The sequence below is a fragment of the Myxine glutinosa genome, unplaced genomic scaffold, assembly GCF_964187855.1.
Source record: "Myxine glutinosa unplaced genomic scaffold, kmMyxGlut1.1 SCAFFOLD_287, whole genome shotgun sequence".
In the NCBI taxonomy this organism is placed as follows: Eukaryota; Metazoa; Chordata; class Myxini; order Myxiniformes; family Myxinidae; genus Myxine; species Myxine glutinosa.
In genome coordinates, this window is record NW_027616421.1 from 1,182 (window position 1) to 73,270 (window position 72,089).

The following is a 72,089-nucleotide window of genomic DNA, read 5'->3' on the forward strand; positions in this document are numbered from 1 at the left end:
ATTTGTCAGGATTGAAAGACATGTTCCACTTGTTTGCCCCAGTCCTGTGATTTTTGTCCAGGTCTGCAGAGAGTGAGGAGGCTGCAGACTGCCGATCTGAGGGATGAAGAATGGAGCGACAGAGAGTGGAGTCATCAGCAAAGAGATAGAGAGGCTTTTCAAGAGAGGTCAGAGAGATCATTGATGAAGACCAGAAAAAAGCACAGGGCCCAGAAACACTGCCTTGGGGAACTCCAGCCTGAACAGGAAGAGGAGATGAGAGAAAAACCCATTCAGGGCCACACGTTGACTACGACTAGAGAGGAAGTCCGCCAAGCCATAAGTGGAGATTTCCATGGATACCAAAAGAGGAGAGTTTTTGTGAGCAGAGTGGGGTGCCAGACCGTAATCGAAGGCACGTGATATGTCAAGGGAGACAGCTCTAATTTCCTGTTTGGCATTGAGGACCTCCACAGCTCTAATTTCCTGTTTGGCATTGAGGACCTCCATCCATTTTTGAGAAAGCAGAAGCAGCATGTCCAGAGTAGAGTGACCAGGTCTGAAACCAAATTGATGATCAGAGATCAAGCCATTGGAGAAGAGGAAAGATTTCATATCTGAAGCAATGATGGATTCCATGACTTTGCTGATAATTGGGAGAAGGCTGATTGGTCTGTAGTTGCTGGGATCTGTTTTTGCACCTTTTTTGTGCAAAGCGGTGATGTTGGCAGATTTCCAAGCAGATGGCAGATGACCTTGAGCAAAAGAGAGGGTGAAGAGAGAGGGAGTGAAAGAGCAGAAGAACAGGATTTTAGGACCCGTGGGCTGATGCCGTCAGGTCCAGTTGCAGAATCAGAGTCGAGGGTTGACAGAAACTTTTCCACCTTGTCAGGAGGAAAGGACACAGAGTCCAGGAGCAGCTGGGTACGACTGGGTACGGTGGGTACAGAGAGGGATGGGTTTGGGACACAAGATTTAGAGGCAAACACAGAGTTGAGGCATTCAGCTTTTTCACATGCGGAGTCAGCCGTGTGGCCGTTTGAGGTGAGGGAGGGGATGGCGGGGGAACAAACGGACAAAGGAACAAACAAACAAACAAACAAACAAAGCGGGGAAACAAAGATCTCATATCATTGAATCAGTAATTCAATGATGCTCAGTAATTTAAGATACAATCTTCAAGCGTAAAGCCAGTAATTGTTTTTTTTAGCTTTATTTATTTATTTTTGATGTTTTAACTATTGTTCCATTAACTTTGCAGATGATCTTGTACTTTTTAAAAATTCCTGCATCGTATTTATTGTTCCATCTGCTGTTTCTATTGCTGTCCTGATTGCATTGGCCATGGCAGTGCAGTTTAACTTAATGGAGTGACCTGCTTTGATCAGGCATCCTATGTCTGTCTGATTGTACATGTTGCTTGATGTTAACTATGATATGGTTGACCCCATTTATTCCTTTCTCCACACATCTCCACACTTTCTTTTCCTGGAGCAGGAGATGAAGCTTCGTGCACGGTGCTCATCGCCGGACGTTCGGCAGATCGACCTGGACGTGAACAGAACGTTCCGTGACCACATTATGTTCCGAGACCGTTTCGGTGTAAAGTGAGCTTTCCTTTGCTTTCCCTGATGCAGTTAATTCATAAACATCCTTCACTGTTGTATTACAATAGAAAGACACGACAGGCTATTTTACAATGCAGAGTCTCACCAGGATGTAGATTAGCTAATAAGCTAATTCACTTAGAATCTCATTATGCTATGTACATCATGATAAATGTTTGTCATGTGCAAACAAACCTCCACTATGAGGAGTAGAGGGATTGCCGTTGACAACAACACAAACATAAACTGGGTGAATAAATTACCCAAATTATAAAACACAGGATTAATAGTCACAATCGTGGACAGAATGCACATTCTCGGGAAGAAAAATAAACGCGTGGTTAAATTTTATACAACTTTGCTGAACTGTGATTAAGGCTGGTTGTGCACGCTAGGCGAGCTCATAGGCCTTGTTCCATCCATACCATGGGTGGTGCTGGCAAATGCACTCAGGAATGGTGGGATAACTTTGACACTATCAGCATGGTTCAATAAGATGTTAAGGTTATATAACTTTGTCAAACTGTACTTAAGGCGGCTTGGGCGCCATCTTTAGTAGGCTGCCCTGGAGCACGATATTTAGGCCGTCGGCCGTGCAGCATGAGATGGGGTCTTGCAATTGTGTGACTGTGTATGTCTGTCCAGGCCATAACACATTTACCATTTGGGTTTTTCATCAAATTTTCACCAAATCTTTGTTATGATAACATGGAAAAGGCAAATGAATAATTTTGTCAAAAAGTCAAAAGGTTAAAGGTCAGCGTCACCTAAAATCATCAATTGGTTTCCGGTGGACTTCCGTTTCCGGTCTTGCTGGCGAGGGTTCGTTTATTCTCAGCTCTCCATGCTATCCATCGAAATCGAAGTTAAGTAATTGTTCCCATTTGTATTTTCGTTATAACTATTTATTTTATGGTGTATATATTGTCTCCCGACGAAGATTTTCGGTGCAAATCTTTCATACCTGTATTGAAAATCGTGTTAATTCGGGTCGTGTTTTAAGGCCTTGTAGTTGTACACTACAGTGAACACTGTACAACCTTGAGGCTTTGTTTTTCTCTCAGCGGTCCGTGTTTTTGTGATCCAATAACTTTCATTCTCTGTTTTCCCAATCTTTTCACCCCATAGCCCTCTTCCTTGTGTAAATCACAACTCAAAAAAATCCAAAAAAAAAACATTTCCTTCTCTGTTCTCATTCGTTTATTCATTCTTATTCGTTCGTTCGTTCTTCGACCACGTGTTTCTCCCCCATTTCCCCAGATAGATTGTCAAATTTCAACTCGTTATTTTATCGTCCATGCGTTATTGTTTTGATTATAGTTACTTTTGGTTTGAATTTCCTGTAACTTGTAATTATTTAATCGTGTTCTGCTCCTCGTGTGCGGCCTTGTAGTTGTACCCCCATCGGTGTTTGTTATCTTAATCGTGTTTTGCTTGGCTCTTAGTTTTTTTCCCTTCTACCCCGAACATAATACTCTGTCTAACGTTCTAAATCCCCACCTCCCCCCCCCCCCCACCCCCAAAAACCAAACAAACAAAAAAAAAACCAAAAACATTTATTTTCCTTTCTCCACGTGTACTGTTGACTCATCCTGTATTTTCTGTCCAGGTGTGCTGTTCGCCCCGCCCCTATTAACTCCTTGCCATCCACCGTTTGCCCTTCACGTGACTCGTGGTGGTCCCTCTCGGCTCTCCCCCCGTTGGTATTTTTGTGCACATAAGATTGTTCACGGTTCTGTTTAAATATTATTTAAATATGTATAACCTTTCCCCTTCAGTGTTTTACTCGGTGGTATTTTACAACACGCTGTTTTTCTTCCTATTTAAAAGGCTTTTCTCAATTTCCTCTCCAACTCATTCCACCTCAAAAAAAAGAAATTCAATATCTTATACGTCTCCCTCACTACATGGTCTAAATTCACATTCATTCCATCCCTCCTCCATCATTCTGAACCGGATTGCTAACTTGAAAATCACAACAAACCCAATTTGTTTTCAATGTTCGTCTTTCATTAATCATCCACTTTCTAAACTCCCCTCTTGCCCCTCCCATCCAAATCCCTCCCCTTGCACCTACACTCCTAAACTCCCCCCTTGCCCCGCCACTCTTAAACTCCCCCCCTACCCCTCCACTCCTGAACTCCCCCCTTGCCCTTCCACTCCTGAACTCCCCCCTTGCCCTTCCCCTCCTAAACTCCCCCCTCACTCCTCCCCTTCAAAACTCCCCCCCAACCCCTCCCATTCAAATCTCCCCCCATACCATTCCTCTCCAATTCTCCCTCCTCCCCCCCTCCTCCTCAAAGCTGCCTCCTCCCCACTTCGTCTCCCTTCTATCTCATACCTCCACCCCCCCCCCAACCTTCTTCTTTCCTCTGCCCCCCCCTCAAACAACCCCTCTCTGTGCCTCATCCCTTCACCTTCAAACCTTTCATCCTCCTCATCCTTCCCTTTCTTGGAACTCTTCTGCAATCGCTGACACACTAACAACTGCTCTCCCTACCTCCCCCTCTCATCCTTCATCTTACCCTACTCCTCCCCTCCCCTGTCCTGTACCCGATGCTCCCCCTCTCTCTTCATTAACGGTATGGACCTCAAACATCCGGGGCCTTCGCTCAAACCTGACTGATCTCTCCATACAGGTTGCTTCTGACAATCCAGACTTGATCTGCTTAACAGAGACTTTCCTCCTTCAAGATGTCTCTGATTCCTTAATATCTCTTCCTGGTTACTCCCTCCTCCGGTATGATAGACCTGAGCCTCGGCCTGGTGGTGGGGTGGCTATCTTTATCAAAAACTCTCTTCCTCACTCTCCTTGCACTGCCCTCTCTCCTCCTCACCCCCAGGAGTACCTCTGGCTACGGCTTCCTCTCCGCTCCCACCTTTTGTTCATATGTGTTCTGTACCGTCCCCCAAACAGTGATGACTCCATCTACATTTCACTGTCTGACAACATGGACCAACTTCTATCCACTCATCCCAACTCTCTCTTCCTCATATGTGGTGACTTCAATTGTCATCATGCCACCTGGTTGGGTGTGGGTTCCTCTCTCACCAGTCATGGCACCTCAGCAAAGGACTTCTGTGACTCACTGGGATTGACACAATCTGTCAATTTCCCGACCCGGATCTCAGCCAATGGAGTATCTTCTCTTCTAGACTTGGTTATGACTAACTTCCCTGCTAATGTCTGCTGCTCTTCTTCTGCTCCAATCGGTTCTTCTGATCATGTGCTTGTCAAAGTGGACATCTCTCTGGCCATTCTCAGAGAGCCTCCTCAGCGTCGACGAGTCTGGCATTTCACTCAGGCCGACTGGGACGGTCTTCAAGCAGCCATCAATCGTCTGGATTGGTCTCCCATCTCCACTGCCTCTGACATCAATTCTTCCTGGGAATTCTTCCAAAGCAAACTGATCTCTCTCATGCACAGATTTATCCCATCTCGCCTTCAGTTGTCTTACCCTTCCTCCCGTCCATGGTACACTGAATCTTGTGGTGAGGCAGTTGCCCTGAAACAACTTGCCTTTGCCTCTTGGAAGGCTAATCCAACTGAAGGAAATCTCAGTTCCTTCCACCAAGCTCGGAACAAGTGTGTGTCTACCCTCAGGAGTGCCAGGAAGCACTATCTCTCCTCACTCAAGAATGAACTCTCAAACCTGTCTCCTTCCTCCAAATCCTGGTGGCGTCTGGTCAAATCCGTTTCTGGTGTTTGTTCCCCCTCCATCCCCTCCTTTACCTCAAATGGCCACACAGTTGACATCGCACGTGACAAAGCCGAATGCCTCAACTCTGTGTTTGCCTCAAAATCCTTAGTCCCAAACCCATCTCTCTCTCTGTTCCCACCTTTCCCAGTCGAACCAAACTGCTCCTGGACTCTGTGACCTTCTCTCCTGACAAGGTGGAGGAGTTTTTGTCAAACCTCGACTCTGATTCTGCAACTGGACCAGATGGCATCAGCCCACGGTTCCTAAAATCCTGCTCTGCCGCTCTATCTCACCCTCTCTCTGTTCTTTTCACCCTATCCTTTGCTCAAGGTCATCTGCCAGCATCCTGGAAATCAGCAAACATTACCGCTTTACACAAAAAAGGTGCAAAAACAGATCCTTGCAACTACAGACCAATCAGCCTGCTCCCAATTATCAGCAAAGTCATGGAATCCATCATTGCTTCGGATATGAAATCTTTCCTCTTCTCCAATGGCTTGATCTCTGATCATCAATTTGGTTTCAGACCAGGTCACTCTACTCTGGACATGCTGCTTCTGCTGGCCCTGAATCGTGTGGCCCTGAATGGATTTCTCTCATCTCCCCTTCCCGTTCAGGCTGGAGTTCCCCAAGGCAGTGTGCTGGGCCCTGTGCTTTTTCTGGTCTTTATCAATGATCTCTCCGACTCTCTGGAAAATCCTCTGTATCTCTTTGCTGATGACTCCACTCTCTGCCGCTCCATTCCTCTTCCCTCAGATCGGCAGTCTGCAGCCTCCTCACTCTCTGAAGACCTGGACAAAATCACAGACTCGTCAAACATGTGGAACATGTCTTTCAATCCTGACAAATCTCACACTCTTACTATGTCTCTCCGAAAAGATCGACTGGACAACCCTCCCATCTACTTTCTCAACAATCCTCTCCAAGAAGTTCTGTCGCTCAAGCTTTTGGGTCTCACCATCTGCCATGATCTTTCTTGGGAAAACCACATTTCCAAGCTGGCCTCCAAAGCCAGTCGCCGACTGGGCATCCTCCGTCGTGCGAAGTCCTTCCTAGGCACACCTGAGCTCCTCACCACATACAAGGCTTTCATCCGCAGCTCAATGGAATACTGTTCTCCCCTATGGGCTGGTGCTCCTGCCTCACACCTGGCTCGGCTTCACGCTGTTGAATCCAAAGCTTTCAGAATCATTGGAATCTCCCGCGATGAAGCTATCTCTGAGGGCCTTTCACTCACTCACCGCAGGGAGGTAGGTCGTCTTTCTGTCTTCTACCGACTCCTCTCCGGCCTTGCTCCCCCAGCTCTCTCTGTGCTCTGTCCCCGAAATATTCCTACAGGTCGCACAAGATCTGCCAGCCACCCTCTGATGGTTAAACTGCCGAAATCTCGGCTCTCTGCTCACCTTCACTCTTTCATTCCTCTTTTCTCCCGCCTCTGGAACAAACTCCCACACTCACTTCAATCACACTCCTCCCTCCAGGTCTTCAAAACAGCTGTTCACCACCATCTCTTATCTTCCCCCATCCAAAACCTTGATCTTTTCTACCCCCACTAATTCACCCCAGATCCACCTTGTTTGAAATTCCAACTTCTTTCCTGGAAGTCTTGGCAGTGTCCATATGTTTTATACCTCTCCCACCCCCCCCCCCCCCTTCCCATGCCTCCCCCCCAAAGCCCTCCGCCCTCCCACAGTTCTCTCGATGTCTCCATCCATGTCTCTCGGTCCCTGCTCTCAAATGTTGTGTTTGTGTCCTTCCCCCTCTCTCCCCATCTTGTCTACCGCTCCCGATGTTATTTGTTTTGTGTGTCTGTTTGTCTTTCTGTGTGATTAATGTTCGCTCTTTCACGAGCCTCGATCTTGTATACAAAAAAAAAAAAAAAAATTTTTTTCATCCAATTGACCTGAAATTTAAATTTACCATTTGCATTTTGTCAAATTTTCAACAAAGCTTTATTATGAGAATATGGAGAAGGCAAATTAATAATTTGGTGAAAAGGTCAAAGGTCAGCGTCACCTAAAATTATCAATTTTCATCCAATTGACCTGAAATTTAAATTTACCATTTGAGTTTTGTCATCAAATTTTCAAAAAACCTTTATTATACTAAAATGGGGAACATTAATCTTACTATAATTCGCCAAATGTCTGTCCGTCCGTTCGAAGGTACTGCAAGAACGGCTCAACCGATCGCAACAATATTTTGGGTGGGTATTCCTGGGACCCCTGGGAGTAAAATAGGCTATATTGTTTTTCCAAATTTTCCAGTTTTTCCAAACACGATGGAATAATATTTACCGATATGAACAGTGATGTGGCTTTTGTTGAAATTCTACAAATACTGTTTATTCTACGTACCAGGAGAGAGTAGATCGACTCCTGACGAACTCTTCCTGTATAAACGTGTGGCTCCGAAGTAACATGGCAGCGTGTGCATAGCGACTGAGAAACGGGTGTAGCTTCCGTGTTACAGATTCGGCGCGCACTCTTCACACATAAACGGTGCGACTGAGAAAGACGTGCGGCGGCCGCTTCCGTTTTGCAGAATTAATATAATTCACCTGTTTATTTTTTATCCATTTTCGTCAAGTTTAGTTTGGGTACAAAAGTGGATGTGGACGGGCTTTGCATTTTGAGATGCTTTCTAGTTTTGGACTTGCTTTGTATCTCACAGCAGTGATGTTTAGTTTGTTTATTTGATGTAGAATAATTATCCTCCATGCTGCAGTGTAACTTGGGTCCCATTAGTCAACTCACTTTCTCGTACTGTGTAGTTTCTGGGAAATCAAGTCAGCGTTCCATTCCTATATCGTGTTACCATGAAGGATCCAGTGTTGAAAGAACATCTTAAGCAAATGTCCCACAAAATCTTCCTGGAAATTTAGTTGAGTTTGGATACATTGGAAAATCCTGCTCATGGGAATTGCAAAAAAATTGTTGCTGGTTGAGGTGGGAATGGATTGTTTGACATCGTGCTGACAGGTGAGATGTCATATGGTTGTCGTAAGACATACTCATCCAGGATGGAGTCTTGATGGACTTTCAGTACACCAAAACTTCACCCCACCCCAAATAGAACGTCATTTTGTGCAATTCCCAAGTGGAAGATTTCCCACTGGGCTTTAACGATACCAACTTCCAATGGGAATTTTGTTTTTGACACTTGTGTGAGGCTCTCTCCCATGTGATGGATTATCAAGACAGCTGTACCACCATTGGCTCACTGATAGTGCTGTGCTGTTTGTGTTCATTGCAGGCAGCAAGCATTGTTTCACGTTTTATTGGCGTACTCCATGTATAATGTGGTAAGTTTAGTCGTGTGCATTGCTTGACCCTACAACCCCACTCCCCCTCCACCCCAACCATTATTTTCCTTTTGCATGGCATCACAAAGTGTACTGTCCCTCGCTTGAGTGTTAAACTGGACACCCCATCTGTTAGCATCAACTGGTGGATGTTAAAAACCCCACTGGGTATTTTGTGAAGAGTAGGCGATTTATCGCAGGCCTTATCTTATACTGTAGCCATATCTCATTCACTCGAGGAAGAAGATGGGACAGAGAGGAGAGGAGAGGATGAGATAGAGAGAGAATGAAACCTGTTACTTGTGGCAATGTTGGCCACATGGTGGGCTCTGTGTAGCCATCTGTACGGGGTTGATATTCGACCTCGTTCTCTGCACGTCAGCCAGGAAGAGGAAAAACACCAGGGAACTGCATCTGATCACCAGAGTGTCTTGCAGCATTGGAGATCGGAGATCTCAACTCCTGATAGGCAGCACCCGACAAAGCCCAGAAAACTCTTCAAGAGGACCCCACAGCTCCCAAAGACTCTTGGGTGACCCGAATAACTTTACGTTGTGTTCCCATTTTTATTTAACTTCCCTGACTCGTCGAGCACGCTCATGGAAAATTTGAATATCAAAATGAAAACTGGAAATTTGGAAGGTGGGTTTTAGGTGGGGGTAGGAGGTGAACGAGGGTAGAAAATGTCATGGTCTTGAAATGGGGACAATTGGAGACGGTGGTGAACAGCTGTCTTTGAATACCCAGAGGGAAGAATGACATTGAAGAGAATGTTGAAGTTGGTTCCACAGGTGTTGTCGTGAAAATCAAGCTCAGACACGACTTGACCTCTGGGTAGGCTTTAATATCATTTAGATCTGCAGTACATCCTGTAAGAATACATGCATGCAACAGGCATTAAATCAGAGCATTTCATGAGCAGCAATGGTAGTTTCAATATAACAATGGTTAGCGCAGCGCATTGTCAGCGCAGCATTTGGGGCGTACATACCATTCAAACTACTGGGTAATGTCACAGTGAGTTCCGCTGAAGTGTCCGCACGCCCCGGTTGTCCCGGGTCTTATAGACGGCCCCCTCCGTAGCGAGCACCCCTGGGTTCACCTTGGTATAATTTCACTACAGGTGTATTCTGATGGAAGCCCAATTCCCCCTCAATTCCCCCTCAGCCACGTATTGGAGTGTTGTTGCTTCCACAGGGTGCACAAAGCCCGAGGAATTGGAAGTCATCGTTTATCCAATGGCTGCCTATTCTCCTAATTAGCATGATGGGCAGAGGAGAAGTCTCCATTCTAAAGATTGCAAACAAACAAAGATTGCAAAAAAATAATTAAATAAATGGCGTGAATTAAAAAAAACCCTCGTATAATATTGTTTAAACTATTACAAAAAGGCACCAATCCTGCACAGAGGCCTGAACAAGACAAACACTGCACGCGTACCTTAACTTAAAACGTGACTAATGCTCCAAGCCTGGTGACAAGTGGAGAGGTATGGATTGGTCGGGTGGGCAGATAATTAAGCTAAACACCGAAGATAGAAAAGAGATGATGTAGGGGATTACTTTACTGCTGCAACATACAGACTTGGCATTTAATATGGAATATCTTTTTTGTGGGGCTGAACTTGCTTTTCAAGATGTCTTAGAACCAAAAGTTCATTGGAATTATGTTGAAATTATTCTAGATTTTGTTAATGTGACCTTTAAAAGAAACAAAAACAACATTTGACATTTCGAAACAAATAAATTGATCCTTGAAAGTGATGTAAACTGATATCGAACTCAATTCATGGACAGTACTGTGTTAAACTTCTGTACGTTTTCCAGAAGTATCTCTTTATTTTGCACATTAGCCAATTTTTTTTTAAACAAAAACAAAAGTTAAATTACGACTGGGATTACGGACAGTAAAATTACAGTTCAGTACTTCGTGTAACCCCCACGAGCATTCAGGAGAGCACGTACACGTTGAGGCATGCTGTTCACGAGATTTGCCAAGGTTTGGACAGGAATCGCTTGCCATGCAGTGACAATAGCCTGCTGCAATTCACACACAGAGGTCGGCTGCTGGTCCAAGTGGTCAATTTGACACTTTAATTCTGCCCACAAGTTCTCTATCGGATTCATATCCGGGGACATGGCAGGCCACTCCATATGCTCTACACCACGGTCAGCAAGAAAGTGTTGGATCATGTGAGCACGATGAGGCCGTGCATTGTCATCTTGGAAGACAAAGTTTCCTCGAAAGGCTGCACGAGCAAATGGAAGCAATGTTTCTTCCAGAATGGCCCTGTACTTGAACTGGTTCAGGTTTCCATTCAGAACAACCAGGTCAGTTTTGCCCCCTGCATGAAAAGCAGCCCAAACGGTCACCCCACCACCTCCAGCTTGGACTCTTGGCACTATACAATCTTTGTTGTAGGCTTCATGCACTTGTCTGCACACTCGGACGCGGCCATCTTGACGATAGACCAGAAATCTAGACTCGTCACTGAAGATCACGTGATTCCAGTGTCCTGGCTGCTATTGATGGTGCTCTCTGGCCCACTGCAATCGGCGCTGGCGGTGTTGTCTGGCCAGGCGTGGATTTCTCACGGGACGCCTGGCACAATAGCCTGGTTGAACCAGTTGTTGGTTGAATAGCCTTCTGGATACAGGCACATTTGTCAGTTGCTGCCACTCAGCCCTAAGCCGATTAGCTGACTTGGTATGGCCATTGTGGACTAACCGGTGCAGCTGACGATCATCCCTCCTTGTGGTTCTGCGGGGACGTCCTGGCCTCGGTATTGGAGTAGGGACACCCCGCTGAGCATTTCGTTTCAGGATCTTTGACACCTGACCTTGAGTGATGCCATACTGCCGAGCAATAGCACACTGTTTAAATAACCACCTTTAGAGGCCATTTTTCCCCGCAAGCGGGGGTTGGCCTTTTTCGGGCACCGTGGTTGTTGTTGTTTTTTTTTGGTCCCCTTTTTGAAGCAATGTTTTACGGCCGGATGCCCTTCCTGACGCCAACCCTTTTTGCCGCCTTTAACGACAAACAGGGAATTACCAGTGAACTGGTACTCAATTAGCCGACCTCGGAAGGATGACAGGCTGAGTCAACCCCCCTGGCGTTAATTCAGCAATCGACCGGGATTCGAACCCAGGATCCTAGGATCCTAAGCCGGCACCCGAGCCGCTAGCCCAACACCAAACCAACACCAGGTTCAAACACTGTTTCATGCCGTAATTTCGTAAAGCCACCACTCCATGACAAACAGCATTGTCGAGTTGACGGACCATCTCCAGAGGAAGCGGCAATAACCTTTGGAGACGTGCAGCAGTTGTTTTCCACTAACACAGAACGCAACAACCCTTGTATACCCGACTGTGAAGCCAATTGTTACATATTTATGTGAATTACTATTCAGATCTTTGCTTATCAATGTGTAGTCGATTAAGGGTTGTTGTGGTTGGAGGGTCAGGAGCCCTTCTGGAAAAAGAGACCGGAAACGGAAGAAGAAACACACGAGGTCAAGAGAAGCGACGAGGATTCGTCTTCCTCGCCCCGCTCCGACGAAAGGTGGGATCGATCTTGAGCCGCGTGAAACAGCGGCGTTCCCAAGCCCGTCTGGCGAGAGGAGTTACCGGGACGTGTACATACCCGGTGGACACGTCCAGTTGCCGTGGGGCCGTGCACCGACCCAGCGTCTGGCACCGTTCGCGGCACCGTCTACAAAGACGCGTACGGGTCGCACGTTGAGGCCTAACACGCGTTGCAAGCGGCGTGTGGCTTTTGGCTTGCTTTACAGTACCCGCTTCGCGTGGCCACGAGGGGGCTGCAGCCGGGGTTCCCGGTACGATACATGCCCGGTGGAAACACGTCCACCCGGGGTTCGTTCAACCGCCCGAGTGCGGCGAAGCCGACCATCATCTTGGTCAGGAGGGGCCCAGAGACATTGTGAGGGACAGGGACCAAAGGGGGTCGTGAGTACAAAAGGGGACACACATATATAAGATGGCCATCTTACTCATCTAGGGGATTGATTGGGGATTGTGAATTGTTGATGGTGGATTGCTCGGGGAAAATCTCCGTGGTTGTATCATTGAAATTGTATGGTATCATTACCATTGAAATATATCATTGAACATCAGTTTTCTCTTGGGTGGAATTCATATGGATTGCGTGGCGAAAGCGCATATATAATACAACTTTCTGGCGAAGTTCCTCTCACGGTCCGGGGGTCACCGAGACCAGGTATTCACCGAGGGGACCACGTAACAGAATTGGGGGCTCGCCCAAATTACGATTTGCGGATTCGCAATTGGGTCTACGTCCGGGATTTAATATTGTATAACATAATAAAATAATAGTTTTTATTAATTAAAATTTATTAATTAATTATTAATTGGTAAATTGTTTGAGAAATTGTGGTAAAGTTTTGGGTGAAGGTTAACAGGTGTTAACGATAGGCACCATGGCGTTTGTGGCACAGAACTTTGCGGTAACCCCGAGTGAGGCACAGTTCCGAGCGTTACTAAAGTCGGACCTCTTGAAATTGGCCAAACATTTTAACTTGGAGGTCCGAACTAATTTGAGGAAGGCAGAGTTGCAGACCACGGTGATACAGTCTATGGTGGGATTAGGAACATGGGACGAGTTAGCCTTGGAGTGGCTACCCGAAGAACCAGAAGACGTTGAGCTCCGGAAACTGGAGTTGCAATTACGGAGCCAGGAACGGATTAAAGAAGAAGAAAGGAAAGCAGAAAAGGAAAGAGCAGAAGAAGAAAGGAAAGCAGAAGAGAGGAGAGAAGAGAAACAAGCAGAGGAAAGGAGAGTGGAACGAGAACTCCAGGAAAGGTTAAAAGAAGAAGAAAGGAAAGCAGAAAAGGAAAGAGCAGAAGAAGAAAGGAAAGCAGAAGAGAGGAGAGAAGAGAAACAAGCAGAGGAAAGGAGAGTGGAACGAGAACTCCAGGAAAGGTTAAAAGAAGAAGAAAGGAAAGCAGAAAAGGAAAGAGCAGAAGAGAGGAGAGAAGAGAAACAAGCGGAGGAAAGGAGAGTGGAACGAGAACTCCAGGAAAGGTTAGCAGAAGAAGAAAGGAAAGCAGAAAAGGAAAGAACAGAAGAAGAAAGGAAAGCAGAAGAGAGGAGAGAAGAGAAACAAGCAGAGGAGAGGAGAGCTGCAAGGGAACTCGAAGCAGAGGAGAGAAAAGCAGAAAGGGAATTAAAGGAACGTGACATGGAGCTTCGGCAGGAAATTAAATTCAAGGAGCTGGAGTTAATGAGAGAACGGGGAGAGGTACCACCCTTGCTGACGGGGTCGACACCTAACCAGAAAACCTGGGATGTGGGCAGACATGTGAGGCTGGTGCCACCGTTCAGTGAAAAGGAAGTCGCGAAATTTTTTCCACACTTTGAGAAAGTGGCTCGACAATTAAACTGGCCGGAGGAGGCCTGGACCATACTAGTGCAAAGTGTGCTGGTGGGAAAAGCTCAAGAGATTTATTCGGCGCTACCAATGGACCAATGTGCAGATTATGAGGTACTGAAGAAACACATCCTCAAAGCCTATGAGTTGGTTCCGGAAGCTTACAGGCAAAAATTCCGGAATGCCAGGAAGAGGGAGAGTGAGACCCATGTGGAGTTTGCCAGAGTGAAAGAAAACATGTTTGATCGGTGGTGTGAGTCAAAAGGAGTCGGGAAAGACTTCGAAACATTGCGTGACTTGATCCTGGTGGAGGAATTTCAGCAGTGTGTCCACGAGGACATCAAAGTGTACCTGCAGGAAAAGAAAGTACCAAAGTTGTGGGACGCAGCCACCCTGGCCGATGATTATGCCTTAACCCACCGGATAGGGGTCCACGAACCTAACTCCTCGCCTAGATCTCCGCAGGGGAGGTGGGGAACAGCAGGTGCGGAGAACGACAATACATGGCGGCGGTCTCGAGAGGATTATGGGGACAACGCGGATACCCCACCTGTTCGAAGTCAGAGGGCTGCGGGCCCAAGACAAACTTATTTTTCAGGGGGCCCGAGGCAGACCACGAGTTCTTCCTCCGGGCCTACTTGCGCGTTTTGCAAGAAACCTGGACACTTGATGTCCAGTTGTTACCTCATGAAAAGGGACAACCCAGAGCGGAGTCCGACTATTACAACTCCGAATGCGATGGCTAGCGTAAGAAATCGCCATCAAAAGGGTTACCAACCATTTATTTCAGAGGGGTTTGTGTCACTGGATGGAGCCTCGACTAAACGGAGACCGGTTAGGATATTGAGGGACACAGGAGCACATCAATCGTTAATGCTTGAAGGCATTTTGCCATGGTCCAAGGAGACGGCAACGGGGGATAGTGTTCGTTTACAGGGGATCGGGGGCTGTGTTCTTACAGTTAGTGTTACAGTTAGTGCTCCACTTCATGTCATCCATTTGGAGTCCGATTTGGTGTCAGGACCGGTCACCGTCGGTTTACAAGCCACGCTTCCTGTAGAGGGTGTATCTGTTGTTATCGGGAATGATTTGGCCGGGGGTCAAGTTTATGGTAACCCGAGGGTTGGTAAAGAGCCCAGCAGGGAAAATAACACCACACCAGCTCGGGATGGCGACCAAAATACCAAGTTATTTGTAGGGGGACTGAACTTCAAAACAGAGGAAGAAGTTCTGACCTCTGTCTTCAACAGATATGGGCCGCTGGTGGAAGTGCGGTTGGTAAGAGACAGGGAAACGCAACAGTCAAGAGGGTTCGGCTTTGTCACGTTTGCAAGCACAAAAGACGCCAGAGAGGCAGAGAAGAATTGGAATGGCAAGGATTTGGAGGGTCGGACCATAACAGTAGGGAAGGCATTTCGTAGGCGTCGAGAGGTCTACAGGAGAGGACAACTGGGCGGTAGTTTTGGTGGTGGCCGCAATCAATATTATTATGGAGGCTCCCTGAGTTACGGCAGCTCCCGAAGGAAGGATTGTCAAAGTAGTGGCCGAGAAGGAGACCGCTATTCATGGGACTACAGTGACAAGCGGTCCCACCATAATTATTAGGGAAGTTCTGAAAAGTTGAAGCACTGAATGCGGCGGAGCCGCCGATCCAAGATTCCTACACGGATTAACCGTGAACGCCACGTTCCTAAAGGCGTCCAGGTAGTGAACTTTCATGCACGGACTAACCGTGAACTCCACGTTCCTCAAGGCGTCCATGTAGAGAACTTTCCTGCACGGACTAACCGTGAACTCCACGTTCCTAAAGGCATCCATGTAGTGAATACTCGGCTTGGCCTCCCGGAAAAAGTGCTATCGAGTTGCTTAACTTTGGATCTTTGATCAACCCCTTAACCTTCATTCACAAGAAACTGACAGTCAAAGTCAGAGGGTCAGGAGATGGAGTTTGGCTTGGCAGGAGTCCAACGGGAAATTGAACATGTAAAGGGCAGGGACAATGTCGCTGCTGGTGCTTTGTCCAGAGTGAATTACCTTGGAAAATCTCTGGGGGTTTTGTGAAATATTGTTGCTTTATTTTTGAGTTGTGGTAATGGTTGCCCAGGGGAACTGATGATTTGGGGGTTGAGTTATCTGGTTTGTCTATCCAAGTTGGCCGGCAACGAAAGTTTTCGCTGGGGTCAAACTTTCTTTCTTGAAGGGGGGGAGTGTTACATATTTATGTGAATTACTATTCAGATCTTTGCTTATCAATGTGTAGTCGATTAAGGGTTGTTGTGGTTGGAGGGTCAGGTGCCCTTCTGGAAAAAGAGACCGGAAACGGAAGAAGAAACACACGAGGTCAAGAGAAGCGACGAGGATTCGTCTTCCTCGCCCCGCTCCGACGAAAGGTGGGATCGATCTTGAGCCGCGTGAAACAGCGGCGTTCCCAAGCCCGTCTGGCGAGAGGAGTTACCGGGACGTGTACATACCCGGTGGACACGTCCAGTTGCCGTGGGGCCGTGCACCGACCCAGCGTCTGGCACCGTTCGCGGCACCGTCTACAAAGACGCGTACGGGTCGCACGTTGAGGCCTAACACGCGTTGCAAGCGGCGTGTGGCTTTTGGCTTGCTTTACAGTACCCGCTTCGCGTGGCCACGAGGGGGCTGCAGCCGGGGTTCCCGGTACGATACATGCCCGGTGGAAACACGTCCACCCGGGGTTCGTTCAACCGCCCGAGTGCGGCGAAGCCGACCATCATCTTGGTCAGGAGGGGCCCAGAGACATTGTGAGGGACAGGGACCAAAGGGGGTCGTGAGTACAAAAGGGGACACACATATATAAGATGGCCATCTTACTCATCTAGGGGATTGATTGGGGATTGTGAATTGTTGATGGTGGATTGCTCGGGGAAAATCTCCATGGTTGTATCATTGAAATTGTATGGTATCATTACCATTGAAATATATCATTGAACATCAGTTTTCTCTTGGGTGGAATTCATATGGATTGCGTGGCGAAAGCGCATATATAATACAACTTTCTGGCGAAGTTCCTCTCACGGTCCGGGGGTCACCGAGACCAGGTATTCACCGAGGGGACCACGTAACACAATCATCAAATGCACCTGTCCGTACATTTTGCCACGCCACCTGGGATATAATCCTGTTGTTGACTTCTTGCTGTGACAGACAATCAGTCACATGGTTCTTTTAACAAATAAATCAACAAAGTGTAAAAGAAACTCACCAGATTGATATACTGAGTTAAGAACGTAAACCCAAGTCAAGAAAAAAAAATATTCCATATTAAATGCGAAGTCTGTATTTACTGAAGGTTTGGCAGGTTGGTCCAAAGATGTGGCTGTTTTGGGGGTGCAGCAGGCCTGTTGCTCTGGCGACCCTCCAGCACATGGTAAACAAAGAATCTCGTCCTTTCTCTCTTTAACAAAGTCTCAATGCACTCGACTCTGCATTCAGATTTCTGCACTCTGAATGCAGAAATGTCTGTGAGCCTTTCCTCCTCTCCTTCTCAGGCTGCGGCCTCCTTTTATAAACTCGACCGCAGCGTGGAGTCTCGTATCGCTTGCAATGGTGTGTTCTTGTACATATAAAATGAAATCCCAGCCAAGTAGCTTGGCAGGGATGGAGTGGCATTTGAAATTGGTGAGTTGTTGGGGGAGCACAGGGGGCTTGTAATAATAAAAGGAGAGGGGAGATCAGTTAACACATGTATGTGCGACAAGCTGCGGCTCTAAATCTCCTTTATTATATGTTATATGTGTTAGCTCTTACATGTGCCTCAACTTATACAAAAAAAAAAATGATTGGCAGCTGGCCTCGTGCATTGCTATAAAGCCCCGGCCCACCAAGACAAATCTGACAGCATGAATAATCACAGTGGCGATTTCTATCGCACCGATACACCGTGGGTTGCCACAGCCCTTAAAAACGATCAATCCATTTCAGTCACTTAAATGCACAACAAGTACTGGAGGCCTTTGATTTGAGAAATTTGAGAGATGTTTTGTTCATATCCAGGAGTTTATCAAACTCTTAAAGGATTGGATGATAACACCTCTTTAATCAGAGAAAAACTTCCTGCGCAGGGAAAAGTGTATTTTTAATTTGTTTGTTGCTGATGTTTTTGCAGGAGGTAGGTTACTGCCAAGGCATGAGCCAGAATGTTGCATTGCTGCTCATGTACCTGAACGAGGAGGATGCTTTCTGGGCTTTGGCTCGCTTGCTTACCAACAGCAAACACGCCATGCATGGTGAGTGCGCTCACCAGCACCACGTGCAGGCCTTGTGCTTGGTTTGAGGTTCAAGCACGACCAAAATGAATTAGGTTTGTGCTGGGGAGCTAGTCCCGATTGCGAGGTCTAATGGTATTTGAGGGAAAAAAAAAAAAAAACCAACGGAATCTTCATTCGTACGAGCACAGTTTGAATCAACTAATGTAATAATACATTGTTCATTTTTGGGTGAACATGTATATAATCTCTTACTGAGGTGTTGGTAGTCCCAGGAGTTTGTGGTTGCTGTAGGGCTGCAGGAACTACTTTACCTTTGAGAAAGGCAGTGCAAATTGTTCCGATGATCATCTGTGCAATCCAAGCTGGTTTCTGCTGCTGTGTTTTCATTTAAATTCCTCACCTGTGGAAGTCATACTGAGGTCTTCACAGCTGTAACCATACTGACCTGAATAATTGCCCCTCGCTAAATTGGGTACCGAGGTGGTGTCTTCTTTTTTTTGTATGTAAAGTCGAGGCTCGTGGAAGACGTAGAACACAGAACAGACCAGAACAAGAGGAACGTAGTGGAAAGGTGGGAGATGCATCAACGCCAAGGTAGAGGGAGACAACAGCGGTATACTTCGAGGAAGAATAGGCATGAGGAAGAATGGACAACGAGGATGAACAAGCTGAATAAAAGCTCTAACACAGCAAGAGTAAGAGATGAAAAGCCAGGGATTGAACTAATGGAAAAAACATGAAAAAGAGGATCCCTCGTGCTGTCTCACTCTGGAATTCACTACCTGTAATGTGCTTCTCATTATCCTAGAATCCACTCAGCTTTAAGAGGAATGTCAATTATACTTATTTGTTATTGTTTGATATAAGTTACTGTAGGAGTAACTGTAGTTACTGTTGTGTCCTCCCGGACCACTGACTCCAGATCAGAAGGTTGCGTGTTCAAATCACGTCGGGGTCACCAATGTAGGAGTTGCGGACACGAGAGGACGAGACACTTCGTGGCTTGTTCAAAGCTCCTTTATTCCAAAAGAACTAAACTAATACCGGAACTCACGCATCTTTTATAACGCAAATCACTCTTAAGGGGGCGTGGCTCCAACAACCGAGCGCACGCCGCGCCCATACCATCAATAGCCCCACTCGTCCCGTGCCTGTGGATTATGTCCCAATGGGGTAACCCCCACATTACTACTTATTTGAGGTTTAATCACATTTACCTGACTTCTGGTACTTCCTATGTCTTGGATGTTTTTTTATTTTTTATTTATTTATTTATTTTTATTTTGTTTTGCTTTAACCTTTCCTATCCCCTTACCTAGAGTGGCATTATGCATTATTTGGGGGTGATTTCCATTAATAAACAAACAAGAAATATGTCGTGCATAGCACGATACTTGCAAAATCCCTAAAATAAGTTGTTGGCCGATGATGACCTCAAAAATAATTGGAGGTTGAATATAGTGTCCAGATATGCAAATCCTCTTAAAATTTCAAGTCAATTGGATGAAAATTGAGGATTTTAGAAATCTGGCCTATGTTGACCTTTTGGCCTATGTTGACCTCAAAAATAGTTGGGCGTTGAATTCATTGTCCAGATATGCTGCAAATCCTCATAAAATTCAAAGTCGATCAGATGAAAATTGATGATTTTAGAAATTTGGCCTATGTTGACCTTTTGGCCTAAGTTGACCGAAAATATAATTGGTGATTGAATTCAGTGACTATATATGCAAATCCTCTTCAAATTTCAAGGCAATCGGATGAAAATTGAGGATTTTAGTAATTTGACAAAGTTGGTAACCTTTGGCCTATGTTTACCTATTGACCCCAAAAACAATAGGCTTCTTGCTTATGACCAACTCGACCGTTTGGTGAATTTTCGCGACGATCTGTTGAAAATTGTGACCTGTAGGCGACTGACATACAGACAAACAGATGAAAAATCACTCATAGAGCAACACTTGGCAAAGCAGAACAAAGTAGAATGGCACTCCTTTTGAAAATCCCAAAAAAATTCAAAAAAAAAAAATTCCAAGTATTACAAACAGGCAAACGGACAGAACGAGAACGGCACTCAGTAGTGAGCATACCACTGCCAGGTGAACAGTTGACGTTTTGTATCGCAGAGTAAACCAGAAAAGCACAATACAGAATCAAATTTAATCAAAATCATCCGTCCAACTTTTTGAGATATCATGCTATGTATCGTTTTTGGCCATATCTCTCAATGGTGAAGAATCACTTAAATAATTATACTAGCCGAATCCAGATCTTCATCAAAATCGAATCGATTCTTCCTTGTCCCACACACAAACTGTCCACCAAGTTTCGTCCAAATCCATCCATGACTTTGAGATATCCTGCTATATGCTGGTTTTAGCCCCATCACTCAATGGTGAAGAATCACATAAAAATTAAATAATTCTCATATCCGAATCCATATTCAGATCTTCACCAAAATCGAATCGATTCTTCCTTGTCCCACACCCAACCTGTCCACCAAGTGTCGTCCAAATCCGTCCACATCATTTTGAGATATCATGCTATGTATCGTTTTTGGCCCTATCTCCCAATGGTGAAGAATCACTTTAAAATTCTAGTAGCCTAATCCGGATCTTCACCAAAATCTAATCGTTTCATCCTTGTCACAAACAATACCTCTCTGTCAAATTTCGCCCGAATCAGTCCACAGCTTTTTGAGATATCTTGTTCACAAACAAACCCCTTATGGACAACAACAACAACAACAACTAGAACGGGCACTCGGTAGAGCGCATACCTTCGCCGCAGCTACTGTTCTGTACTTGGTAAAAATACGATTTTGACCTTTTCGTGACCTTGACCTTGACCTTTGACCCGATTGCTCCCAAAATCTAATCAAATGTGTCCCGTATAATAACCAATCATCCCACCAAATTTCATGCAATTCGGTTGAATACTTTTTGAGTTATGCGAATAACATACACACACACACACAGACATACAAATAAATACACAGCGATCAAAACATAACCTTCCGCTTTTGCGAAGGTAACAACATGCATTTTAAGGCCATTTTCCCTGCAAGAGCGGGGGTTAGCCTTGCGGTCCCCATGACAATCTTCTCCATTTTGCCCTATTTTCTGCATCTCTCCTTGTTAACCCCCTTGCCCGCATTTCTTCTTCCACCATCTTTAGCCAAGTCTTTCTCGGTCTTCCCCGTCCTCTACTTCCTTCTACATTAACTTCCATCACTCTTCTCAACCAGTCACTTTCATCCTTCCTCAACACATGACCAAACCATCTCAACCTGTTCCTCTTCACAGCATCAATCACAGGCAATATTCCCATCATCTTTCGCAATTCATCATTTGTCTTCCTCTCTCTCAACGATACTCCGCACATCCATCGAACCATTCGCATTTCCACCCTTTCCAGCCTTCGTTGCTGCTCTACGTTCATTACCCATGTCTCGCTCCCATAAATCATAACACTTCTCACACATGCAGCATACACCTTTCCCTTCAGCTTCAGCGACACTCCCCTCCTCATCAGCACGCCACTCAGTTCCCGAAACTTCTTCCATGCACATCTCACTCGAACAACCGTTGCCGAGTCTGATCCACCTTCTCCATTCAGCATGTTTCCGAGGTAGCAAAATGTTTTCACACCTTCCAGCTTCACGCCGTCTCCAAGATCCAACTCAACATTTCCTCCATCTGCAGCTCCCTCTGTGCACACCTTACATTTGAATGTAGCTGCCACACTGGTAAATGACCCTCTCAGACCACTACATTTTTGATGAACCCACTCAGCGCACATTGTACATTGAATGGAGTTCACTCCGACACCCTTCCTGCACACAGCACACGGCCACTTCCCAGTTCTTTCCACCTCACCACATGCTTTACCACTTGCCATCACCTTCGTCTTTCCGATATTCACCTTCAGACCTTTTGTCTCCATACATTCCTTCCACTTGTTCATCTTTTCCTTCAGTCCATCCATACTTTCCGCAATCAACACCAGATCATCTGCATACAACAACTCCCACGGTAAACCCTCCTTTACGTTCTGAGCCAGCACCTCCATGACAGCTACAAATAGTAGTGGACTTAGTACCGACCCCTGATGCACTCCCACCTTCACCTCAAACTCACCACTGTTCCCGTCCTTCGTCCTTACAGCTGTGTGTGCTCTTTTGTACATTGCCATCACTACTCTGATCAACCATTCCTCCACTCTTACTTCCTCAATGCCCATGTCAATACTTTGCGTGGAACCCTATCGAATGCTTTCTCCAGATCAACAAACCCAAGAAACAACTTCTTCCACTTCTCCATGTACTTCTCCTGCAACTGCCTCACAATGAAAAGTGCGTCTGTCGTTCCTCTTCCTGGCATGAATCCAAACTGCATTTCGTCGATCTTCACTTTCTTCCTTATCCTCCTCTCCAACACCCTTTCCAATACCTTCATTCCATGCTCCAATAACTTTATCGCTCGATACGAGCCACACTCCAGAGGGTCGCCTTTCCCCTTGTATAGAGGGACGAGGGTACTCAGTTCCCAATCCACTGGAATGCGGCCTTCTTTCACCACCAGATTACAGATCTCTGTCATTCTGTTCACACCCCAACTTCCTGCTGCCTTCAACATATCTCCCACAACTCCCGTCGGCCCTCCCGCTTTTCCACTCTTCATTGCTTTTATCACTTCCTCAACTTCCTTCTCAGTTATCTTCTCTGCTGGTCCTAAAACTGGGTTACTCTCTATGTTGCCATCCCATTCATTCTCTGTATTCAACAGCATTTCCATATATCTTTTCCATCTTCCTTTAATTCCATCTGGGTCGACAACGATTTGTCCCACTTCATCCTTCAAGCAACTCACCCCCATCACATCACACCTCTCTTTCGCTATGTGCTTTGCAATCTTGAATACTGCTTTCTGACCCTCTTCCGAATCCAAGCGTTCTCCGAACATTTTCCTACATGCCTCCTGCGCCTTTGCTACCTCTTTCTTTGCAGCCTTCTTGGCTGCCTTATAACTTTCATGCTCTGCTGTTTCTGCTCCCGTACCCGTCGCCTTCTGCCACTCCTTGAACTTCTTCATCTTCTCGTCAATCCTCTTTCCAACTTCATCATCCCACCACCATGTTTCCGAGTGCCTCGGTGGTCCTTTTGTCCATCCACATACCTCACCAACGGCTCCCAACAGACTAGCTTTCATTGACATCCAACCACTTTCAAGCTCAACCACATCATCCTCTACCCTACTCAGCCTCTCTTTTAATGCCTCCCTTACTGTCACCTCTTTCAACCTCCACACCTTCATTCTTGGTTGGTACTTCACCCGCCGAGCTCTCCTCGCACCTTTCACCCTTATGTCGCAGACAACCAAGTGGTGCTGTGAAACAGCCTCCTCCCCCGGGATCACCTTTGTGTCCCGGAGGTGCCCCCTATCTCGCCTACGCACCATTAGGTAGTCAACGGTTGTCGTCGACCCACCTGACGTGTATGTAACAAGCTTATTATCCTCTTTCTGGAACTGAGTATTATAAATCAACAAATCAGCTCCATCAGCAAACTCCAAAATCCTTTCACCTTCTCCATTTCTCACACCATATCCGTAACCCCCATGAACTCCCTCAAAACCATCCATACTCCTTCCCACATGTCCATTCAGGTCTCCTCCCACCACAACAACTTCCTCATCTTTCACGTTTTCCATCAGCTTCTCTATCGCACACCAGAACCTGTCCTTCTCTTCATCGCTTCGACCAACCTGCGGAGCATATCCCGAGATGACGTTCACCAAGAGCTTTCCAATCATCATTTTCACCATCATCAACCTATCACTCACTCTAGTCACACTCACCACACTGTCTACAAACTCCTCAGAAAACAGGACACCAACACCATTCACGCCCTCCGGGCACCCTTGCCCTTATGGACGCATGGGTGAAAACAGACAGGGGTGAAAACATAACCTCCATCCACCTTTGGTGGTGGAAGTAATAACGCACAAGACCAACCAATATACATGTACTTGAAAAATCTTCGATTTTCGCAAGTAATAAACAAGAAGACGTAATGCGGAGCACGATACTTGCAAAATCCGCCCCTCACCCCCAAGAAAAACAATTCCATTGATGCAGCAAATTGTCCATTTCATCAAGATTAAAATTGACAATCTTGATCAAAGCTTGGGTCAACAGGAAGAAAAGTGACGAATTTTGAGATGAAAATTATGATTTTGGAAGGTTGACCTTGAGTTGACCTTTGACCTTTTGACCTTAGTTGGTTTCCCTATTCAGTGACTCAATGTGCAAATGCTGTTTAATTTTCAAGTCAATCGGATGAAAATTGAGGATTTTTAAAACTTTGTCTATGTTGACCTTTTGGTCTATGTTGACCTCAAAAATAGTTGGTGGTTGAATTCAGTGACCATATATGTAAATCCTCTTAGAATTTCAAGTCAATCAAATGAAAATTGGTGATTTTAGAAATTCGGCCCATGTTGACCTTTTGGCCAATGTTCACCTAAAATATAATTTGTGGTTGAATTCAGTGACCAGATATGCATGTCCTCTTCAAATTTCAAGTCAATCGGATGAAAATTGAGGATTTTAGAAATTTGGCAAAGTTGGTGACCTTTCGCCTATGTTAACCTTTTGACCCCCCCGAAAATAGGCTTCTCAATTGGGACGACCTATACAACTTGGTGAAGTTTCGTGACCTGTAGGCCGGTGACAGACAGACAGACAGAACCACAAACGCAACCGACCAATATACTTGAAAAATCTTCGATTTTGCAAGTAATAAAAAGTGAGAGAAGAGGCGCAGATGCAACTGGAGTTGAGGTAGTAGGTTGTAGACAGGAACCACCCAGGGTAGTACTACCGTTTGGACTTCGGAGCGTTAAAGTGGTGCTCGGAACCATCTTGCACGCTCCGTGTCAAGATTGCTGGTCTTACTTTCTGTCTCACTCAAACTACAGCTCACGGGCCCCGCTTCAATCTCTTTCTCGCAAACAAACATCATACACCTTTCGGCATACACTTTTCTTCTCTTTTATTTAAGGGCTGGCCTCGATGAGGGTTATATAGTCCATGCCTAGAGCCTTCAACATAAAAAAGAACGCCACTCGGTAGAGCGCATACCTCCACCAGGCTGAACAGTTGATGTTTTGTATCCACTGATAGGCTGGATCTGCATTCGGACCTGAACCAAAATCAAATCGGCTTGTTCTCGTCACTTATCCAACTCATCTACCAAGTTTCATCCGAATCGTTAACTTTGAGATATCGTGCTATAAATCGTTTTGGACCCCATGTCTCAACGAGGACGAATCGCTTCGAAAAATTAAACAATTGTCCTATTCGTATCCGCATTCGGATCTTCACCTAAAGCGAATCAATTCATTCTGGTCATGCACCCAACCTCTCCACCAAGTTTCGTCCGAATGTGTCCATAACCTTTTGAGATATCGTGCTCACAGACAAACAAACAGGTGTCAATACATACCGTCCGTTCATATTCGAACTTGCTAACTGAACTTGCCCTCACTCGTGAATGTATCATGATATCATGGTCAGTAGTTGCTGGTCTGTTATCTGTGCTTCACATTCGCTTTGGACACCCGAGCAGCAAACACGAGCTGAAGCAAATGTTCCATCGATATTTCTTCGCACTGGACCTTGACGGTTCCATTGAAAGTGTTACTGAGTCATGTCATACCTGCACATCCCTGAGGCACTTTCCCAACCTGGTCATTGAGCAGACAATTTCGACCTACGCCCAGGATACAGGAGCAGTTTCCTTTGCTGCTGACATTCTTAAATAGAAGAACCACCTTTAAGAGGCCATGTGCCGACATTCTTAAATACTACCGCCAATTGATCTTTGTTCTTCGGGAGACTGCCACTTCCTTCACCACCACCTGTTTTATCAACAACGAATGCAAAGCGACACAACTCGATGTCCTGACTCGTTTATGCATAGATTTATGTCCTGTTCATTGTCCCCTTATAACTGTACACACTGATCCCGCTCTTGGATTGAAAGTCATGGCCAATAGTCCCACGCTCGGCGGTTTGGGTATCTCCATAGACATTGGATGAATCAAGAACACCAATGAGGATCCCGTGGCCGAACGAGCTACTTGAGGAGCTGAGGGACAAGTTACAACTTGAAACCCCTGAAGGTTGTGCTGTTACATCTCATACCCTCACCTTTGGGACATACAGCCAGAACTCCTGCATACACAATCGTGGCCTGTCTGCCCGTGAGATGTTATACCGATGTGATAAGTTCACCAACTTGCCCCCACCTCTGAGATGATCAGATTTCCTGAATTCCATGTCCTTACATCCTTATTGTACAAAATGTTGAGCATTGTAATGTTTCACTTTTTTGCTAATTTGAATGATTTGATTTCATATCTAGTTGTACATTTCTAAAAACTAGCTAATGTTTCATTATCAACTGCATGTGATCTCGATTTGGGGGTTGTTGTTAGGGAGTAAAAAGGGAGTGAGGAAGTTTTTGTCACTCTGTTCGTTTATTTGGCGGTTACAGGTGTGCACAGGTTCACATAGGTACACATGAGGGTATGACTGTGCGAAGCAGTACTACGATTCTGGGTTATTTATTCAAAAAGACGTTTTATTTTGCCCTTGCCTACTAACTCGTGAATCTTTGTTCCACAGGCTCTTGGCCAGGAATTTTTGCCTGAAGTTGATTGACAAAATTTTCCCTTTTTGACCTAGAGCGGCTCATGAAACTGGAGATGGAAGGACTCGTTTACTTCCTGCAATATGAGCTCGCACAGAACTTTCAGGTCGATGACGACATGGTCGTGGAACAGCTTCAGGCTTCCATGTCTGAACTGCGCAAGTTGAAGCTTGCTCTGCCTTCTCCAGGTAAGGGAGCACACTTTGTTTAACCCCATTATCTTTAACACTGGACCTTCCCTGCTTTTATCAATCACTGGTGGGCTCGACACAATCTGGTGTTTTTACCGCTTATTGTAGTCTAACCCTTCGGACATCAGCCCCTAGTTGCTCAAAGCTCGGATAAGCACTATCCTGTGGATAAGTTACTTATCCCGGGATAAAATTTATCCAATGGATAATGTCCGTTGTTCAAAGCCTGGATAACCTTTTCCGCTGGATAAGGTGTTGATTTTCCAGATAACTTTATCCGAGTCTCCTCTGGCCTGGATAAACGCCTTGCCCATGATTACTAAGGCGTACCTAGGTTTGTCAAATTCATAAGGCGTGGAAGGCGTCGTGGCAATCACCAACCACGCTTCTTCTTCTCATCATACGTTACGGTGTTGGAAAATTTACTCCTGATGACCCTGATATACTCTTGTCACCTGACACAACATATCCCTTGCATTTGGTGTAAAGTTTGCCTTCCTCTTTCTCTTTTGACACTCTTCTGCCACCATTATTGTTTTGCCAGCAGACAACAGTGCAATGCATTGTGGGATACCATGTACCTGCCAAACGTTTATCCACACCTTATCCAGCAGTTAGCTATCCTACCCTTATCCACCCTTTGAACAACTGTAGTTTATCCTTCGGTTAGTTAACCCTCGGATACGAATTTTAACCAGAGGAATAGCTCTTATCCTGTGGTTAAATTATCCGAGTTTTGATGAATTGGGGCCTGGGAGTTTTTATTGTCCAACTATCTTTGTGTCCATTTTGTAAGTTTGGGTATCTATCAAAATGATTTCCACCCTTCTGTTTGACCATGCCCTCCACGACTAATTTTTCTTTTCTTTTGTACTTTTCTAGGAAAGCCTGAAGAATTTCCACAGAGGCCTTCGGGCCAACTTCCTCAGGAGACGAGCCCACCAGTCGAGCTTAATGGTACAGTGAATGGGCAACAAAAGAGTAGCAAAGCTGTTACACCAACAGCCAAGGCTGAGGGTCGAGTCTTGGCAATCAGCACTACTGCAGCAGCGACATCTCTTCGTTCTGTGGAGTCATCAGCAGTGACTCGAGGCAAGAGAAAGAAACAAATTGTGGGACATCGTTCTCCTTCAAGCCCGGAAAATGGTTTGACAAACCTGCTGGCGAATGAGAATGTGTCGCCATCGTCTCACTTTGTCCCACAGTGGAGGAAACCTGCAGAGAGCGTAGACAGGTCAACTACTGCCACAGATGGTGCTTCTACTTCAAAAATGATTCCAGTCACAGACACTTTCCTGCAGAACTGGAGTACAGTTATAAGTGTGGACAATGTAGTGCGAGGGGATGATCATATTTCCGAGCGACGCACGTCGAGGCATTCGCTCTATGAAAATGTGATTGAGAGTTCTGATGGAGGCTTGAATGGTGAAAGTGAAACTTTGGTTATAGACAGTAGGCCTGTGCTTAGCTTTTCGAAAAGGCAGAGCATAGTTGGAAACGATTCTCACAACAGCATGGAGCAATTGGGGAGGAATGCACACTCCAAAGGTGTGGAACACGAAACTTGTTTGGTGCAAGGTTCAGTCAAGGGTTCTCCTTCGCTTTGCAGCAGCCGCTCTGCTCACGGTACACCACTGCATGCTCCTGCCTTATCCCGTGAAGTAAGCAGCATGCCTGTCATTCCGATAGCAGCAGCGACGTCAGGCGAAGTATATCCCGAAGTATATCCCGGGCACTTCAGGGGGGAGGGGGGAGCATAGATTTTCAAGTGCTGTGCTGGGCAGAGATTAAAAAAAAAACAGTCAGGGAAATTCCCCCTTCCCCTGCTCCTCCTCCCCCCTTCCCCTGCTCCTCCTCCCCCCTTCCCCTGCTCCTCCTCCCCCCCTTCCCCAGCTCCTCCTTCCCACATGTTAAATTGCACCATTTCTGCACCTGATAGGTTCTGTTCATATTGGGATCAATTGAACAGCATGAGAGAAGGGGGAAGGCTTATACCTGGAAGTGCATTCCTATTTCGCACCCCAGTACCATTGGTGCTGATAAAGGATTAATCAGTGATTGAGACACACTCATGCCCTGCACCCCAAAGATTGAAAACCAAAGGATTCAACACGGTGAAGATGAACTGATGTTCAATTTAATGAGAATGTAATTGGCCTTGATATGCAAACCATTTCCTATCAAACAAACCCTTTTGGGGTCTGCGTTCGTGCCCATGGACACCTGGGGTTCACTTATTGCTGGTCTGGAGAGGGTTGGGAGGAAAACAAGCGGATCAGGGTCTCTGTTCAATTCCAGAAGTTATCATCAGAGGCTATTACTGTATTCGGATTAATGCTCACTCAGTCACTCTCCTTCCAATGCCAGTGGAAACCACTTTTCGCACTTGTGCTACTGTTGTAAACCACTTTTCGCACTTGTGTTAGTGTTGCAGAACCACTTTTCGCACTTGTGCTGGCATTGAAAACCACTTTCCGCACTCGTGCTACTGTTGCAAAACCACTTTTCGCATTTGTGCTAGTGTTGCAAAACCACTTTTCGCACTTGTGTTAGTGTTGCAAAACCACTTTTCGCACTTGTGTTAGTGTTGCAAAACCACTTTTCGCACTTGTGTTAGTGTTGCAAAACCATTTTCCACACTTGCGCTTGTGTTGCAAAACCACTTATCGCACTCGTGCTACTGTTGTAAACCACGTTTCTCACCTGTGTTAGTGATGCAAAACCACTTTTCGCATTTGTGCTAGTGTTGCAAAACCACTTTTCGCACTTGTGTTAGTGTTGCAAAACCATTTTCCACACTTGCGCTTGTGTTGCAAAACCACTTATCGCCTCGTGCTACTGTTGTAAACCACGTTTCTCACCTGTGTTAGTGATGCAAAACCACTTTTCGCATTTGTGTTAGTGTTGCAAAACCACTTTCTGCACTTGAGCTAGTGTTGCAGAACTACTTTCCGCACTTGAGCTAGTGTTGCAGAACCACTTTTCGCACTTGTGCTGGCATTGAAACCACTTTTCGCACTTGTGTTGGTGTTGCAAAACCACTTTTCGCACTTGTGTTGGTGTTGCAAAACCATTTTCCGCACTTGTGTTGGTGTTGCAAAACCACTTTTTGCACTTGTGTTAGAACTCTACAACCCGTCACACTCCTCTACAACCCCTCACACTCCTCTACAACCCCTCACACTCCTCTACAACCCCTCACACTCCTCTACAACCCCTCACACTCCTCTCCAACCCCTAGCACCTCGCTCTCCAACCCCTCGTTCCTCTCCCTCCAACCCCTCGCTCCTCTCCAACCCGCCTCACCGCTGTTGCAGCAGCATCCTGTGCGGTTCTCCCGTCTCGTGCGGTCTCTGTGCGGTTCTCGCTACATCCTGTTCAAGTCTGCGTTCTTCATCGACCGTCGCATTCATTTTGTAAATGGAAGTTTCCACGCTACGCATGAATTGTCACGATCCTCAAGAAGAAGTGTCTCGTAATCATCAAATGACAAGTAAATTACATTGTGAAAATTAAAGATTTCAAATAAACATATTTAAAGTGAATGCGCACATAACTAATAAAAAAAAACGAAGAAATATCTCTCGGTAATTTCCTGAAACATATTTTACTTCCGGATAATAATGTTGAATGGAATAAGAAAGAACGGAGATATATGTCGTTTTTGTGCAGACTGTCATAAAACGTAAAAGTAATAAATGTTAACGGAAAAGAAAACGCGAATTTTTAATATATGTCGACATTTTCCCCGACTGTTATTTTAGGCGGTGTATTTTCGTGTAGCATCATGGCGCGATTTTTATAAATATATCTCGGCAATTTCCCGTGTATGCGTGAATATTCTCAATTATTTCTGACGTGAGGGTCACGATAAGGGTGACGTGAGGGTGACTCAATGAATGGGCTTTATTTAACAGGCCTTTGTGAAATCATTTCGTTCGAAAACGGAAACTTTCATGGGACTCTCTTATGCATGGCATATATATATTTTATATGTATACGCATGACCATCGAAGTCCCCGTTATGGCGGGAGCTTTGTGCACTCCTTGTACTCACCTGTGCTTTGTTTGTCGACAATACCTATACAGTGCAGATTCTAAGGTCTCGTCCAGACTATCAATCATAACTGGCACGTGCTTTGGTATCCAGAGGATGTTTATTGCAAACCATGTTTGATTGGCTATGATTACACCAGGTGTGCGATAAATGAGAATCACGATGTCCAACGAAATATGTTCGATTCCGTTTGGTGGCAATTGGAAAGGTCCATCTCGAAGTCTGACACGTCCATCTCGAAGTCTGCCACGTCCATCTCGAAGTCTGCCACGTCCATCTCGAAGTCTGCCACGTCCATCTCGAAGTCTGCCACGTCCATCTCGAAGTCTGCCACGTCCATCTCGAAGTTCGACACGTCCATCTCGAAGTCGGACACGTCCATCTCGAAGTTCGACACGTCCATCTCGAAGTTCGACACGTCGATCTGGAGGTCCGACACGTCCATCTTGAAGTCCGAAACGTCCATCTTGAAGTCCATCTGGAAGTCGGACACGTCGATCTGGATGTCCGACACGTCCATCTTGTAGTCCGACACGTCCATCTGGATGTCCGACACGTCCATCTTGTAGTCCGACACGTCCATCTGGATGTCCGACACGTCCATCTTGTAGTCCGACACGTCCATCTGGATGTCCGACACGTCCATCTTGTAGTCCGACACGTCCATCTGGATGTCCGACACGTCCATCTTGTAGTCCGACACGTCCATCTGGATGTCCGACACGTCCATCTTGTAGTCCGACACGTCCATCTGGATGTCTGACACGTCCATCTTGTACTTGTAGTCCGACACGTCCATCTGGATGTCCGACACGTCCATCTTGTAGTCCAGAACGTGTTTCGCGTTGTCCCAAACGTACATTGGGAATTCTGAAACGTGTATTTCGAGAGGTACAAGCGAAAAACACCAAGCGAAAGTAATACCGTTTTTCGACGAGAACCGCTTTCGCTCCTATGGAAACGGTTGGGCGTAACTGAGCAAAAAATTTCCCTAACGGTCAAGCAGTCTCGGTGAAAAACCGTCGTTCAAAAAACAACAACCTGGATATATTTTAATGCACACCTGCAAATACAAGGGGGCCAATGTTGGACTCGAAATAAGGAATGGTAAGTTACTTTCTAAACACCTTGGGAACGAGTGGAAATCCACGTGATCATTTTACACAACCATTACGGCGATGTTTACCGTGACGTCACGTACCCGATCACGTGACCGCGCTCTTTGTTTTGGTTGGGAAAACACCAGCCATGCTTGCCGTCTCTAAGAAGAAGAAGAAGAAGAAAAATAGGGGGCCGAATAAGAAGAAGACCAAAGAAGAAGAAGAAGTGTCAGGCAACACGGAGGTTCTATTTATAACACCGTGTCAGCAAAGAGAGTGCAGTGAAAAAGAAGATTCTGCAATGTCGGTGAATTAAAAAGAATATTGACCATTTTAAAATGTGATTAAAAGTAAACTTTTAAAATTCGAAACAAATACTTTTACCAACAAATACTTACGGTTAGACGTGCAAGTTAAATAAATGAGCGAAAGAAGGAAAAACAGTAAGCGGAAGGTTGTAAATTCGTAACAATAAAAAAGTTTTATTCAAAAGCGATTACCAATTTTATTCATTTTTTTTTCTTGTCAAAGGAGCCAGAAAAGTGTGAAAATATGTACTATCAAAAAGAAAACATATTGTGGCGTCCAGGCAGAGAAGGGTTGAAGAATGAGTGAAAAGCGGAAATCGCTATTTCTTTGAGGAGATTGAGGGCTGAGGCGGCGAACTCCACAAATTAGTGGGAAAGGACAAGGTACGTCAGAACGAGACGCGGGAACGGGACAAAAAAACGATTGAGATCAGCAAAAGATGTGGAACGATTTTATAACGATTATAAAACATCACCAGTTGTTTTAATGTAAAATGTTAATTTTTAAATGGAGTCTCCACACCTATTTTTACATTGAAGGGATATTATTGATGTTTTACGTCATAGAGTTCAACTTGAGTAGATAATTTATTTAAATAATACGATTCTTTGAGGTTGGGATATAATTTATTTGTTTGAAGGTTCAGAGTTAAATTTGTAATATGTTTCTGAACATCGATATTCCCGTGAGCAGCACTTCTTAAATCCAGTAATCCTAAATCAGAAATGTGAACGTCGGGCTCCTAGTCCTAGTTTTTGGGTAGGCCCGAGTTGTGACCCTGGTCTGCCCACAAGGCATTTGATGTGAAAACATATTATGTTTTTGGGGACTTTCGAAGAGGAAGAATGATTTATTAGAACTCGTGGTCCATCTGGGCCAACACTTCGAGCTACGTCGACGAACGCACCTGATCGTAGATCTACTGTAGTCTATATACCTCACAAGGGATGCCTCATTGTAAAGAACTCTCCATGGGAATCACATATGTTAATGATGATGTCATAGGTTCCTCCTTCATGATGTCATAATTCAACAAGTACAAAACTTCATCCAATCAAGATGAAATTTCTTGAGCGTCAACAACAACGTCAACAACAACAACGTCAACTTCTGGACAGGACCCTTCTGGACAGGACGCAGGACCCTTGCTACAGCTTCCATGGAGTTCTTACAAGGCGGTTTTTGTGGCGTTTTCCATAGCCGCTTCTCATTACAAAAGTAACAAGAAAGAGCAGCGTGCTTTCAGTGGTTGTTAAGGCTTTTGGGTTAAAACAAATATGGCGACCGAACCACGTGATATATGACGTCATCATTTTTTTTCCTCCAATTTATCCATAGTTGACGCTCAAGAAATTTCATCTTGATTGGATGAAGTTTTGTACTTGTTGAATTATGACATCATGAAGGAGGAACCTATGACATCATCATTAACATATGTGATTCCCATGGAGAGTTCTTTACAATGAGGCATGTCTCAATTTTTACTCCCGCCAGGGAGTGATGGATTCGATCGTGTCCGTCCGTGTGTGTGTTCGTGTGTTTGTGAACAAGATATCTGGAAAAGTTCTGAACGGATTTGGATGAAAGTTGGTGGGATGATCGCCCTTGGGATAAGGAAGAATTGATTCGTTTTTGGTGAAGCTCAGGATATTATTCCGGATCCAGGAATTTTTTGAAGGATTTTTTACCATTGGAAGATAGGGCTCCAACTTGACCCACGGTGGTAGTTTGCGCTCTACTGAGTGGTGTTCTAGTTTTTCTATGCAGCGCTTTCGGAGATAGAGGTGCAACGTTTTTCAATTTTTCCAAGATTGTGCCCGTACCACGTGACTTATGGTGTCATAATTATCATTTTAAAAATGTACAATGGGAAGTGCACCTATGGTGAAATGTCCTGTCAATCGGACCAACGGTTGCAGAGAAAATCATATTTATTTTGTGCGGCAAACAAACTCATATATGAAGCTGCAAATATTCACCATATGTTATGAGCCCGGTTCGTCTATCACAAATGCAGATGCCATGAGTCGGTTACCCCTTCCAGAATCCGTTGGTGATTCGCCTACACCAGGATCCATTATCGCACTGATGGATCATCTGGAAGATTGTGCTGTCGATTCCGGCCAGATCCGCACTCGTACTCGACGAGACGCCGTTCTGTCCAGAACTGTCCAGGCTGTACAGCTTGGATGGCATTTGCTACCTGAAGGTGACCCAGCTTTTGCGTGCTTTAAAAGCCGCGGATTCATTGTGACGTGCTTTAAAAGCCGCGGATTCATTGTGACGTGCTTTAAAAGCCGCAAAAGCTGACTCACCCTCAGGTAGCAAATGCCATCCAAGCTGTACAGCCTGGACAGTTCTGGACAGAACGGCGTCTCGTCGAGTACGAGTGCGGATCTGGCCGGAATCGACAGCACAATCTTCCAGATGATCCAAATGGCCCAGCGAACCGTGGCATCGCCTACATCTCGATTATACAGGCCCGATTAACTGCAGCGCCATCCGAGCTGGGGCGTAGGGATACCATGCGGTCACAGTGTAGGGATACAACGGTGAATATTTGCAGCTTCATACATGACACAAACAAACAAACAGACAGATAGACAGGCAAACAAACGGACGCAAATACAATACCTCTCCTCTGGCAAGGGTAAAAACAACACATATGATGATAACATAACTTTTGTGATATTAGGAAACAATATCCCACTCCCCAAGGAATCGCTGGCTTGAAAACATAGAAGAAAGAACGAGCACTAGTTTTTGGAAACCAGCTACCCAGGCCCTGGAAAGATAATGAAATTTTAATTAGATGGCATCTCTTTGTTACAAACAAACTAACTTCCCAGATGTAACGCTTATGTGGTCAGAATCAACACGTGGGTGGTTGACACTTTGCCAGATCATCACCATGTATGGTATAAATGACGTCGTTAAAATGGCTGCTATATCTACTCATTGTGACGAATAAAGGGTCATTGAATCGTCAATTTTGCTGATCTTGGTGTGAATCATACATGTGTTAAGGTATCCAACATGGAGTCAGTATGGAGTCAGTCAGATGGTAAAGGAGTCAGTATCCAACAACAACATTACAATCTAACCATGTTTTAATTGCAAAAAATGATATGTGATGCCAAAATAACTATGCAGTTGGCCTATACTCACACATTTGCAAAAATGTCTTCGTATGAATGTTCTCATCCATCATATCGCCCCTATTCGAGTTTTTGAGTTCCACTTGAAGGTGTATCAACAACTTTGCTGCAGAATTGCAGCATTCTTCTGCATCATATCCACAGGCAGGAATAAATATTTGCTGCGATTTTGTACATTTGCAGGCATAGTCAGGTTCCTTGTGTCCATAATCTGATGCTCGCTGGAATATTTTGGAGAGTTGCCAACCCTCACATTTTTGGAAAGTTTAAACAATGCCAAAACAGAAAATCCATGTTTCAGATTTTTAAAATGTACATAACACGGTCAAATAGGTCGTTTTGGGGCAAAAAGCCAATTTTTCGAATTTTAGCTCTGAAAATTCAAAATTACTCGCAAGGAAGTAACTGATGATGCATAACTGTTAACTAGAGGACTGTTCTTGATACAGATCATATATATCTGCACTTTGAGTGATGGTTGCCATGGAAACTGCTTTAAATTTGTTCAAATTAACGTTTTTAATGCATTGCTTTCAGTACTTGAATCAAGTAACGCATGATAGAATATAGTGATCAGTGACAGTCCGAATATGAATTGAGTGCAACTTGGCTTAAAGGTTGTCATGCCAAAAGCTATGTTTGGGATAAAACTCTTATTATATGTATTGAAATAATAGTAGTAACATGATTATTGCATGATGCCGAGAACGTTCCGATAAGCCGATAGGCCGGAGCAGTTGCATTATTCCTAAAACAAACAACACTCAATCATTGAGCCAGACTGTTGTCCAATGCTGGTTTAGAGTTTCAACTATCTACCCGATGCTACGTATTCTACTTTAGAAGAACGACTCTATTGTCATCGTTAAAACAGCTGCCAAGTAATTATGCTAATTTGCCAAAAGCAGGTATGGCATCACTGACTCCAATGTCACTCATCATTGCCATTGTCATCATCGCTATCGTGGTCCTGCCTTTCAATGTTTGAGTCCTCGTCATTCTCACACGAAGTGCTGCACGTGCAAAGATCAGTGCATGTTAGGTTCTTGGCCCGGCACGAACATCTCTGTGATGAACATTCAGTCTTGCACTGGCACCTTACCATCTCGATAATTGCCTTTGGTGCAGTACAGGGAGAATGTCTGTGGTAGTCGGTTTGAGTTGATCACACGTGTCCTTGTGATATCCATTCTTCAATGGATCGAGAAATGTTTGCTGAGAAATGGCTGATTGACCCCACACATATGCCTGGATATGTACCCGCATGATATGCTGTCTCAGAGCACCAACAGTTGGTGGTAGCCTGTCGTTCTCAGCCATGTTCTTACAGAAGAGATGCCACCGAAGTTCAGGGATGCTGGAAATATTGACACCTTTTGGACAATAAGCTGAGCAGACAAATCTAGCTAAAGTTGTGTACAGGTCCTCTGACAGTTCAGCATCCGTACAGAGCGTAGCAAAGGCAGCTACTATGTCGTCATCGGCCTTCAGATAGCACTGGAACCACTTTGCCTTTCCAAGTCTAGCGAACCGCCCAGTATTATCGGCACCTGTGAAAGCGTGGAAGGCTGGCAATGCCTGGGCTCTCTCCTCACCAAGGGCCTTCCAGATTGGCTCAATTTGGATAACACTAGATACCATTGAGATAGATGTGTGTCTTGGCAGCAGATGATAGTTTGCTATTGCAAGAACTAGGACATCTGTATCAGGTGAGAATATCGTCAGCTCAACATCTCCCTTATGTTGCTGTGATGCGGCTATTGCTTGCTTGATCATCAGCGTGTCGGCCTCCTCAAGGTTATCTGCCTCAAATTGGAGACTCCTGTTGCTTGACGTCCGACCAGATGCTGAGACAACTACCACCTTGGATGAATCATGGTTGTATTCTAGAGTTTTCTCTGCCAAGTAGTCCGTCAAATCAGCCTTGGTTTGATCATGAGACAGAAATCGGCTCATCGTGATGTGTTCGATACTGGTATCATCCTTGACCTGATACTGGACAGGTGCCTTTCCATGACGTCGTTTGGCTCTGGTTGTGCTCTTGAGGGAATCTTGCTTGTATGTATCAAAAACAAGTATTATGTGTTCGAAGCCCCTGGTCAGACTCAACACCCTATCATTGAAACATTCACTGAGATCCTTCACAGTCACCACCGTTGCTGGTTTCTTGGTCATTTTCTGGACAACAACCATTCCATCTATGACTGCGAGCTTCTTGCTAGTGCATGTACTGCCATCGGTTGCAATATCAGTGGACACTGGTGCCATGTGTGTGGCATCAAGCTCATCTTCTGGAGAAGACTGTGCCTCGTTGGCAAACTTCTCCAAGATGTGGATAAGCTTTGACTTGTCTGTGCAAGAAAGTAAGCTACCGTCTGGTGCAAACAGGGCCCTCGGTGTCACAGTGAACTCAAAGTTGCCAATTGCGTCCTTTTGGTTCACATCCCTGCTGGATCTGGAGAGCACCATCAGTCTACCATACAAATCTTTGGTTTCTTTTAGATCCACTGTCTTGTCCCTAATCTTGATTGCTAGTGTTGCATTGCCAGACTTGTACATTCTGTTCTTCTCCTTCTTCACTGGCGCCCATAGGCTGACATCACCATTGATCCGTTCAGCAACAAACTCTTCATAGAGCTTCTGTCCTGTTTCATCAATATTCAGTATCTGTGGTACAAATTCTTCTGGCACTTAAGCATGGGTGACTACATTGAAGAGCTGGTTACCCTCAACTTCAAATGGATTGCCATGACTAAGTATGGCAGTCTTGATTTGGTCAATTGCATTGTGTTCACGCTTGAGGACACTTGGAGAAAGGCCATGGTGCTCACTAATCTCACTTTCCTCGAGTCCAAACTGTCCCTTAAACTCGCAAGACAGACGTGACAGTTCCGGTGCAGCCAAAAAGAATCGTTGTCTGGCATTTGCATTATTTGATATGCCAATCAGACCTGAGTGAACCTTTAGCAATCTGTTCAGATGCTCAACAGCGTGGTCTGCTCCGATCGATACAAATGGGATTCTTGGTGACTGAGATATTGCCTGCTTCGAGCTCCCTCCATGTCTCTGGATCATCTTGCAACTTTTGGTTGCAACACCAAGGCTCCTTTCTGGGAAGAATCATCTTGGCACAGAACGCATTTTGACCAGTTCGTTGATTCTTTCACCTGGCAGGGATTCGCGTCACTCAGTGGTACCTCATGCATCCTGTCGTTGGTCCTGCAAATATCATAAAAATTCTTTAGCTCAAAACAGAAAATCCATGTTTCAGATTTTTACCCCAAAAGCGTTTTTACCCCAAAACTACTGTTACCATGGCAACCAACAGTTAAAATGCAACATTTCATTATCTTATAAAATCCATTGTTAGCTATTTAAGTGTAATCCATCATCAGTTGGTTATCTTGTATTGTTTAAGAATTCTTCAAATTAAAATTTAGAAAAAATTGATTTTCGCCCCAAATCTGCTGTTTCCATGGCAACCAACAGATTGAAAAAATCTGAAACATCATATTTTTATTTAAATAGATCCTAAACTTCTCAAAAATCTATAGGTTTGCTACTCTCCAAGAAATTCCGGCGAAATTACACAAGGAACCTGACTAGCAGCAGTTTTTCACTTCTTGCAGCTGCAAGATACAAGCTCGACACAGTGGGCACAGCAAGCAGAATCATCCAGGCAACTTCCAGTTCATCTTCTGTTTCTCTCCATTCCCCTGTTGACGATGGCAATCCAACATTCTCTCAATCAGCCTTCATTCAACCACATCTTGGCCTGGTAATTCGCCCTTCCATAATGTAACTGGAGAGCATCCTTCATTGTTGGACGATTTTCCATCTCCTTTTTCCCCTTACTGAACATTACAAACCAAGACCAATGTGCTTCGGTGTCAGTTTTCTGCCCTTGTAGTCAGGTTCAGTATGTCCAGATTTAAAGATTCGTTGGATTTTTTGGGGGATTTGGAAAACTATATATTTTTGGAAACTATATTGTATAGTCAGTCAGAAAACCAATGTTGCTATTTGCACAGAGTCCTGTATGGCGGCCATCTTGGATTTTCAAAATTGCCGCCGTAGAACTAATTTTTCTCAATATCTCAGCTTCTAAATAACATAGAGCTTTGATTCTAATGGCTAAACATACATTTTCAAGGGCCCCGAATCCAATGGTAACAAGTTCGATAAGCTAGACATGACCATAGAGCTCCTATGTGGCGGCCATCTTGGATTTTTCAAACTGGCCGCCGTAAAACTGATGTTTCTCAATATCTCAGCTTCTAAACAACATAAAGCTTTGATTCCAACGGCTAAACATACATTTTCAAGGGCCCCGAATCCAATGGTAATAAGTTCGATAAGCTAGACATGACCATAGAGCTCCTATGTGGAGCTCCGATACATCGCAGACATGTATGACCTAAGAACCAATCACCCTAGGACCTGGGAAGAACTAGGAGCTGGCAATCTATCAGTAACCAAGAATGACATCCCGTTTGTATCCATTGGACCAGATCATGCATGTGAACATCTGAACAAGCTGATGAAGATTCACTCTGGACTGATTGGCATCTCTAACAATGCCAATGCTAGACAGAGATTCTTCATGGTTACACCAGAATTATCACGCCTGTCAAAAGACTTCAAGAGTCAGTTTGGCCTGGAAGGTGACAAGATCACAGAACATCATGACCTTGGTCCAAGTGCAGTCAAGAGGGAGCATGAAGCAATCAACAAGATCAAGGCTGCGATACTGAGTCACGGGAATCCATTTGACACTGAAGGTGACAAGCTGCACAATGTGATAACGAATGCTTACATCCCAGACGAGTATGTACCACAGATCTTGAACATTGATGTCACTGGTCAGAAGTTGTATGAAGACTACGTGTCGGAGCGTATCAATGCAGATGTTATCCTCTGGGCACCAGTCAATAAGGAGAACAACAAGATGTTCACGTTTGGGAACAAGAGAACCACTGAAACTCAGAGACAGGACTGTGGATCTGAAGGAGACTAAGGAACTGTACGGAAGGCTCATGGTCCTTGCCAAGTCAAACAGAGACGTCAACCAGAAATATGCCATCGGAAATTATGAGTTCACTGTGACACCAAGAGCACTGTTCGCTCCAGATGGGACAATTCTTCCATGCACTGACAAGTCGAAGTTAATTCATCTCCTCGACAAGTTAGCAAGAGCAGAAATTCACCCCGAAGATCAGCAGCAGACACCAGCTGCAAGTGTTCTACAAGAAGATCCAATGGACACAAGAACTATGGCATCCACATCTAGTAAACCTACAAGTCGGAAGATTGCACTGGTGGATGGGATGGTACTTGTGCATAAGCTGACAAAGAAACCAGCCACTGTAGTGAAAGTCAACGATCTGGGTGAATGCTTCAATGACAGACTCATGTCTCTAACAAAAGATTGTGATGAGATCATACTGGTCTTTGACACGTACAAAAACGATTCTCTGAAGAGTGCTACCAGGGATAAAAGAAGGCAAGGAAAGGATGCAGAACAGTATCAAGTCAGAGATGACACCAACATCAAACACATCCCAATGAACAGATTCCTTTCTCATGACAAAACAAAGGCTGATCTGACTGACTATCTGGCAGCGAAAACTCTAGAATACAACAGTCACTCATCCAAGTTGATCATCACGTCTGCTTCAGGGCGTACTCGGAGCAACAGTGACCTGCTCTTCGAGGACAACAACCATGAAGAAGCTGACACCCTGTTGATCCACCAGGCCATGCTGGCATCCCAGCGAAACCCACATGATGCGCAGTTGGTGTTCTTCTCTCCCGACACAGATGTCCTGGTACTAGTCATAGCAAACTATGACCTACTGCTGAGGAATACATCCATTTCCATGGCCTCTGGAATACTTCAAATAGAGCCACTGTGGACAGCTCTAGGGGTCGAAAGAGCAAAGGCGTTGCCAGCCTTTCATGCTTTCACAGGGGCAGACACCACTGGGAGGTTCTCTCGAATAGGCAAAGCAACCTGGCTGCATGTCTACCTCAGAGCAAGTGAAGATGTCATAGACACCGTGCGAATGCTTTCAGATGCAACTGAAGTGACGGAGGACATGTTGTCCACACTAGCTAACTTTGTATGCTCTGCTTACTCTCCAAATGGCATCCACATCAACAGCATCCCCGAACTACGATGGTATCTCTTTTGCAAACACATGGCAGAAAGTGACAGGCTTCCTCCTACTCTTGGAGCTCTCAAGCAGCACATCCTTAGAGTCCATATCCAAGCCAGAGTGTGGGGTCAGGCAAGCATTGCTCAACAGGATCCTCAGCTGAATCCCCTGCAAAACGGCTTTTACAAAGACACGGATGGACAAGTGAAACCAACCACAACTGAGGAGCCTCCAGCCCCCAAGGCCATCATTCAAATGGTTAGATGTCAGTGCAAAACAGACTGTTCTTCATCTAGATGTTCCTGCAGAACAAACAACTTGACTTGTACAGACCTTTGTCAGTGTGACATCCAGTGCCAAAATGATGAGGACTCTCAAGATGTGATGAACGAAAGCGATGATGAGGATGATGATGACTTTACTCAATGATGAATCAAAGCTCTGTGCTCTTTAGAAGGTGAGTTACATCAGTTTTACGGCAGCCAGTTTGAAAAATCCAAGATGGCCGCCAATAGGAGCTCTATGGTCATGTCAAGCTTATCGAACTTGTTACCATTGGATTCGGGGCCCTTGAAAATGTATGTTTAGCCGTTAGAATCAAAGCTTTATGTTGTTTAGAAGCTGAGATATTGAGAAACATCAAGTTTACGGCAGCCAGTTTGAAAAATCCAAGATGGCCGCCACATAGGAGCTCTATGGTCATGTCTAGCTTATCGAACTTGTTACCATTGGATTCGGGGCCCTTGAAAATGTATGTTTAGCCGTTAGAATCAAAGCTCTATGTTATTTAGAAGCTGAGATATTGAGAAAAATTAGTTCTACGGCAGCAATTTTGAAAATCCAAGATGGCCGCCATACAGGAGTCTGTGCAAATAGCAACATTGGTTTTCTGACTGACTATACAATATAGTTTCCAAAAATATATAGTTTTCCAAATCCCCCAAAAATTCCAACGAAATTACATCGTGAACCTGACTATTGGATGCAATGAAAATAACATCTTGGGCAACGCTGCAGATTTTCGTTTGTAAGTCGTCAGTCGTTTCTTGCTTATCTCATGCCTCTGGTACAGCATTCCCTCCGAATAGAACACACAAAAAGAGATGGAAGCTGTTTGGTATTATCTCTGTGACATGGTCATTGCCGATTCCATGTCATCCTGCATCATTCCCCCGTGCAACTTGTAAATCTGCACGCAATTGCAGAGCAGTATATTCACAATCTTTTGCAGCAAGCGACATGTCCTGCAAAGCGAGATTGGGACATGTTTCATCTGATGTGATGGATGAGATAGCAGTCTGCCATAGCGACCCTCTCTAGTGTATGTGCTACAGCCATGGTCTTCAGGTCACTTGGGTACAGCAGCAATGGCTTTGTTGGGTTCAGTAGATGAACAGTGCTGCACCTGAGGCCAATGATCTTCTTCATGTCATTATAGAAGCTCTGTCTTCTCGATAAATACTTTGGATGGATAGCTTGCCCACTACTGTGACAGATATCCTGATACTGGTGCCACACGTAGGACATATCATTCACATGTCTCTGGGGTAGTCCTTGCACCATATCATAACACATCTCATCCAAGTAAATGCCACCAATGGTTTCAGTGTTGGTTCCTTGGGTTAGGTTTCAGCGAGGCATCGAAAAACTCCAACACTCCAAGTGATATTTACCTTCTGCTGTGCAAAGGTCCCCAACAACTTGTGCCAATCTGACCTGCATAGTGATATAATTTACTGCCAGATCGAGTACTTTCTAGAACATGCTGAATGTAGACACATTTTACATACCATCTTTTTTTTCAGTGTTCTGGCAGAACATAAATAGTTCCCAGTTCATCAGTGACATGGAAGATTATCTTGATTGTCTCACTGCTGTTTGGTCCTGTTCAAAGGCTGAATCTCAAGTTTGTGATTAATCCGTATTTGATTTCTGACGCAATCGTTGAAATGTTGTTTCCGTGGTGAAATTCCCATAACATGATCAATGCCAGACAAACATACCCTCGGACTAGTCATCGTCAGTCAGTTCTGCTAGTTTCTGCAAAAGGTCTGTTGACTAAAGATCTCCTCATCGTATGTGTTCATCTCCAACCTGTCGGTGAAAATACCATGCCATCTATTTATTACGTAAGCAAAAATAGCAGAATTTCCCTCTTCCCCTGCAATGTATTCTCCATACGTGAAAGGTGGTGGACTGATAAGACATTGTTCTACACGGAGGGGAAGACGCATGTGATCTCAAAAATTCCTCTCTCGTGCATATGTAAATCCATTGCCTCAAAAAGGGAACCATGACAATTACAACTACATATGGGCAGGGTACAGCCCGAAGTGGAGATCGGTTTCTGAGGTTTGGGACATGGAATGTAGGGACAATGACAGGGAGATCAGGAGAAGTGGTGGAAGTATTGGTCAGAAGAAGAGTGGACATATGTTGTGTGCAAGAGACGAGATGGAAGGGAAGTGGTGTGAGAATGGTGAAGGGTAGGCAGGGACAGAAATACAAGTTTGTGTGGCAAGGGTGCCTGGAGGGCGTGAATGGTGTTGGTGTCCTGTTTTCTGAGGAGTTTGTAGACAGTGTGGTGAGTGTGACTAGAGTGAGTGATAGGTTGATGATGGTGAAAATGATGATTGGAAAGCTCTTGGTGAACGTCATCTCGGGATATGCTCCGCAGGTTGGTCGAAGCGATGAAGAAAAGGACAAGTTCTGGTGTGCGAAAGAGAAGCTGATGGAAAACGTGAAAGATGAGGAAGTTGTTGTGGTAGGAGGAGACCTAAATGGACATGTGGGAAGGAGTATGGATGGTTTTGACGGAGTTCATGGGGGTTACGGATATGGTGTGAGAAATGGAGAAGGTGAAAGGATTTTGGAGTTTGCTGATGGAGCTGATTTGTTGATTTGTAATACTCAGTTCCAGAAAGAGGATAATAAGCTTGTTACATACACGTCAGGTGGGTCGACGACAACCGTTGACTACCTGATGGTGCGTAGGCGAGATAGGGGGCACCTCCGGGACACAAAGGTGATCCCGGGGGAGGAGGCTGTGTTTCACAGCACCACTTGGTTGTCTGCGACATAAGGGTGAAAGGTGCGAGGAGAGCTCGGCGGGTGAAGTACCAACCGAGAATGAAGGTGTGGAGGTTGAAAGAGGTGACAGTAAGGGAGGCATTAAAAGAGAGGCTGAGTAGGGTCGAGGATGATGTGGTTGAGCTTGAAAGTGGTTGGATGTCAATGAAAGCTTGTCTGTTGGGAGCCGTTGGTGAGGTATGTGGATGGACAAAAGGACCACCGAGGCACTCGGAAACATGGTGGTGGGATGATGAAGTTGGAAAGAGGATTGACGAGAAGAGGAAGAAGTTCAAGGAGTGGCAGAAGGCGAAGGGTACGGGAGCAGAAACAGCAGAGCATGAAAGTTATAAGGCAGCCAGGAAGGCTGCAAAGAAAGAGGTAGCAAAGGCGCAGGAGACATGTAGGAAAATGTTCGGAGAACGCTTGGATTCGGAAGAGGGTCAGAACGCAGTATTCAGGATTGCAAAGCAGATAGCGAAAGAGAGGTGTGATGTGATGGGGGTGAGTTGCTTGAAGGATGAAGTGGGACAAATCGTTGTCGACACAGATGGAATTAAAGGAAGATGGAAAATATATATGGAAATGCTGTTGAATACAGAGAATGAATGGGATGGCAACATAGAGAGTAACCCTGTTTTAGGACCGGCAGAGAAGATAACTGAGAAGGAAGTTGAGGAAGCGATAAAAGCAATGAAGGGTACAAAAGCGGGAGGGCCGACGGGAGTTGTGGGAGATATGTTGAAGGCAGCAGGAAGTTGGGGTGTGAAGAGAATGACAGAGATCTGTAATCTGGTGGTGAAAGAAGGCCGCATTCCAGTGGATTGGGAACTGAGTACCCTCGTCCCTCTATACAAGGGGAAAGGCGACCCTCTGGAGTGTGGCTCGTATCGAGCGATAAAGTTATTGGAGCATGGAATGAAGGTATTGGAAAGGGTGTTGGAGAGGAGGATAAGGAAGAAAGTGAAGATCGACGAAATGCAATTTGGATTCATGCCAGGAAGAGGAACGACAGACGCACTTTTCATTGTGAGGCAGTTGCAGGAGAAGTACATGGAGAAGAGGAAGAAGTTGTTTCTTGGGTTTGTTGATCTGGAGAAAGCATTCGATAGGGTTCCACGCAAAGTATTGACATGGGCATTGAGGAAGTTAGGAGTGGAGGAATGGTTGATCAGAGTAGTGATGGCAATGTACAAAAGAGCACGCACAGCTGTAAGGACGAAGGACGGGAACAGTGGTGAGTTTGAGGTGAAGGTGGGAGTGCATCAGGGGTCGGTACTAAGTCCACTACTATTTGTAGCTGTGATGGAGGTGCTGGCTCAGAACGTAAAGGAGGGTTTACCGTGGGAGTTGTATGCAGATGATCTGGTGTTGATTGCGGAAAGTATGGATGGACTGAAGGAAAAGATGAACAAGTGGAAGGAATGTATGGAGACAAAAGGTCTGAAGGTGAATATCGGAAAGACGAAGGTGATGGCAAGTGGTAAAGCATGTGGTGAGGTGGAAAGAACTGGGAAGTGGCCCTGTGCTGTGTGTAGGAAGGGTGTCGGAGTGAACTCCATTCAATGTACAATGTGCGCTGAGTGGGTTCATCAAAAATGTAGTGGTCTGAGAGGGTCATTAACCAGTGTGGCAGCTCGGAGACATGCTGAATGAAGAAGGTGGATCAGACTCGGCAACGGTTGCTCGAGTGAGATGTGCATGGAAGAAGTTTCGGGAACTGGGTGGCGTGCTGATGATGAGGGGAGTGTCGTTGAAGCTGAAGGGAAAGGTGTATGCTGCATGTGTGAGAAGTGTTATGATTTATGGGAGCGAGACATGGGTAATGAACGTAGAGCAGCAACGAAGGTTGGAAAGGGTGGAAATGCGAATGGTTCGGTGGATGTGTGGAGTATCGTTGAGAGAGAGGAAGACAAATGATGAATTGCGAAAGATGATGGGAATAGAGCCTGTGATTGATGCTGTGAAGAGGAACAGGTTGAGATGGTTTGGTCATGTGTTGAGGAAGGATGAAAGTGACTGGTTGAGAAGAGTGATGGAAATGAATGTAGAAGGAAGCAGAGGACGGGGAAAACCGAAAAATACTTGGCTAAAGATGGTGGAAGAAGAAATGCCGGCAAGGGGGTTAACAAGGAGAGATGCAGAAAATAGGGCAAAATGGAGAAGATTGTCATGGGGACCGCAAGGCTAACCCCCGCTCTAGCAGGGAAAATGGTCTTTTTTTTTTTTTCTTTTTTTTTTGTATACTGAATCTAGGCTCGTGAAAGAGCTAACATTTAGACGAAGGTGATGGCAAGTTGTGGCTGTGATCGGCTACTTTACTACAAATCTACAAACTACATCGGCTACTTTCGGCTACTTTAAAATGCATGTTGTTGTTTGTTGTGCATATGTAAATCGATCTCTATCTGTAAGATTAGTATTCCCATCAGTGAAGCGACGGGTCTTGCCTTCAGGTGCATATGAAATGTTTACATTTGGTATTTTGTCACAAATTTTCAAACGAGACTGCAAACCGATTCTGATGGGTTTGGGTTTATTACCTGACACAGGTTTGTCATCTGCAGATTCACTTGTGGAAGGTAATACGTTCACAAGTATGGATGTGGGAAAAGACGAGTGAGGATAAGAAATAAAATTTTGTCTAAAACCTTTGTGTCTATCAAGGTGATGTCCTATTCCCTGCAATGTTTTTTGACCTCCATTGCAGTCGGTGATTTATTTGGTGAAAAGCTGTTGTTACCCGACTCACTTTAAGTGAAAAGCAATTGGTTCATGTCCATCTGTCTTATCAGTTTATGATCGATGAACGTTTATTTAAATTCATTGTTATATTTTGAACACGAATCGGAACATGAATAGGAAGACAAATTTGCCGTTTTACCATACATTGGCTTTGAAATCGTCCCAATCGTGCATGCACACAGAGGAGTGAGATAATATTTTTACCCTGCCTGTCTGGCAGTCAAATAAAAATTGAAAATCATTCCAAAGAGGAAACTTACTGTTTTTTTAGGGACGTTATAAATGACACAAACAGACATGAACGACTAATGTAACGTGTTTGATAGGGTGATGTAATAGACACTGGGTAAAATATCAGTACGACACGTAATTAATGTATTTATATGCTTTTAAACCTTTATTTAAACTAGTGGGGCCTGTTGGTCCATTGGAACAAATTTTCATTTGTCTTTACAGCCTTGTAGCATAAACTTCCTGCTGTAATGCTTGGGCAATAGCTTGCCTTTCACCAGGCACAGATGTGCTTGGGCCAGGGTAGGGGGAGTGGGATTATATGTTCATTATCAAAGGGAGGTGCAAAGCGCCCCTCCCTTTATATAAGGGATCATTTCTATGTATTCAGCTTTAACATGGGGATTGAAAATAAATTTCTCGGCTTCTACTGGACGAAATCGGCTGCACATTTCAGAAGTAAATGCATTGTACGTTGAAGTAATATGTTCCAAATTTCAACAACGTCCGTTTATGCATTCTTGAGTTGTATTTAGAAAACCCTTGAACTTATGTTGGTGTCCGTCCATCCATCCATCCATCCATCCATCTGTCCGTCCGTCTGTCCGTCCGCCCAAAATGTGTTGGTGCTCATATCTCAAGGACTATACATTGAGACTAGCTGAATATACATCGGGCAATAGGTCTGGTTAATGGCTTTCGAAACAAATTCCACCTAAGTGCTATCGTTTTTGCTTTAAAATTAAATGTATATAAATATATAAACAAATAAATATATAAAATATATATACACACTGCTGGCGGACGGACGGACGGTGTGTGCTGGCTTTGCTGGTGTGCTGGCAGCACATTTAATGTGCTGGCCCAATGGCCTAATGGATAAAGCACCAGACTCCCAAGCTGGGGGTTGTGGGCTCGAATCCCATCTGGGTTGAATATATTGTTATAGATCGCGGTTAGATGTTATAGACCGAGCGGTGGTGTAAGACCGCGACCTAACAAAACTCACCCGATTCACCCAGACTTTGGCCGTATCGCACCCCAGCTGCTCAATGAGGGAAAAGACGAAAACGACGCAATGCAAAGAGGAAAACGAAGGCAAAGAAAGGTTTGGAAATACGACTGAATTTATTGACTATTTACACACAAGCAAAAAGAAAGCAGTCACGTTTATTTACAAGCACATAAGACGCAGGTGACACAGGGAAAATACTAGCTTATACAGACTTAATTAACCCAGGACAGAACAAACAAAAGACGGACTCACGCGGGGAATTGCAGGAGGTGGATGGCTGGAGGTGAACGCTTGGTGGAGCCAACGCGGAGCTTGGTGGAGCTGAACGCTTGGTGGAGCCAACGCGGAGCTTGGTGGAGCTGAATGCTTGGTGGAGCCAACGCGGAGCTTGGTGGAGCTGAACGCTTGGTGGAGCCAACGCGGAGCTTGGGGGATTGGTGTGACGGGTTCTCTCTCCTTCCTTAGTCCCACCCAGTCCAACAACTTCCTCTCTTGCTTCAGGACTCTTTCTCTCTCTTTCTTGGTCCCTCACTTTACCACCGACTCCTCACCGCAACCAACGCAACCACTTGACCACCACCTCTACTGACTGACTCTTCACCACTCTGCACTTGACGACCGACTCCCAACCAACTCAGACCAACTCAAAGTCCAACTCCAGGCCTTTCTGTCTTCTGCTCTCCTCTGTAAAAACGCATCTCCTCTTGGACACGCCCTTGCCTTGGGTTATATAGGCCCCCGCCCCTCAACCTTTGCGATCCTCCCCGATCGCTCTTCCTCCGCCCTCTCTAGCCGAACCCCTGGCTCATGGTTGGTCGAGTGGGGCGGGCTCACTCCTCCCCTCTATGACGAGGTGGAGACACGCCTTTCTTCCCCGACTCGAGCCTCGTGGTCAATGGCGGTTATTGGAGGGGAGGTGATTGGGAATCGAGGCTCAGCAATGACGAGAGGGGATGTAATATGGCAATCGAGGGTCGGCAATCACGAAAGGGGGATGTGAAGGAAATGGGGATTTTTGGGGATGGGAATGAAAGGGGGTCTATTCTCTTTCACTGGTGCAATGGAGTACTTCAATTAATGGGAGACACAGCCTTATCCTAAAACACAGAATAAGATATAACTGTCAAAAGAAAGGATATATCGTGTCCTGCATGTATGTTTTTATGGACTAACTACGGGAACGCCCTTTGACCTTTATACAACCACAACGGAGGGAGGAGGGGTGACATTTTACAACAACCTTTTACAACAACCTTTTACAACATTTTACCACCACAACAAAATAAAAAAACATTCTCATATTCACAACAATATTTTTCCCCTTACCCTTTCAAGTCTTTTATATCGTCTTGAATAATGAACAAATTAACATCTTGTACAATGAGCAAATGCATTGTGTTCGTATTTAAAACGTAATTATTCTTAAACCTGAATTTCAGCGTCATTATGAGTATTGTACCACATCAAATTGCTTAAATTGTATGGAAATCAAGGGAGGCGCCCCTTCCTTTTTTTGGGACGGTTTCTCTGAATGCAAATTTAATATGGAGACTGAAAATTTGTTTCTCCGTTTCTACTGGTATATACACTTTATACACCTTACAAATTTTTATTTATTTTTTCTAACGTGCTGGCTCAATGGCCTAATGGATAAAGCCTAAAGTAATGAACTTTTCTAGAGCATTACTTGGTTCCTCCTCAGAACACAAGGGTAGTCCAGCGTGCACACGAGATTTTTTTGAATGCCCCTTATTAGTCCCCTACCGGTGTACATCGGAGGGGACTATAGGTTTGCACTCAGTCTGTCAGTCTGTCAGTCTGTCAGTCCGTCATGCAAAGAACAGTTTTCCGGACTTTTTTTTCTAAACTCTTAATGCTAATGATTTCAAACTTGGTACATGGTTTCCTCATGTTAAGCTCCAGAACAAGTTCGAACTTCACGACATTCCGATCGTTTTTGACAAAGTTATGGCACTTTGAACTTTGGTAATTTCCCCAACAGTTTTCCGGACGACAGACTGCCGGTAGGGGACATGTATTGCAGCGCAATACTCAGAATGCTTGTTTTGTATTGTTTGGCATTTTCTACAAGCTATGGAATGTCCCTTGTTTTCTATACTTTGCCACATGGCACATATCCTTATATAAAGTGGCCTTTTCTATGCCCCTTGCATTTTACCCAATAATTACTATTGTTGCGAATATGGAATTTGGCCTCCATATCCGCTTGTAAATATTCCCCTATTTCCCCAATACTCCCCAACTATCCCCAATCCCCCATTCCCTAGTCCCATTGTCTGTAAACAACAATCAGTAGAGCCGACCTTCCCCTATTTCCCCCATTAAATGTCGCACCCAGGTTCACCGCATCTCACGTAGACAACTATAGGACATCTTGCTAGTTATTCTTAGTCTATGTCAGTTATGGACTCGTTTCCATTAATTCTGACTCTTCGTTGCACCAGAATGTGATTATATGGCACCAGTAGTGAGTTTAGGACCTTCCCATACCTCCCCGCATCTCTTCCCCATGAAGAAGCTACAACAACAACAACAACAACTACAACAGCAGAGGGGGGCGGCGCGGCGACGGCGCGGGGAGTGTGCGTCCTCACACCGGCTCGGTTAGCCGCCATGACCATGCGCTCCGACGGGGTTACCACGAAGGGGCTGGCTGTCAGCTCCTCGTCAAGGGCGGAGCCTGGTAACCCCCCCCCCCCGCACCCAATAAGAAGGGCGGACCGATTCCAGCTGGGGCGGAGCTAACGAGCCGAGGGCGTGTCACTCCCCGCCGGATATACGCGGCGACTTACCGGATGTGAGGTGAGATGCGCCTGAACTACGGAGAGCAGAGGAAGCCACCGCCACCCCCAGCGCGACGATACCTCCCCGCATCTTTGGACCGGACCGAACCGGGTCGATTCTGCCCTGAGCCCAGGTGCACCTGGAGCCATCGCTACCCGCCTTTCCTTGCCATCAATCCCCGTGTGAGTCAGCCTTGTCCCGTTTATCTGTCGTCTGTTGGGGTTAATATAAGTGTGTCTAAGTGCCTGTCTTTCTATGATGTCCCTCTTGTAGTTGTAATCTAACCTTCCGCCTTAATATAACCTCCTCCGGAGGTCTTGAGAACTGAACCCTTGGTGTCGTGTCATTTTAATCCCAGCCGTTGTGTCCTTTCCCTTAATTGGTATAGCGTGGCGCGATTAGTCAACGTTCGGGTATAATCGGGTAACTTGTGCAGACGTGGTCATACCAAACCGCTCGGTAAATAACATCTAAGCCGCGTCTGTAACAATTGGTGTCGAGGAGTGGAATTCGGACCCGGGACTAAATTTGTTAGGCCCAAACTTTGGGAGGTAGAATCGATCCGGAGCGCGTTTACTGCGCTCGACGAAATTATAAAGGCGAAATTTGATTTTGTTATACGGAAATAAAAACCCGAATCTTGAAAGTCGCGCTATGGCAGACCAAGTCGGCTGGGGTCCGGTAGTGGAGAGTGAGGCAGGGTCGGTCCAGGACCAAATTGAGGGACGCGAGGAGAGCGAAGCAGCGAGGGTAGCAGACGCACAAAATGGCGCCTCGCTGGTCACCGCGCCCGCGACCGTGGCAGCGCCCCTGGTGGATTCGAACCTTTTCCTCCTGCAAATGAGGGCCCTTATGGAACAAATGGTGGGAATGAGGGCTGATAGTGAGCGGTTGGGAAACCAAATGGGGGTAATGGGGAACCGGATGGATGCTCAGAGTGAGCAATTGGGGGTAATGGGAAACCAAATGGGGGTAATGAGGGACGAAGCGAGGGGTACCGGTGAGAAGTTAGACAATAATTTTGAGGGGTTAGACAACGGGATAAAAGAGGTGAGAAATGGGTTAATGGGGGTAGAAAACAGAATGGCCGCTCAAGAGAATCAGATAGAGGGAATGCAAAAGGGGTTAGAGGGGTTAGAAAACAGAATGGAAGGCAAATTGAGGGACATGAGGGACCAAGCGGAAAGGGAAGTTAAACAAATGGGGCAGCAGATAGAGGGGGTCAGAATGGGGGTAGAAACCAAACTGGATGCTCACAGGGAGGAAATGGAGCAGATGAGGGTGGCATCTGGGCAGGAGATGCAAGTGATGGGAGAGGAGATCAGAAGAGGAGTGAGTGAGGAGGTCGGAGGAGTGCGCGAGGAGGTGAGGCACTGTCAGGAGCACATGGAGAAGGAGGTGAGAAAGGGGACTGTAAAGTTACAAGGGGGCATAGAGGACCTGACGCAGGAGGTGGAGCAGCTGACGGTGGGACAGACGGAGTTAGTGGGGCAGGTTCAAAGGAACACTGCGGTATTAGGAGGGTTAAAGGCGACACAGAAAGAACTAAAAGATGACTTGGTAGCGACGAAGAGGGAATGTCAGATGGTACGTGAGGGACTGACAGCGAGGTTGGACGAGGTGGTAGAGGTAATGGAGACGACGGACCGGCAGGTGAGGACGCACATGGAAACGGTCAAGGTAGCCTTAGAGGATGAGCTTGAGGAGACGTACCGGGGAATAAAAGAGGTGAAGCAGAAATTAGAAGAAGTGGAAGAAGGGGTGAGCGAAATTAAGAAGCGACGGAGAGGGGATAACAAAGAGATAAAAGAGGAGATAAAAGAATTGGTCCAAAGTCTGTGTTCGGATCGTGATGATGTGCTCATTAACCGGATGAGGGATTCGCAGGTGATGGAGGAGAAGCGAAGAGAAAGAGGACCCGGTGTAAGTGGTGACCAATATGGTCGTGCGTATGATGCGCCAGGTGATTTAATAAGCTTGGGGGTCGAAATAGACCCGGATGTTCGTGAGAGGCCACGAGTGAGGTGTATGGCTGGTCCGGAGGGTGTGACGGGAGAGTGTGCGCAAGAGTGTGCGCGAGAAAGGTGTGTGACGGACAGGTGCATGGGGAGAGAGTGCGCTGTCGGGAGTAAGGGTGAGTGCGCTGTCAAGAGTCGTGGTGAGAGTAGTGAGAGTGACAAGGAGCGTGAGTTGGTTGTGACAGGTGAGCGAGGATGTACACCTGGGATGGAAGGATGCACACCTGGAATGGTAGAGCGTGAGTGGGAATGCACGCTGGAGTTGGTGGTGAGGCACGTGGTTGGGTGTGCGAATGAGAGCACACCTGTGATTGTCACAGAGGAGGTGACAGAGGAGGGGGTGCGAAGAGGTGTGTTGGTGAGGTGTGCGAGTGACGAATGTGTGCCAAAGTGTTCGGTGGTCAGGTGTGTGACCAAGGCTGTGAGTGGAATGGGTGTACCTGGGTGTGTAAGGAAAGGTACGAGGAGCATGGGCACGGCTGGATGTGTGAGCAAGGAACGGGCTGCGGGGTGTAAGAATCCAGGTGAAGCATCGACGGTAACCAGGTTAGAGGTTAGGTCGACTTTTAGCCGAAGCGGGCCCTCGGTGCGTGCTGGGCCTCGCGTGGAACGGCCGCGTCCGTGCTCCACTAGGCGGAGCGGGCAGCCCGATAGAAAGGGTCGTCATGGCGACCACTTTTTGTTGAGGCATTCCGGCAGGTCGAGATCGAGCCATGGGATGGCTCCACGCCGAGATGGTGCGTGGGATCTCGGCCCGGGTAAGCCCCCATCCCTGCACCGAGTGCCGGACGCATCCAGCCGCTGGCACAGAACAACCCGCATTCATGGCTTGGCTTTACGAAGCCGGGCTTTGGACAGGAATTGGCGCACCGAGAGGCATTAGTGAGTAGACTGTGTGATGAGGTTAGTGTTTTGGCCCCAAAATTAGAGAAAAACAAAATTTGATGATTGGCAAGGGATTGGCAGTAGTGATTGGCAGATGATGGGTAGTGATTGGCAAATTTTTAATTTGTTGAAATTTGATGTGCAAAATTGGTAGTGAGCGATGGGCCCGGTGGGTAAGGCTGGCATCCCTGCCACCCTTCCCAGGTGGGGGCAAAGGAGCTATAGCTTATGGGGTGTATGGCAGTGAAAACTAGCCCGGGTGGGTTAGGATATGGTGTGTAGGGATCTAGAAGAGATTGACATTAGGTAACGTTAAGGTTAGTTAGTGACTGATACCTGTAGTGGGGACGCAGGTAGATTAGTGTGGATGATAATGACGAGGGAGCGCAATAGTTTAACTGGACGACTGGGAAGCGCAAGTTTCAGAGGGGAGTAGTTAGATGAGATGATGCTGTGTGATGGAACAGGTGTGATTGCACAGGTGTGCAACTGGACAGGTGTGTGGAGCAGTGAATGAGTAGTGAGTGTTGTGGATCAGCGCGAATGCGCTTGGGGAGAGAAGGGTGCAGGTGGCACCAGGTGTGAGAGCACAGGTGTGCAAGTGCAGGTGTGTGGAGAGAGTTGGAGTAAGTGGTACGGAGTGGTGTGCATGGTGCGAAGGTGTGAATGGGGGAAGAGTGGACCCCCCTCACGAGTACCCGGGGCGGGTAGTGTAAGTGTTAGGTAGAGGGTATAGGTAAATTGTGGTTGGATATTGGCATTTGTGGTGCGGTTGCAGAATGGTGTTGTGGATGGGTGCATTAGTGTTGTGAAAATGGCTGGGCGTGTAGCCTGTTAGTGTGTGTAGTTGGTTGGGCACTCCACCACTGTGAGGATGTCGGCCAGGTGAGGCCGCAGGTGGGCTCTGGGAGCCGGTAGTTGTGAGTGGGTGCCTGAGGATCCCGGGTGTGGATCGGGCAGCCCAGTGCCAGAGAGGGCACCGAGTGGGGAGAGCGCCAGAGGGCCTTCCCCAGGTAGTTAGGTTAGGGTAAGGAGCAGGTAAGCTCGGAGGCAACTGCAGTGGTGGGGGTGTGCAGGTGGGTAGACCCGCTGGGAGAGGTACACGTCGCAGCCCCGAAATTGTGCGAGGGCACCGGGAGATGAATCGGGGGAGTGAGACCCCAAATTGAAAAGCACCACAGGTTGGCCAATGGGAATTGGTTTTTAGAACCCATAGTGTAAGAGGGCCAATGGTTTGGCCGGAGAAAGACCCCGGGTAGTGTAAAGTTGTTAAAGTCATTTAGGAAATAGTTAGGATGGATGAACCTGTCGCACCATACGCAGCCACTTACCTGTGGTGATGATGATGACTCCACACCTGTGTTTTCTTTGTTTTGTTGCAGGAAATGGATTGCTGTTGGATTTGTGAGACGCATCACGACGTGGATGAGACATTGGGGTGATTCCATCTCTCCCTCCTTAGGAGGGACTGATGATGAATTGGTAATGGCAAATTTTGATGAGAGTTGAAAATGGCAAATTTGATTGGTTAGGAGGGAGAGAAGACGAATTTGGTTTATGGGAGGAACGGGGAAGACAGTAGGGATGTTTGTTGATTTGTAAAGTAGATGTTTATGGGTAGTGTTGTGTTTTGTGGATACAGTAAGGGGTAAGGGAGGGGCCATGTAGGTTACCTGGTGGGGGGGGGGGGGGCGTACGGTAGGAACGTACCTGTCTCACCTGGTTCCCATGTGCCCCCAGTGTGCATCATCTTACATTGCGTGCACTTTTGCGCCCTTACCACCTTACTCACTTGTCTTTTCTTTTGTCTCCCACCTCCGAGGATCTGGCTTTGGGGTAGAGAGAGAGGAGAGAGAGGTGCTGGCTTCGCAGTGGTGGGCCTGCACTTTCGCTGCTTGCTGCTGGGATCGATACACCATATGGACCGCAATGTTTGTGGCCGCCCACCATGGACCGCAGTTCTTGTGCGGCCAAGCACCACCCATTGATGGACCTCTGGGTCAACGTGGCACCTATGCCAAACAGGTGAACCACTAATAGTTGGCCCCCTGACGGCCACAATATAGAAATGGACGCGGTTGGCGCCTTTCTTTATTTTTGAAAGAGGCAAGAAGGCCAAGTGCACCACACGAAGGCAAGACCAGCGGCAGACCATCGGCCGGCTGCGACACCACACCGTGATTTATAGACACTTTATTGGTGCACCGGATGGTGCTGACTGTGTGATGGGGTGGTGCTTTTGGTGCTTGGAAGGGGTGCTCTGCACATTATTAAAGGCCGTAAGGCCACAGAGCACTCGTGGGTTGGTGTATCGATGCTGGCATGCGTGCTCTCTCTATGCATAACATCTGCATGTGTTCCTCCAAAAACAGGTCCTGGATCGTAGTGTAAATAGCAGCGTAGTCTTGTAAATAATGCTCCCTACCGGCTGTATGTTTAGTTTGCGAATTCTTTCCGGATTCGGTTATCCTGTGGGTGTGTTTCTGTGAGGAGAAGGGTGCAACGTCGCAGGGGGACATATTTACTCATTTGTGAATATCTGTAAAACTGTCGCACTCAGGGTAGAGTTAATAGTAGAGGGAACTACATCTGAGTGCCACACTAAAATAGGTAAAAATTTATCGGGTCGGGACGCCCCGAGGGTAGAGAAGGGTGCAATGTTGCGAATATGGAATTTGGCCTCCATATCCGCTTGTAAATATTCCCCTATTTCCCCAATACTCCCCAACTATCCCCAATCCCCCATTCCCTAGTCCCATTGTCTGTAAACAACAATCAGTAGAGCCGACCTTCCCCTATTTCCCCCATTAAATGTCGCACCCAGGTTCACCGCATCTCACGTAGACAACTATAGGACATCTTGCTAGTTATTCTTAGTCTATGTCAGTTAAGGACTCGTTTCCATTAATTCTGACTCTTCGTTGCACCAGAATGTGCTTATATGGCACCAGTAGTGAGTTTAGGACCTTCCCATACCTCCCCGCATCTCTTCCCCATGAAGAAGCTACAACAACAACAACTACAACAGCAGAGGGGGGCGGCGCGGCGACGGCGCGGGGAGTGTGCGTCCTCACACCGGCTCGGTTAGCCGCCATGACCATGCGCTCCGACGGGGTTACCACGAAGGGGCTGGCTGTCAGCTCCTCGTCAAGGGCGGAGCCTGGTAACCCCCCCCGCACCCAATAAGAAGGGCGGACCGATTCCAGCTGGGGCGGAGCTAACGAGCCGAGGGCGTGTCACTCCCCGCCGGATATACGCGGCGACTTACCGGATGTGAGGTGAGATGCGCCTGAACTACGGAGAGCAGAGGAAGCCACCGCCACCCCCAGCGCGACGATACCTCCCCGCATCTTTGGACCGGACCGAACCGGGTCGATTCTGCCCTGAGCCCAGGTGCACCTGGAGCCATCGCTACCCGCCTTTCCTTGCCATCAATCCCCGTGTGAGTCAGCCTTGTCCCGTTTATCTGTCGTCTGTTGGGGTTAATATAAGTGTGTCTAAGTGCCTGTCTTTCTATGATGTCCCTCTTGTAGTTGTAATCTAACCTTCCGCCTTAATATAACCTCCTCCGGAGGTCTTGAGAACTGAACCCTTGGTGTCGTGTCATTTTAATCCCAGCCGTTGTGTCCTTTCCCTTAATTGGTATAGCGTGGCGCGATTAGTCAACGTTCGGGTATAATCGGGTAACTTGTGCAGACGTGGTCATACCAAACCGCTCGGTAAATAACATCTAAGCCGCGTCTGTTATCAAATTATACTAATGTTGTTATTGTTGTTAATGTTATTCATATTAATGAATTATGCTTTGTTAATGTTGTCATTGTTTTTATTACCCTCGCCAGAGGAGAGGGTATTGCATTTGAGTCCGTTTGTTTGTCTGTTTGTCCGCTCAGAATAAATATGATTTTCTCTGCAACCGTTGGTTCGATTGACAGGAAATTTTCACCATAGAATTGCAACTCCACCTGTAGAATTTTTTAATGATAATTTTGTCATAGGTTACGTGGTTTGGCCGCCATCTTGGAAAAATCAAAAAAATTGCACCTCCATATCTCCAAAAGCGCTGAATAGAAAAAAATTGAGACATGGCTCATTGTAAAGAACTCTCCTTGGGGAATAAAATATGTTAATGATGATGTCATGGGTGCCTCCATTATGATGTCATAATTTGACAAGTACAAAACTAATCCGATCAAGATGAAATTTCTTGAGCATAATCTAGGAATAAATTAGTTTAGAAAAAAAAAATGATGACGTCATTAGTCACGTGGTTCGGCCGCCGTATTTTTGTTTTAATACAAAAGCCTTAAAAACCACTGAAAATACATCCTGGTGAGGGTTTGCAATCTCTGATTGCTCCTTTTCTTGTTTATCTTGTAATTAGAATACCATGCCATGGAGGCCCTATTAATCTGCTCTATCCACCTTAACATGGTGCGCGCGTTTAGAAACATTGGAATTTTCCGGATTATTTGTAGTTAATTATGAACTCAGGCTATCATGACGATCATTTTGGTGTATCACAATCCACATCAGAAAGCTCTAGTAGAACTCCACAAAAAAACTTGCCCCCCCCCCCCCCCCCCCCCCCCACACACACACACACACACACCTCATCCATTCATAGTCGATTGAACTATATCCTTGAACATTGTGGAACATAAATCACATTCATAATACGTACTTCCGAGAACCTCCAGTTTATCAATACGTGGACATGTTCTATACCTATAGCGTGGTGTCTAAGGGAAATGAATAAGACTGCTTCAACAGCGCTAAACTTCCGGATGTATTTAACGATCTTTAAAAGCATGTGTTAAAATTGAAGTACTGTATAGTGTATATATACTTGAACACTGTGCGAGTATCGTGTTTTCCGAACTATTTAATTTACTCTGTGACTGATTTGTTCTCCTTTGTGCTCATTCGCCCCGTGTAGACATTGTAGGAGAATGTTTAAGCCTCAGGAGACTTGAGACGCCCAAACAGCTTTATAAAGTAAGGATTTATTATAATTAATGTCACTTGTTTCAATTCAATAAAGACTACAATAGCTAAACGGATTGGTACTCCAGTCGTTGGTTATTCTTCCTTGGCCGGTCCTCTCCTCGCGCTGTTTCTCGTTCCGTACTCGTTCGTTCCGTTGGGCAGCGATTCTCGTGACAAGTGTGTCGAGTCCAGGAAATGTTCACGCTTTTATGGGCACCGCAGTGTTAATCCTCCCTGCGCTAATGTTAATCTCTTCTCCGCAGAAATGTTACTCCGTCATCCCCGCTCGCCTCACCGGCACCAGCTCGCTCCCCCCTGCTGGGAATTCCTTCAATGCTACATTTGCTTCACAATAGTGAAAGCCTAGGAATGTGCTCTAGCCCGGGGCCGTGACAAGGTGGACAAAAGGACTCCCAGGTTCCATATTCCGAGGTACATTCCTGACATTCCTGACATTCTTACGAACCACTCATTGGTTCACTCACCAATCTCATAACTAGTTACATAGTATAAAGATTTATTCTACCACAACATTATGCCGAATTCCCTTGACAGTAAGTGGAAAAATAAACTTATGGAGGAGTTGGATGAAATAGAATTGATGAAGGAGCAACTTTCTGTGAACCTGTTGAAGTTCTTCCAATTTGTGAGTAATATTGTGGGAGAACTCAGGCTTCGGATGTTTGCAAAGTTATGTCATAATTTTGGTTTGTGTGATTACTGATTATGTATTGTGAATGTTGGGGTTGGACATCATGCGCCTCCTCACTGTGCAGGTCAAAGTACAGACTCGCAAATATTAGTCAGCTATTTATTTAGTAGCAGCAAAGGTACCCGGCATTGCAGGGTGACGCAGGCTTGCTTTGTGACGGGAATATTAAAAGAGGGGGAGAAAGAGAGAGGGGAGGAGGGTAGCAGAGAGAGCGGGGAGGAGGGTAGTGGGGAGAGCGGGGAGGAGGGTAGTGGGGAGAGAAGGGGAGAGAAGGAAGATTGAGTGAAGAGGAGAAGGGAGGAGAAATGGGTGGGGGAGAGAGAGGAAGGGGATGAGGGGTGAGTGAGGAGAGGAGGGGAATGGAAGGCAGCGTGAGGAGAGGAGAAGGGAAGGCAGTGTGAGGAGATGGGAATTCAGGTGGGGGAGAAAGGGGAGGAAGGCAGCTGGAGGGGAGGGCAAGGGAAGCAAAGGTGGCATGAGGAGGGGAGGAGAAGCCAAGGCAGTGTGAGGAGAGGGGAGGAGAAGCCAAGGCAGTGTGAGGAGAGGGGAGGGGAAGTGACGGCAACATGAGGAGAGGGGAGGGGAAGCCAATTCAGCGTGAGGAGAGGGGAGGGGAAGTGAAGGCAGCGTGAGGAGAGGGGAGGGGAAGCGAAGGCAGCGTGTGGAGTTGTTAGGGACCAAGGGGCACATACAATTATTATTTTGTGATTAATACTGTAGTACAGCACAGTGATGAGGTTTTATAAGCACCCCCATTTTTTGTAATTGTACAATCAACAACTCCCTCTTTTTTGTAATGGTACAATCCACACTTTGAATCGGGAAGCATTTAAAATGAAATGCGCCCTTAACTTCACGGACGTAAGAATAGCACTCAATGTTGAACATCAAAGTCAAAAGACAAATAAAAGGTAAGAGATAAAAGGTAAAGCAACTGAAAGGCAAGAGAAGGGTGAACAGTTTTTTTTTGGGCATCACACTCCCTAGTCATGTCATGAAGGTGCTGGAGAGGGTTCTGGATGGGAGGATAAAGAAGAGTGTGGAGAGCAGCATGGGTTTAGAAAAAGGTAGGGGAATGACAGATGGGATGTTTCCACTGAGACAGCTGGTGGAGAAGAGGTTGGAGGTGCAAGGTGAAATTGGCATTGGGATTTGTAGATCTGGAGAAGGCCTACAACACTATCCCAAGAGATGTGATGGTGACACTGAGATTAATGAGAGTCCCAGAGGCAAAAGTTAGGTTAGTGGAAGGGATGTACAAGGGAACGAAGGGAAAAAAAAAAAATTCTTTTTTTTTTTGTATACTGAATCGAGGCTCGTGAAAGAGCTGACATTTACTTCACAAACAAATCAACCAGACAAACAAAATATATAAAAAGAGGGAGCGGAAGACAAGAGAAGGGGAAGCACACAAACACTTGAGAGCACACAACATTTAAGAGCAGGGAGATGTGTGGGAGGGAGAGGGCTTGGGGGGAGGACGCGTGGGAAGGGGGGGGGGGGCGTGGGGTGGGAGAAGTATAGAACACAAGGACTTCCAGGACAGAAGTTGGTATTTCAAAAAAGTAGAATTGGGGTAAAATTAGCAGGGATAGAAAAGATCAAGGTTTTGGATGGTGGAAGATAAGAGATGGTGGTGAACAGCTGTTTTAAAGACCTGGAGGGTGGAGTGGGATTGAAGAGAGTGAGGGAGTTTGTTCCAGAGGTGGGAGAAAAGAGGAATGAAGGAGTGAAGGTGAGCAGAGAGTCTTGATTTTGGCAGTTTAACCATAAGAGGGTTGCAGGCAGATCTTGTGCGACCTGTAGGAATATTTGCGGGACAGAGCCCAGAGAGAGAGCTGGGGGGGCAAGGCCAGAGAGGAGTCTGTAGAAGACGGAAAGACCACCAACCTGCCTGCGGCGAGTGAGTGAGAGGCCCTTGGAGTTAGCTTCATCGCGGGAGATTCCAATGATTCTGAATGCTTTGGTTTCAACAGCGTTAAGACGAGCTAGGTGTGAGGCAGGAGCACCAGCCCAGAGGGGAGAGCAGTATTCCATTGAGCTGCGGATGAAAGCCTTGTATGTGGTGAGGAGCTCAGGTGTGCCAAGGAAGGACTTTGCACGACGGAGGATGCCCAGTCGGCGACTGGCTTTGGAGGCCAGATTTGAAATGTGGTTTTCCCAGGAAAGATCATGGCAGATAGTGAGACCCAAAAGCTTGAGTGACAGAACTTCTTGGAGAGGATTATTCAGAAAGTGGATGGGAGGGTTGTCCAGTCGGTCTTTTCGGAGAGACATCGTAAGAGTGTGAGATTTGTCAGGATTGAAAGACATGTTCCACTTGTTTGCCCAGTCTGTGATTTTGTCCAGGTCTGCAGAGAGTGAGGAGGCTGCAGACTGCCGATCTGAGGGATGAAGAATGGAGCGACAGAGAGTAGAGTCATCAGCAAAGAGATAGAGAGGATTTTCAAGAGAGTCAGAGAGATCATTGATGAAGGCCAGAAAAAGCACAGGGCCCAGAACACTGCCTTGGGGAACTCCAGCCTGAACAGGAAGAGGAGATGAGAGAAACCCATTCAGGACCACACGTTGACTACGACTAGAGAGGAAGTCCGCCAGCCATGCATGGAGATTTCCATGGATACCAAAAGAGGAGAGTTTGGTGAGCAGAGCGGGGTGCCAGACCGTATCAAAGGCACGTGATATGTCAAGGGAGACAGAGCTCTAATTTCCTGTTTGGCATTGAGGACCTCCATCCATTGTTGAGAAAGCAGAAGCAGCATGTCCAGAGTAGAGTGACCAGGTCTGAAACCAAATTGATGATCAGAGATCAAGCCATTGGAGAAGAGGTAAGATTTCATATCTGAAGCAATGATGGATTCCATGACTTTGCTGATAATTGGGAGAAGGCTGATTGGTCTGTAGTTGCTGGGATCTGTTTTTGCACCTTTTTTGTGCAAAGCGGTGATGTTGGCAGATTTCCAAGCAGATGGCAGATGACCTTGAGCAAAAGAGAGGGTGAAGAGAACAGAGAGAGGGAGTGAAAGAGCGGAAGAACAGGATTTTAGGACCCGTGGGCTGATGCCGTCAGGTCCAGTTGCAGAATCAGAGTCTAGGGTTGACAGAAACTTTTCCACCTTGTCAGAAGGAAAGGACACAGAGTCCAGGAGCAGCTGGGTACGACTGGGTACGGTGGGTACAGAGAGGGATGGGTTTGGGACACAAAATTTAGAGGCAAACAAAGAGTTGAGGCATTGAGCTTTTTCACGTGTGGAGTCAGCCATGTGGCCGTTTGAGGTGAGGGAGGGGATAGAGGGGGAACAAACACCAGAAACAGATTTGACCAGACGCCATCAGGATTTGGAAGAGGGAGACAGATAAGAGAGTTCTGTCCTGAGAACGGAGAGATATTGTTTCCTGGCTCTCCTGAGAGTGGGGTGTTCCATTACCAAGCTGCTTGTTGTAGAGCGCTCGCTAAGTGGCTTAAGCACCTTTTGGTTCTTTGGCCAAGTGGCTTAACAAAAAGCTTTCTGGTTCTTTTTAATTGTTTTATGGAAATGCCCTTAATGTGTCTGTTGTCATCTATATTAACGTTTTATATTAACGTTTTGTAATACTAATCGTTTTACTATTATTATTATTTAGATTATTATTTTACAATATGGTACTGCAATGTTAATATTATTATGCTATTATCATTACTCTTGTTATTACTTTCGCTATTTGAAGTGACCTGCGAAAAATTCCATGATAACGTGCAACGACGCTCAAGCTGCTACATATTTATACACCTTCCCAAGGTGGAAAACGGCATTAAAACATGGAAATTCCTCTGGATTTTTTGCAATCGAGTATAAAACGAGTGATAATAGCATGGAGGGAGTCCTCTTAGTTGTGATACAATTGAAGGTTCTGAAGCATCACTCATAATACCCTCTCCCACCACCACCGGAAGCAGCGCCAGACGATACACGTTTACAAAGACAATATGCGTGGCTCTACCTTCGGAACTCCACATGAGGGGAGCATTTGAAGTCGCTACAACCTTTGCCTGACCTGTAAGCCCCCTTGGCAAGTTTAGTTGATTGAGATTGCATAATGATAAGTATCGACCGAATACATCGATGAAGATGTATCAAATAATTTGACACAAGTGTCCTCACGGGCCACCCAGGACTAGGTTTTGGTGGCCCGGCGGAGTTTTTGTTGGCATTCGGCACCGGGAACACCGCTTATTTCGAACCCTGCAGGTGGACAAAGAGGTTGTTGAATGTATGTATGAGATGGGTCATTTTCAGAGGAGTGGAGGACAGGGTTAATTGTGCCGATGTGGAAGGGGATGGGGGATGTTCAAGATCCGGGAAAGTACAGGGGCATCACACTCCCTAGTCATGTCATGAAGGTGCTGGAGAGGGTTCTGGATGGGAGGATAAAGAAGAGTGTGGAGAAGGAGATCGGAGAAGAGCAGCATGGGTTTAGAAAAAGGTAGGGGAACGACAGATGGGATGTTTCCACTGAGACAGCTGGTGGAGAAGAGGTTGGAGGTGCAAGGTGAAATTGGCATTGGGATTTGTGGATCTGGAGAAGGCCTACAACACTATCCCAAGAGAGGTGATGGCGACACTGAGATTAATGAGAGTCCCAGAGGCAAAAGTTAGGTTAGTGGAAGGGATGTACAAGGGAACGAAGGAATTTTTTTTTTTTTTTTGTATACTGAATCGAGGCTCGTGAAAGAACTGACATTTACTTCACAAACAAATCAACCAGACAAACAAAATATATAAAAAGTGCGAGCGGAAGACAAGATGGGGAGAGATGGGGAAGCACACAAACACTTGAGAGCACACAACATTTGAGAGCAGGGAGATGTGTGGGAGGGAGAGGGCTTGGGGGGAGGAGGCGTGGGAAGGGGGGTGGGGGGTGGGGGGGGGAGAAGTATAAAACACAAGGACACCAAGGACTTCCAGGACAGAAGTTGGGATTTCAAAAAAGTGGAATTGGGGTGAAATTAGCTGGGGTAGAAAAGATCAAGGTTTTGGATGGGGGAAGATAAGAGATGGTGGTGAACAGCTGTTTTCAAGACCTGGAGGGTGGAGTGGGATTGAAGAGAGTGAGGGAGTTTGTTCCAGAGGCGGAGAAAAGAGGAATGAAGGAGTGAAGGTGAGCAGAGAGTCTTGATTTTGGCAGTTTAACCATAAGAGGGTTGCAGGCAGATCTTGTGCGACCTGTAGGAATATTTGCGGGACAGAGCCCAGAGAGAGCTGGGGGGGCAAGGCCAGAGAGGAGTCGGTAGAAGACGGAAAGACCACCAACCTGCCTGCGGTGAGTGAGTGAGAGGCCCTTGGAGTTAGCTTCATCGCAGGTGATTGCAATGATTCTGAATGCTTTGGTTTCAACAGCGTGAAGACGAGCTAGGTGTGAGGCAGGAGCACCAGCCCAGAGGGGAGAGCAGTATTCCATTGAGCTGTGGATGAAAGCCTTGTATGTGGTGAGGAGCTCAGGTGTGCCAAGGAAGGACTTCGCACGACGGAGGATGCCCAGTCGGCGACTGGCTTTGGAGGCCAGATTTGAAATGTGGTTTTCCCAGGAAAGATCATGGCAGATAGTGAGACCCAAAATGACCACATTATGTTCCGAGACCGTTTCGGTGTAAAGTGAGCTTTCCTTTGCTTTCCCTGATGCAGTTAATTCATAAACATCCTTCACTGTTGTATTACAATAGAAAGACACGACAGGCTATTTTACAATGCAGAGTCTCACCAGGATGTAGATTAGCTAATAAGCTAATTCACTTAGAATCTCATTATGCTATGTACATCATGATAAATGTTTGTCATGTGCAAACAAACCTCCACTATGAGGAGTAGAGGGATTGCCGTTGACAACAACACAAACATAAACTGGGTGAATAAATTACCCAAATTATAAAACACAGGATTAATAGTCACAATCGTGGACAGAATGCACATTCTCGGGAAGAAAAATAAACGCGTGGTTAAATTTTATACAACTTTGCTGAACTGTGATTAAGGCCGGTTGGGCACGCTAGGCGAGCTCATAGGCCTTGTTCCATCCATACCATGGGTGGTGCTGGCAAATGCACTCAGGAATGGTGGGATAACTTTGACACTATCAGCATGGTTCAATAAGATGTTAAGGTTATATAACTTTGTCAAACTGTACTTAAGGCGGCTTGGGCGCCATCTTTAGTAGGCTGCCCTGGAGCACGATATTTAGGCCGTCGGCCGTGCAGCAGGAGATGGGGTCTTGCAATTGTGTGACTGTCTATGTCTGTCCAGGCCATAACACATTTACCATTTGGGTTTTTCATCAAATTTTCACCAAATCTTTATTATGATAACATGGAAAAGGCAAATGAATAATTTTGTCAAAAAGTCAAAAGGTTAAAGGTCAGCGTCACCTAAAATCATCAATTTTCATCCAATTGACCTGAAATTTAAATTTACCATTTGCATTTTGTCAAATTTCCAACAAAGCTTTATTATGAGAATGTGAAGGCAAATTAATAATTTGGTGAAAAGGTCAAAGGTCAGCGTCACCTAAAATTATCAATTTTCATCCAATTGACCTGAAATTTAAATTTACCATTTGAGTTTTGTCATCAAATTTTCAAAAAACCTTTATTATACTAAAATGGGGAACATTAATCTTACTATAATTCGCCAAATGTCTGTCCGTCCGTTCGAAGGTACTGCAAGAACGGCTCAACCGATCGCAACAATATTTTGGGTGGGTATTCCTGGGACCCCTGGGAGTAAAATAGGCTATATTGTTTTTCCAAATTTTTCAGTTTTTCCAAACACGATGGAATAATATTTACCGATATGAACAGTGATGTGGCTTTTGTTGAAATTCTACAAATACTGTTTATTCTACGTACCAGGAGAGAGTAGATCGACTCCTGACGAACTCTTCCTGTATAAACGTGTGGCTCCGAAGTAACATGGCAGCGTGTGCATAGCGACTGAGAAACGGGTGTAGCTTCCGTGTTACAGATTCGGCGCGCACTCTTCACACATAAACGGTGCGACTGAGAAAGACGTGCGGCGGCCGCTTCCGTTTTGCAGAATTAATATAATTCACCTGTTTATTTTTTATCCATTTTCGTCAAGTTTAGTTTGGGTACAAAAGTGGATGTGGACGGGCTTTGCATTTTGAGATGCTTTCTAGTTTTGGACTTGCTTTGTATCTCACAGCAGTGATGTTTAGTTTGTTTATTTGATGTAGAATAATTATCCTCCATGCTGCAGTGTAACTTGGGTCCCATTAGTCAACTCACTTTCTCATACTGTGTAGTTTCTGGGAAATCAAGTCAGCGTTCCATTCCTATATCGTGTTACCATGAAGGATCCAGTGTTGAAAGAACATCTTAAGCAAATGTCCCACAAAACTTCCTGGAAATTTAGTTGAGTTTGGATACATTGGAAAATCCTGCTCATGGGAGTTGCAAAAAAATTGTTGCTGGTTGAGGTGGGAATGGATTGTTTGACATCGTGCTGACAGGTGAGATGTCATATGGTTGTCGTAAGACATACTCATCCAGGATGGAGTCTTGATGGACTTGCAGTACACCAAAACTTCACCCCACCCAAAATAGAACGTCATTTTGTGCAATTCCCAAGTGGAAGATTTCCCACTGGGCTTTAACGATACCAACTTCCAATGGGAATTTTGTTTTTGACACTTGTGTGAGGCTCTCTCCCATGTGATGGATTATCAAGACAGCTGTACCACCATTGGCTCACTGATAGTGCCGTGCTGTTTGTGTTCATTGCAGGCAGCAAGCATTGTTTCACGTTTTATTGGCGTACTCCATGTATAATGTGGTAAGTTTAGTCGTGTGCATTGCTTGACCCTACAACCCCACTCCCCCTCCACCCCAACCATTATTTTCCTTTTGCATGGCATCACAAAGTGTACTGTCCCTCGATTGAGTGTTAAACTGGACACCCCATCTGTTAGCATCAACTGGTGGATGTTAAAAACCCCACAGGGTATTTTGTGAAGAGTAGGCGATGTATCGCAGGCCTTATCTTATACTGTAGCCATATCTCATTCACTCGAGGAAGAAGATGGGACAGAGAGGAGAGGAGAGGAGAGGAGAGGATCAGATAGAGAGAGAATGAAACCTGTTACTTGTGGCAATGTTGGCCACATGGTGGGCTCTGTGTAGCCATCTGTACGGGGTTGATATTCGACCTCGTTCTCTGCACGTCAGCCAGGAAGAGGAAAAACACCAGGGAACTGCATCTGATCACCAGAGTGTCTTGCAGCATTGGAGATCGGAGATCTCAACTCCTGATAGGCAGCACCCGACAAAGCCCAGAAAACTCTTCAAGAGGACCCCACAGCTCCCAAAGACTCTTGGGTGACCCAAATAACTTTACGCTGTGTTCCCATTTTTATTTAACTTCCCTGACTCGTCGAGCACGCTCATGGAAAATTTGAATATCAAAATGAAAACTGGAAATTTGGAAGGTGGGTTTTAGGTCGGGGTAGGAGGTGAACGAGGGTAGAAAATGTCATGGTCTTGAAATGGGGACAATTGGAGACGGTGGTGAACAGCTGTCTTTGAATACCCAGAGGGAAGAATGACATTGAAGAGAATGTTGAAGTTGGTTCCACAGGTGTATTCTGATGGAAGCCCAATTCCCCCTCAATTCCCCCTCAGCCACGTATTGGAGTGTTGTTACTTCCACAGGGTGCACAAAGCCCGAGGAATTGGAAGTCATCGTTTATCCAATGGCTGCCTATTCTCCTAATTAGCATGATGGGCAGACGAGAAGTCTCCACTCTAAAGATTGCAAACAAACAAAGATTGCAAAAAAATAATTAAATAAATGATGTGAATAAAAAAAACCCTCGTATAATATTGTTTAAACTATCACAAAAAGGCACCAATCCTGCACAGAGGCCTGAACAAGACAAACACTGAACGCGTACTTTAACTTAAAACGTGACTAATGCTCCAAGCCTGGTGACAAGTGGAGAGGTATGGATTGGTCGGGTGGGCAGATAATTAAGCTAAACACCGAAGATAGAAAAGAGATGATGTAGGGGATTACTTTACTGCTGCAACATACAGACTTGGCATTTAATATGGAATATTTTTTTTGTGGGGCTGAACTTGCTTTTCAAGATGTCTTAGAACCAAAAGTTCATTGGAATTATGTTGAAATTATTCTAGATTTTGTTAATGTGACCTTTAAAAGAAACAAAAACCACATTTGACATTTCGAAACAAATAAATTGATCCTTGAAAGTGATGTAAACTGATATCGAACTCAATTCATGGACAGTACTGTGTTAAACTTCTGTACGTTTTCCAGAAGTATCTCTTTATTTTGCACATTAGCCAAAATTTTTTTTAACAAAAACAAAAGTGAAATTACGACTGGGATTACGGACAGTAAAATTACAGTTCAGTACTTCGTGTAACCCCCACGAGCATGCAGGAGAGCACGTCCACGTTGAGGCATGCTGTTCACGAGATTTGCCAAGGTTTGGACAGGAATCGCTTGCCATGAAGTGACAATAGCCTGCTGCAATTCACGCACAGAGGTCGGCTGCTGGTCCAAGTGGTCAATTTGACACGTTAATTCTGCCCACAAGTTCTCTATCGGATTCATATCCGGGGACATGGCAGGCCACTCCATATGCTCTACACCACGGTCAGCAAGAAAGTGTTGGATCATGCGAGCACGATGAGGCCGTGCATTGTCATCTTGGAAGACAAAGTTTCCTCGAAAGGCTGCACGAGCAAATGGAAGCAATGTTTCTTCCAGAATGGCCCTGTACTTGAACTGGTTCAGGTTTCCATTCAGAACAACCAGGTCAGTTTTGCCCCCTGCATGAAAAGCAGCCCAAATGGTCACCCCACCACCTCCAGCTTGGACTCTTGGCACTATACAATCTTTGTTGTAGGCTTCATGCACTTGTCTGCACACTCGGACGTGGCCATCTTGACGATAGACCAGAAATCTAGACTCGTCACTGAAGATCACGTGATTCCAGTGTCCTGGCTGCCATTGACGGTGCTCTCTGGCCCACTGCAATCGGCGCTGGCGGTGTTGTCTGGTCAGGCGTGGATTTCTCACGGGACGCCTGGCACAATAGCCTGCTTGAACCAGTTATTGGTTGACTAGCCTTCTGGATACAGGCACATTTGTCAGTTGCTGCCACTCAGCCCTAAGCCGATTAGCTGACTTGGTACGGCCATTGCGGACTAACCGGTGCAGCTGACGATCATCCCTCCTTGTGGTTCTGCGGGGATGTCCTGGCCTCGGTATTGGAGTAGGGACACCCCTCTGAGCATTTCGTTTCAGGATCTTTGACACCTGACCTTGAGTGATGCCATACTGCCGAGCAATAGCACACTGTTTCATGCCGTAATTTCGTAAAGCCACCACTCCATGACAAACAGCATTGTCGAGTTGACGGACCATCTCCAGAGGAAGCGGCAATAACCTTTGGAGACGTGCAGCAGTTGTTTTCCACTAATACAGAACGCAACAACCCTTGTATACCCGACTGTGAAGCCAATCATCAAATGCACCTGTCCGTACATTTTGCCACGCCACCTGGGATATAATCCTGTTGTTGACTTCTTGCTGCGACAGACAATCAGTCACATGGTTCTTTTAACAAATAAATCAACAAAGTGTAAAAGAAACTCACCAGATTGATATACTGAGTTAAGAACGTAAACCCAAGTCAAGAAAAAAAAAAATTCCATATTAAATGCCAAGTCTGTATTTCCTGAAGGTTTGGCAGGTTGGTCCAAAGATGTGGCTGTTTTGGGGGTGCAGCAGGCTTGTTGCTCTGGCGACCCTCCAGCACACGGTAATCAAAGAATCTCGTCCTTTCTCTCTTTAACAAAGTCTCAATGCGCTCGACTCTGCTTTCAGATTTCTGCACTCTGAATGCAGAAATGTCTGTGAGCCTTTCCTCCTCTCCTTCTCAGGCTGCGGCCTCCTTTTATAAACTCGACCGCAGCGTGGAGTCTCGTATCGCTTGCAATGGTGTGTTCTTGTACATATAAAATGAAATCCCAGCCAAGTAGCTTGGCAGGGATGAGTGGCATTTGAAATTGGTGAGTTGTTGGGGGAGCACAGGGGGCTTGTAATAATAAAAGGAGAGGGGAGATCAGTTAACACATGCATGTGCGACAAGCTGCGGCCCTAAATCTCCTTTATTATATGTTATATGTGTTAGCTCTTACATGTGCCTCAACTTATCCAAAAAAAAAAATGATTGGCAGCTGGCCTCGTGCATTGCTATAAAGCCCCGGCCCACCAAGACAAATCTGACAGCATGAATAATCACAGTGGCGATTTCTATCGCACCGATACACCGTGGGTTGCCACAGCCCTTAAAAACGATCAATCCATTTCAGTCACTTAAATGCACAACAAGTACTGGAGGCCTTTGATTTGAGAAATTTGAGAGATGTTTTGTTCATATCCAGGAGTTTATCAAACTCTTAAAGGATTGGATGATAACACCTCTTTAATCAGAGAAAAACTTCCTGCGCAGGGAAAAGTGTATTTTTAATTTGTTTGTTGCTGATGTTTTTGCAGGAAGTAGGTTACTGCCAAGGCATGAGCCAGAATGTTGCATTGCTGCTCATGTACCTGAACGAGGAGGATGCTTTCTGGGCTTTGGCTCGCTTGCTTACCAACAGCAAACACGCCAT

General features: G+C 45.8%; 1 protein-coding gene and 1 long non-coding RNA gene across 2 annotated transcripts; both read left to right on the plus strand.

The window, feature by feature from the left end:
• Positions 1 to 1,474: 1,474 nt before the first annotated feature.
• LOC144888957 (uncharacterized) lies at positions 1,475 to 18,248 on the plus strand. Its single transcript, XR_013621486.1, has 3 exons — positions 1,475 to 1,586; positions 8,543 to 8,591; positions 18,134 to 18,248. It is a non-coding gene; the product is annotated as an uncharacterized LOC144888957 (long non-coding RNA).
• Positions 18,249 to 26,352: 8,104 nt separating this feature from the next.
• On the plus strand, positions 26,353 to 28,903 carry LOC144888958 (uncharacterized). Its single transcript, XM_078768736.1, has 4 exons — positions 26,353 to 26,503; positions 26,738 to 26,806; positions 26,988 to 27,140; positions 28,026 to 28,903. The coding sequence occupies exons 1-4, from the start codon at positions 26,353 to 26,355 to the stop codon at positions 28,901 to 28,903; spliced, it is 1,251 nt and encodes a 416-aa protein (XP_078624862.1).
• The last annotated feature ends 43,186 nt before the right edge of the window (positions 28,904 to 72,089 follow it).

What these genes read in the sequence shown, in the direction of transcription:
- LOC144888958 (XM_078768736.1), top strand. Translation starts at nt 26,353, where the DNA reads ATGAGGATCCCGTGGCCGAACGAGCTACTTGAGGAGCTGAGGGACAAG. An exon ending in GCGGTTACAGGTGTGCACAG is followed by an intron (nt 26,807 to 26,987) that starts GTTCACATAGGT and finishes TTTTTGACCTAG; the next exon opens with AGCGGCTCATGAAACTGGAG. An exon ending in GCTTGCTCTGCCTTCTCCAG is followed by an intron (nt 27,141 to 28,025) that starts GTAAGGGAGCAC and finishes GTACTTTTCTAG; the next exon opens with GAAAGCCTGAAGAATTTCCA.